Raw genomic sequence first — 72,089 nt, forward strand, 5'->3', positions numbered from 1 at the left:
CTGAAATGCAAGAGTAAATACACAATTTGAAAAACAGATATAATAAAAGGACTTATTGACCAAAAATGAGTAAAATTTCCCAGGATATCAGAAAAAAAACACAGTAGTGAGTGAAAAGAAGATAGTTAATTTCCTCTGATCCTGACGTTGTCAACTGAGAATACAAGGAAATGGACCAAAGATATAAGTCTGTGACTCATGACACCTACCCGGGCCAGGTGTGGATGGAGCAGGACCATGATGCTCCCCTGGGCGAGGTGTGGGTGGAGCAGGACCATGATGCTCCCCTGGGCGAGGTGTGGGTGGAGCAGGACCATAACGCTCCCCTGGACCAGGTGTGGATGGAGCAGGACCATGGTCATGACGCTCCCCTGGGCCAGGTGTGGAGGGAGCATGACCATGACACTCCCCTGGGCCGGGTGTGGATGGAGCAGGACCATGACGCTCCCCTGGACCAGCTGTGGATGGAGAAGGACATGATGTTCCCCTGGACCAGGTGTGGATGGAGCAGGACCATGGTCATGATGCTCCCCTGGGCCGGGTGTGGATGGAGCAGGACCATGACGCTCCCCTGGGCCGGGTGTGGCTGGAGCAGGACCATGATGCTCCCCTGGGCCGGGTGTGGATGGAGCACGACCATGACGCTCCCCTGGACCAGGTGTGAATGACCCAGGACCTGTGGTGCTCACCTGGCTAGGGCTTGCTGCTGCTTGAGCAGATGCTGACAGGGAGGTCTGTGCACAGAGCTCAGTTTCACTCTGACTGTTGACTCGAGGACACACACTCGAGAGGAGAGCACAGCCTAATGGGATCCCCGACAATCAGTGTTATACACACACTCCAGAGAATCAGCCTCAGATCAGAAACATGAACCAAGTGATATTAAACAAATCCCTGCAATTAACTGCTGGAACCAGCTAATTGCAGGGCTCAAATTAGTAGGCTGTAAAAAATAACAATAGCCCGTTTCGCCTTATAGGAACTAAATTACTTGTTTCTCCCCACAAACTATATACGTGGGTTATACCCATTAATTTTTTTTCTCTTTTTATATAATGCAAGGTCTAGAAACAAGGGTAAAAAAAACCCTCTAAGCCTCAGGCCTGGCTTAAAATTAAGTGAATTCTCTTCATTATAACCATTTTTCCCCTAATTTACAAGAGTGTAATTGCTCGTCAGCATTCGTGCTAACTTAAACCTTCCCTCGTGGGTTAATGCATATCTGTTGTGGTCCTGCTGGCTTGGGGGGGAAGGAGAAGGGATTACATGCTGTCTGTCCCAGCATGTAATCCCTTCTCCTTCCCAGGGACCAGGGTCCCTGTGGGACCCTGGTAGGTGCAGAAATTGCTCTGCATCTGTTTCTTTGTTAGTGAAGCAGAGAGGAAGGTAGGACCTACTTGCAAAGATGGCGGAATCCATCCACCATCCACCTAAAATATTCAAAATGAGCTGGCCCATGCCAGATACACAGTACAGGTGAGATCCTATTATGATGTGGTGCTCCGAGACTTGACTAGGTTAACTCCACCACTGAAATAAGAACCATTTCTCCTGCAGGAGATCCATTGTAGGAATTTGTGGAGAAGGCATCTGCAGAGTGATTTGCATGGATACCCAACCGTTTTCCTTCATCTGTCTTTCCTGTCTGCTCTGAGACGTGCCTTCATCCACAATTTAGGGTCCCTGAAACCCGCTGGTGCCCAGCACGAAAGGCACACCACCATGCAATTGACAGCACATTCTGCTTTGTTTTGGGGGCGGGAGGCATAAAATCACGGCGTGCCTTTCAACGTACTGGGTTTTAGAGTCGATGGAATGTGCTATCCATACGTTAAGATGGGAGAGGGGTCTTGGAGAATGGGGTATCTCGAATCCTTCAGGGGGAGTGTTCAACTCAGCAGGAAACGTGTGTCAATCATGGATGCTACAGCGGGAATGATGGTGGATTTAAAAGGTTGAGGACAGCTGTATTTTCCCTGCACACTGGAGGCTCACGTGCTCCAGGATGCTGAGAACCAACCTGAGCGTACAGGAAGCTTGCTCACTCCGGGGAAAACTGTAGGCAGCCCACAGCCCTCGGCTTAGAGTCATGTGTTTTGGGGGTTTTCTTTATTATTTTTTCCCACTTGGTTCTGCATTTATTTGGCCGTGAAAGTGCAGCCACGAGCTTCTGCTCCATTTTGCTGGGGGTGGATGGAGGGAGGGAGGGGCTAGGCAGGATGCTCAGGAGACGGGACCTGGGGTGGGTGTGACCCCTGCTGCTCATCAGTTGGGTCCAGGGGCCCCGACAGGACTCGGGTGGGGAGTCCTGGCCCCGGTGGATTCTGTGCAATCAGAGAGGGGCAGAGAGCAGATCCAGAGTCTCCTTGGACCTGATGTGGCTCAAGTCAACTCGTGTGTGTCTAACCTCAAATGTTTGAGAAAACACGTGGGACGTAAATTATACCTCAATAAAGGTGATTTTTAGTACTTCTGGTGGCAAATGGATTATTCTTCTGTCTATCTTCCCCCTCTCTCTCTCCGTGTCACTCCCTCCATCTCTCTCTCCATGTCTCTCTCCATGTCTCTCTCCATGTCTCTCTCCATCTCGCTCATGTCTCTCTCCATCTCTCTCTATCTCCTTCCCTCTCTCTCTCTCTCCAACTCTCTCTCTCTCCCCGTCTCTCTCTGTCTCTCTTTCCCTCCATCTGTCTGTCTCCATCTGTCTCTCTCTCTGTCTGTCTGTCTCTCTCCATCTCTCTTTCTCTCCATCTCTCTGTCCATCTCTCTCTCTCTGTTATAGATACTGTTATAGATATAATATAGATACATATGTAGTTATAGATACAGATATATAGCTATAGATATAGATATGATATAGATATATAGATGTAGTTATAGATATAGACATAGATATAGATATAGACATGATATCAATTTAGATATAGTTATAGATACAGATATAGATGATATGGATACAGTTACAGATATACATATAGATATAAATATAAACATAGCTACAGATACAATATAGATATGGATATGAAATAGATATAGATGTAGTTCTAGATATGATATTGGTATAGACATAGATTTATAGATATAGGTGATGCATCAATATAGATGTATAGATACAAATGAGATTCACAGTGTGCTTATAGACACAGGGCGTGTGCGTCAACTAGATAAGGGATTCCTACAGAGCCGTAAGAAAAATACAGACGACCCCACAGCAAATGAGCCCAGCAGAAACAGGCCGTGCACAAAAGGAGAGCGTCAGACAGCCAACGAGCTCATGAAAAGATATTCACCATGTCAGCGCTCGGGGCATTAGGGATGGAAACCTCGGGGAGCTGGCAGAGCGCCCGTCTGCCCGCCAGAAGGCTGGCACTGAGACCGTGGAGGGGTCTGAGGATGTGGCACTGTGATTTTTGCTTTTTGTCTGTTAACCAAGCTCGATGGGGCTGCGAGCCACCAGGCTCTCCCTCAGAAAGAGCCTGGAAACCGCTGGCCACCAGAAGAGACTGCGTGTGGCCCAGGTGTGACGGGGAGGCCCAGTGCCCTCCAGACTCACCATCAGAATCAGTGGGTTTCCACTCTTTTTAGCCTTGGAACCTGAATTAGTTGCTAGGATGGGCATAAATGAGCACACACTGGGCGGCTTGAATAACAGGGGAGGGTCTTTCCTGCCTCTTCCAGCTTCTGGGGCTCCAGGCGTCCCTGGGCTGGTGGCCGCCTCCCTCCATCTCTGCCTCTGTCTCCACGTGGCTTCTCCTCTGTGTCTGTGTCTCCTCTTCTGTCTCTGATGAGGACGCTGTCATTGGATTTAGGGCCACCCTCCTCCAGGATGCCCTCATCTCCGTCCTTCACTCAATCACATCTGCAAAGACCCTGTTTCCACATAAGATCCCATTCTGAGGTCCTGGAGGTTGGGATGTGAACATGTGGATTTGGAGGCGACAGTTCAGAGCATGGCAGATCCCCTGCCTGGAGCCCCCGCACGGATCGTAGATGGAGATGGAGATGCTATTTGAGGCAGGTGGTCTCAGGGTAGGGGGCCAGGAGTCTTCCTGCCTTCTTGCCCCATCCAGGGGCCACAGAAAAGGGATGTTGGGACTCCATCAAAGCTCAGACTCTCAGGATGCTGCCTGGCCTGTGAAGCTGTGATTCGATGAGCAGGACCACTGTTTCCAGTTGCACAGCCTTTGAGAAGCCGCTCCCATCTGCGTTTGCTCACAGCATGTTTCCAGGAAAACAAACTTGAGGCCACTGGTCATCTGCCTGTTGGGTGCCCAGAAAGGAGTGTCCATTAGAACCACAGCGCCCAGGTGTGTGGGTTTCAGTTGCCACCATTCAACATCATAACAAGCCTCTCGCCCGTACCACATGGGGAAACCCAGCGGCTCAAATTAAGGCATCAGTAACTTTGCCTTACATGATGTGTTGAATAAATAGCACCCAATCTGTTGAATAAATGAATCGACATCAGCTTTCAAAACAACGTCTGAAGCCAGCCTGTTGGTGTTGATTTGCATAAGTGGTTAAGCCGGGAAAAACGCAGCCAGCCTCTCCAAATGCTGGAAAGGAGGAAACACTAGAAGCTGCCCCCACGCCCGGATGTCTTCAAGCCATGCCCCCAGGAAGGCTCCGGAAAACGTGTGGTTTTGTTCAACCCACAGAGACGTAAACTTCCACGGGCCCTGGTCCTTGATTGCGGGCGTGTCACGGGCTGGCGTTCCAAGAAGATTTCGTGTGTGTGTAGATTTCGACCGCCGACCATCTGCAGCAATGATGTGAATTAAGGACCTCACCCAGGCTCTCTGTGTCACAGCCCAGAGAGGGTATCACTTGCACAAACATTTGCAACGAGCCCCAGGGACCAGGTCTTCTCCATCTGTATTCCTTGTTCTTCTTCTTCAATGACGGGCTGTGCCACTCGGATGCGTTTTGAGCTGGGGTGACCCAGCAGGACTTGAGGCGTGAGCTGGCTTATGGCAAAGAGTTCCCATTTGGTTTAGGGGCGCTAAGACACGCTGGAAACCGTGACTTCATCCTCCTCGTCCTGGAGCACGGCCATGTGCCATGCAAGGCAGAATGCTTGGCAAGAATTTCCTCTTTTGATCCTCATTCTCATCCCATGAGGTCAGAGGTGCCACATTTCTTTTTCACATGAGGATGCCCAGGGATGTGGGCGTTGGGTCAAAGCTGGTCGACACTGCATAACAGGTGGCTGGCAGGACCTGGCCTATTCCGGGTACCGTCGGCTTCCGGGGGATATCTGGGGAAGTTCCTGGGGACCTGAAGCTTCAACGCCTGGGTTATCCACACAGTGAGGGGACATCAAGGGCCACCGACCTATCCAGAGGGGCCACACAGGACACCACTGGGACCCTCTGGAGAGAGACATCTTTGTCCCGAGAAGCAGAGTTTCCTTTTTCAGACAGAGGCACAGAGCCCCGGAATGCAGGACCCTGTATGCGATCGTGCCCTCTGAGTGCTCATTTTAGAAGACAAAAATCTCAATTTCCTTTTGTGGGAAATCAATCCGGCTCTGGGTGCATGTGGAGGAAATGCTTATTTGCACGTTTCCGAAGGGCTGTCTTCGCCGGCCCCGCTGGAAGACTGCCAGGGTGTCCCGGAGAGCAATGATGTGGGCAGCCCCAAATGAGGACATCAGGGCTCTGCCAGGCTGACCTGCCCCAGGAGGGGGCATACAGGGGTGATGCTCACGAAGGAGGACCCTGGGGAAGTTAAGGCCCTTCTGGGGGTCCAGGCAAAGAGGGATGCTCGGGTGTGTGCGTGTGCACACTGCCGTGTGCACGCGCGTGTGCTCGCGCGTGTGTGCTCACGTGTGTGTGCATGTGGGTGTATGCTATTTTCCCCTCCACGGTGCAGAACCGGGGTGAGGTTAGATGAGAAACTTCAATTAAGCCTTTAAAAAGACCATCTGCAGAACGGCGACTGGGGTTTCGTGTAAACAAAATGCCCGCGCTGGTTGCAAACAAATGATCTTATCTATTGTATTGTGTTACAAATTAAAATTAGATTAAGCCACCTACATGGTACCTCGGCTGCATCTTCAATTTCTCGGGGAGGCTGAGCGGTGCGCGACGCCCACCCGCCGCACCTCGACGAGCCCTCATTACCTCTGCAGCCGCATCGCTTACTGTGCGCAGCATAATCAAAGCCTGGGGGTACGTATTAATTATCCTTTTGAATAGTGATGAAACTTTAAAAAGATCTCCTTTAGGCTGCCATCATCAGCAGATGAAACAAAGACAGGCACAGCTTGCGCGCGGAGGCTCACATGTGTTTTTACATCTGTTCGGGATATTTCAATTTCAAGCTCCATAAGCAGAGCCTGGGATTCAAGAAGAGGTTGGGGAGAGAGAGAGAGAGACAGAAGAGCATCCTGCAGTCACAAACAGGTCCCACCCCGGCTCGTGGAGCAGGGAGGAAAGTGAGTTTGCTTCCTGGAAGATGCCGCATGACTTGATTGTCCCCTGTTGTGATGCTGCTGCAAACGCGGGAATGGATGCATGCAACACGTAGGGGCGTCCAGACGAGGAGTCCACCTGTTACCTCCAGACTCCGGCTTTAGTTCTTGAGGGTGCAGTCCCCACCGGGGCCCCCGGTGGTTTCGGAGGATGAGCTTCCAGATTTGCACAGGATTTCAATCTAGTTTGAATTAGAACTCAGCTGTTGGGGACCAGAATGAGAAGGGTCCCTTGCAGGCAAGGGTGTGGGTGATGAGGAAGGGGTCCTTGGAACTCGAGGAGGTATTTTGTAGGGCTCTGTCCCCTGGGATGAAAGTCAGCTGTGATGCAACCAGACGCCGTGAAGAAGCAATTTTAATCCCGCTTGCGTGGACGGCCTTGCGTTAAACCCTGGATGCTTACAAATACCAATTTGCTTTGAATTCTCTGTTTAAAGCAGGACATAAGTGGTCCTGAAATGCCCACCCCAGAGAGGTTCCTTTCAATGATCTTTCAAAAACTGAAATGTAGTCAACACTGTGCTTAACTCAACACACCAGATATCCATAGGTAGTAGGATACCACAACCCCAAAATGTAGTAAAAATTCAGTGTCATTTTTTTAAATCTCTGCACCTATATTGCTGATCAATTGGAAATGAAAGATTCCTCAATCCATAGGGTAACCATGGACTAAAGTGGGATGAACAAGGTCAAACAGAGTGAAATAAATTAAATGAAAATAGTATTGTTGGAACGACGGATGTCAATCCTACAGATTTTGCAAAATTAGGTGTTCCTGAGAGCAGAATCGCCGAGTTTAGAACGTGAGGTGAGCTCCACTCCACGGCTCTACTCTGTGCTGGCGATCAACGGGCATTTTCTCCCCCTTGGGAGAGAAGGTAAAAGCCAACTGGGATGGCCTCACAGAGAGACCGGGGGGTCATTGTCCTGTGTCCATGAGACTTTCCAGCCCATCCTACACGTAGGATCCATGTGGCCAGCCCCCCGTGACTTGTCTTTCACTCTTTCCTCCAATGGGAAGAATCTGTCATGCCGGTTTCTACTTGGAGCTGGTTGCCCTCTCCAGGTGGATGGGCTTCCCAATGCAGGGCACAGCATCTTTTGTAATCAAACTAGAGGGCAGTTCACCCCAGAGCAAGTCTGAAGATATCACAGACTATGTCCCTGCTATGGGTTGAATTGTGTCTTCCAAAAAGATATGATGAAGTCCCAACCCCCAGGATCTCTGAATGGGACCTTATTTGGTCCCTTTGCAGGTGTCAACCAGTTAAGATGAGGTCATTAGGATGACTAGTGTCCTTATGAAAAGAGGAGAAGAGACACAGAGGGAAGACAGCCAAGTGACAATGGAGGCAGAGATGAGAGGGATGTGGCCACCAGCCCAGGGACGCCTGGAGCCCCAGAAGCTGGAAGAGGCAGGAAGGACTCTCCCCTGGAGCCTCCTGAGGGAGCGCGGCCCTGCGACCCCTTCATCTCAGACATCTGGTCTCCAGGACTGGAGGAGGATGAATTTCTGTTGTTCTAAGACACTCAGTTGTGGTCACTTGTTATGGACACCCCAGGACACTCATAGTATCCAAAAAGACTTTGGGAGGAGTGGAGAGAGGTATGTTGATTCTCAACGGTTGATCCCAGAAAACTTGCAACACAGTGAACGCTGTATCCACCCAAAAGGAGGTGTTGACTTGAACTTTCTGTGTTAGCTCATGGCTCCCACAGGAGGCGTGTGGACAGGTATATCACCTGACAAATGTCCAACTAAAGCAACAGGACCGTCTGAGGAACCAAGGCTACATCACGGGACTATGACATGCCATCCACCCGGAGTCAGAATAGCAGAGAGTGAGTGTGAACTTGAAGGTCTGGGGAATCCATTTTCTGACCCTCAGTGTGAACTTGCAGCTGGAGAACCATGGGTCGGAGTCCTTGTGCCTTCAGATCTGGATCCTAAGTTTGCTTTGCATACAGCAGTAACAGTCTTAACCCATCACTTTGTAGACGAGGAAAATGGGAAGAGAGGTGCATGGATTTCAGTAAGGAGGAATGGATTAATAACTAGCTTAGAGGTTTTAAAAATAACCCCATTATCATGTTTACATTGGGGGGCTCATGAGTTCTAACTGGTTGCTCTATGCAACCAGGTAGATTGCACAAAAAGTAGAGACTAACATGAGGTGGTGTCTGATTCCTGTCTTGAATCCATACACATTTATTTATCTTTGGAAGTGTTCCTGATTCGGCATATGTCTGTTTGCTGGTTCACAATAAGCGTGACTTTCTTGTATTTTTCAAGCATCGGTACATATAACATGGTGTTTTTTTTTTTTCCTCCCATTATTGAGACTCCTTCTGGATGGTACAAATATTCTAAACCACCTTGGGTTTTGTATTTTCATGATTCCTGCCTTCTGCACTCAGCCGTTGGCTCCAATGGAGCTGGGACCATGGTTGAGTTGGCTCACAGACGTATCCTTGTGTGTAGCAGTCAGCTCGTGAATAAATGGATGGACACGTCATGGGTGTTAATGGGAAGACTTTGGAAAGAGAGACACACATCTATCTTCTTCTGCAGCACCATTCACCTGAGATGCTCTAAGGAGTCCTGTGGGTAACGAGTCAAGGATGGCTTGTGGTGAGGCACCAGAGAAAGGTGGAACTGGGCAGAAACAAGCAAATCACAATGCAGGCACAAAGGATCAATCTGGTGGTGATCATCGATCTCTACCCCTTGGGTTCAATACAGTCCTGAGATATCTGAATCAGATGTGAGTTATTCTAGGCTAGGAATTTCAGATGTGGGGGGGTTCAGGGTATAATATATCTCATTTCCACCCCATCAAGTGGACAGAGGGCTCACCCTCTACCATGGTGGCCCCAGGACTGACCTCAACCAGGGGCACAGGGTGGACACAACCTTTAAGGGTAGACTCAACCTGACTCAACCAACTGGACACAGTCTCCCAGGTTGATTTCAGAACTGAGCCTCAAAATAGGGGACACAGCAGACAAGCCTCTCAGGGTGGTCCGACAGCTGACCCCAACCAAGTGAACCCAATGGAGACATCTCATGGCGGTCCCACGGCTGACCCCAACCAAGTGAACCCAATGGATATATCTCATGGTGGTCTCACAGCTGCCTGTAACCAAGTGAACCCATTGGACACATTTCACGGTGGTCCCACAGCTGACCTCAATCAAGTGGACCAATGGGTACAGAGCCTCATGGTTGTCCCAGGGCTAACCCTAACCAAGTGGACTCCGTAGACACACCTCCTCAGCCTGGTCTCACAGCTGACACCATTCCCCACTGTCATTGGTTGGGATGTTCCTTGGCTAGGGAAGCTTGTTGAAGGAATTACCCCAGACTTGGGATCTTAACCCAGGTTTGCAGATTCCCAGGGTCTTCATGGATATGTTGCAGTTATAGGGGAATTTTTATGTGTCTTTCTAAGGGGAGACCCATCACTTTCATAAGATTCTCACAAGATTTTCAACCTAATGATGGTTGGTATTTCCTGCTATTGGAAGTTAAGAGAATTTAGAAAAAGGATCCCCCACAATGGAGAATGGAGGTGACTTGCCTTCTAAACCCATCCCTTGGCTGATGCCGTGAGACAGTGGTCTCACCATATTAGTGCCTTGATGGCCATTTCCACAGCCTTCCAGTGACACAACATTCTTATCAAATGACCAAGGACACAGAATTCCAGACAACGGTGCCTTCTTACATTCTTCAAAGTGGCGGCCCCTGTGGGAAAGCGCTCCCAGGCCCCACGCTGTGATAACCAACTCCTGTTTGAAAAGCTGTTGAAATTCACTCTGATGATCCGTTGAAATGACCAATTTTATTTTTTCAGACTATCTTGATTTTTTTTTTTTTAATTCTGTGTTTTGCTTCCAGGCTGAAATTTTATGCCTGGTTTCAGCCTACAGCGAATTTGAACAGCTGATTTATAAGCCCCTAAAAATAGGGTTCTGCAGCTGAAGCGCTGACACCACTTTATCTCCTCAGGAACAAAGGTGGCACCGCTCTAATTAAAAGGACCTGGACTATTTTGTCTTTGACTAACCTAAATAGCTATCAGGTTAACTTAAAATAAAGTTCCTCCGTGTTACGGAGGGCTGCGGGACACAGAAAGCTTGCTCTTTCCTTGAAACAAAAATGGATTATCCAATTCAGATGATGGGTGAAGAAAAGTGAGGTTGTCTATGCCTTTCAAAACGACACTAATAAAATATTCTTTGAAAACGCGCTGTGACTGGTCAACAGATGGGGGAACGTGCTTGGCTGAACCCGTGCAAAAATGGCTGTGTCGATTTGCTCAACTCCATTCAGACCTACTTGAGTCTTGAAAGGGGTTTCGGCCGTGCTATTTGATGGCAGTTGTAGCTGTTAATACTTAAATTGGATATTAGGTAATAAAAATAAACATTTCTCTTCCTCTATCTCTTCTTTAAGCGCCTTGCCTATTTTTTTTTTTTTTTTCTTTTCTGGATTTAATCTTGCATTTTTGTCTTCAGCTTGGGAGGAAGAGAGCATCTGGTATGATTTTTCATTTTCATTTTTACTTAATAACATTTTCTTCTCAGATTTCATTGGATGCCTTGATAAAAGGCCTCCTGCTTTATAACTTAGCTTTTATTACTTCCCCTCTCCGTGGTTCCCGTGTTGGCTCCGAGTTTTTTCTTTTTTCTTTCTTTCCTCGGCTTTAGTCTGGCTTCTCTCTTTACTCCTTTTGTCCAGCACACTGTTAGAGAAGAAAGTTTTTCTAAGATGGGAAAATAAGGAGTGTTTTGGGTTTTTCTTCATGTGGGTGAGTTTATCCACGGAGGTTCTCTGTGGGTACTTTTGGTGTGGATATGAAGGATGGGTGAACCGTAAGATGGGGTGTTGAGAGACAAAGAGGAGGGAGATAGATGAAAATTATGGCTTTATCCCAGAGGATGCAGAAAGGGGAGAAATAGTATTAATCAATGAGACTGCTCTTGGAGATGCAAACGTTTCCATCCTTATCATCATCAACACAACAGCAGCATCAGGACCATCCACACGAAGTCTGAGCAGATTCTTAAGTTTCTGTGCCGCTTTTCAAGTTTCAAAGCTGAACATCCTGAGACCCCCTTCCAAGGAGCCCTGCTGTCTCTATAGCTGAATACTCACCCCCAGAAGCTCTGAGCCCCTCCTCATCCAAATTTCTGCCACTGGTCATTGTTCAGAACTGCCCGTGGGTACTGCCATCTGAGCCAGTGGTTCCTCGCTAAGTGTCTCCTGTCTACACAATGATGGAAATTTAATACGTTTTGGAGGGTTTCCACATTTTACTGTTTTTGCATCCACAATCTCAGAACTTCAAGAAATCGATGACCTGGCAGGCTGTGAAGCATGGAGATGGGAAGTGCCTTCATGATTCTGAATTCCTATAGACAACATGGTCTTGCCCTTGCTGTCAGAGCTAGGATAAGAGACCTTGGAGTTTGTTGCCTATTCCAAGCAGGGTCAGACTCTGCAAGCTGGTTGAAGCTGAATGTGTGTTCGTCTCATGCCCTCTGCTGGGGGAATCGGAAGCTTCTCTCTCTTGCCTTCAGATCCCTATCTCCTGGAGCCTTTGGACAGATGTTGGCTGCAAAAGATGCAGTCACATTCCTTAGGATAGCCTGCAGGGCTAGAAAAACCCAGGTGGGATTAACCCTGAAATTCTACCTACAGTCAGGACGTGCTGAGAAGGTAAAGATACAGCATGGGGGCTGTTGGTTGCAGTACTGTAAAATGACTTACCACAAGGGCACCAGAAGAGAGAAGGGGTCCATGCAGGAGAGACGGTGGTGCTCAGATCTAACTCCAGCACGGCCAGCAAACCCTGTATCTCCTAGGCACTGAGCCCCAAGCCCTGATCGTCCCAACCCTTGTTAGTAAGTGGATGGGCATTCCATTGGTTTTGTAGTACTGTTGCAAGAACTATAGACTTGGTAGTCTAAACAACACAAGTTTATTATCCTACAGCTCTGGAGATAAGAAGTCTCCCTGGGCTAAAATCAAGAGGTCCACAGAGCTCTACTCCTTCTGCAGGATCCAGGCGAGAATCTGTTCCCTTGACTTTTCCAGCTGCTGGAAGACGCTCATGCTCACGGCCACTTCCTCCATCTTCAAACCCATCACTCCAACCTCTGCTAATGTCATCCCATCTCCTTCTCTGACTGTGATCCCCCCGCCTCCCTCTTATAAGGACCCTTGTGGTGACAGTGGGCAGATCCACACAATCCATGATCGTTGCCCACCTCAGGATCTTTAATTTAATCACGTCTGCAAAGTCCCTTTTGCCATATAGGTAACACTCTCAAGTTCTAGGGATTAGGACGTGGACGTCTTTGGGGACATTATTCTGTCTACCACACGGGGGTTAGGACGTGGACATCTTTGGGGACATTATTCTGTCTACCGCATGGGGATTAGGATGTGGACATATTTTAGGGACGTTATGCTGCCCACCACATACACCTCTGAACCTAGAACCAACACCACCCACCATGCACCAGACCCATTGCTAAGTTGACCCAGGGGGACCTTTCCATCACCCAGGACTCATCTTCATCGGGCGTCAAGACACCAGACAGTCAAGGTAGACATACCCTAGAAGCGGCTGAATCACAGTGGTCAGTATGGGAAGATCCGAGAGCGTAGTCGATGTGGGAAGAGGATGAGGAGGGTCCTGATGGACTGAGCTGGCATCGAGCCCAATCTCCTCCCAGTTCTCGCCTCCCACCAGAGCCAGACTGAGTCTCCAGAAGGTTCCAAGCTTCCACTTCCTTCCCCTCTTCAGTTTCCCCACCCCTTCCCGACTCTTCCAAGACCACCCCATTCCCTTCCCAAGAGGCTGACCTCTCTGGGCTGCAGGCCGTTCTGTGTGCGTGCACACGTGTGCATGTGCGTGTTCAAAGCAACATGCTACGAGGCCTTGTGGAAAAGGCTGCGCCAGGAAGAGCGGCAGGTGTGACCCAGGTGGACCCACGCCCCCTCTTGAACCCAACATGATCCTCTCAGGGGACAAACAAGACACACGATGACACCAGGGTTTCAAAGAACACCCACCAGCAAGAGAGGGTCACTCTGGGGCTGCCAAGGTCACGAAGCTGTGGGGTAGAGGGATCTTCTCCCCTGGGCAGGTCCTTTGAATTCTGTTGGAACAGAGGGACAGCTACATGGCCGGAAATTGTACCAGAGCGCCACCCCGAAGGGCCAGCAGAGGTGATTCCACTCTGAGCAGAAATCTCCATCCTTGGCCAGTGGGCTTAGCCCTGAGAGACAACACACCCTGGAAAGAAAAGCCCTTGTTTCTGATTTGGATAATTTTTACGAGTTTCAGTGGTTCATGTTCTGGGCTGGGGGTGGGGGGGAGGGCTAGGGTTCAATTTCCTTTTCTTTCATGGATTTGTAATTAGAAATCCTGAGTTAGGAAAAGGACAGAGGAAGTAAAGCTAACGTAGCCCCTGCTTGAAATGACTGTGGAGGAAGGCAATTTTGTCTCTTCTGCGATGTATCAGGTTTAAGTGATACTCACACTTAATCAGTGGGGACTCCGTCTTCCCTGTAAACACAGGGGGCTTCCCAGAGCCCGACACACATGGCATGCATACGCCAGAGAGGATTGGAAACCCACCCACGCTCAGAGGCCCTGCTGCCCCTCTGTGGTCTGACATCCACCTATTTAGAGCGTGTGACCACTGGAAAGAAAGAAAAACACCACTATTCTGATCTCGTACTATATATCGCACACTGGTCTTCGTGTTTTAGAAGGTAATAAAGGTATCAGGACTATCAGGAGAGACCCCACCCCCAACACAGACAAGGCTTGTGTTCTCTCAAAGTGACGGTGTGGGGAAAACAACACTGGTGTGGAAATACCCCTTCTCCAGGAGGCAGCAGACACAGGGTCTCTTATGGGTGAGGGTGTCCCAGGGAGGTTTGGCCAGTCTGCTTGGAGATCTATGCACGGGTCGTGGTGGACACACACAGCTCACAATGGTCAGGGTGAGTTTGCATGGATCGTGGTTCTGTCATTTGAAGATTTATGTAAACTTTGGGGAATGGGTAGATAGATAGATAGATAGATAGATAGATAGATAGATAGATAGATAGATAGATATAGATGACACATAGATGATGGATGGATGGATGGATAGATAGATAGATAGATAGATAGATAGATAGATAGATAGATATAGATGATAGGTAGATAGATGATGGGTGGATGATAAATAAACAGATTAGATAGATAGATAGATAGATAGATAGATAGATAGATAGATTAGACAGATAGACAGATAGATATTGATTAGATAGGTATATAGATAGATAGGTAGATAGATAGATAGATAGATAGATAGATAGATAGATAGATACGTAGATACATAGATACATAGATAGATATAGAAATATATGTAAATGGATGATGGATGGATGGATGGATGGATGGATGGATAGCCAGACAAGATAGAGAGAGAGAGAAGAGAGAGAAAAACATACATAAATGGATGATGGATGGATGGATAGATAGATGATAAGTGACAGACATAGATACAGATATATGTGTTTATATATACATATGATACTTATGTGTATATCATATATATCATACACAGTATATATTATACACATTATAAAGTTTACTATGTATATTAAACCTACATACATATACACATACACATATGTATGTGTGTATATATACTAAACTTTATCATGTTTAAGCTTGATATATATGTGTATGTGTATACACAAGCATAAAGTTTACTATATATATTATATATTAGCCCCAGCTGACTTAAGCCACAGCACTCTTTTCAGGACGCCAATGAATAGCTCATGAACGAGTGGCCTGAACAGGAATTGTCATGGATGTGGACAAGGATGGGACCCAGGGCACCCTGCTGGAAGGACAGGTCTCCTCCCATGTCCCTGTCTGTCACCTACCTGGGGTTCAGATCTCAGGTAGGAGCATCCCTTTGGCTGGGGTTGAGGCTTGTTGGCATCAAGGTTGCTTCTGGGGAGCATGGATCGCCCTTAGTACAAACCCTTCCAGAGGTCCTACCCCCCAGGGAAACGGGGGTGCTGTCCCCTAGTGCAGTGGAACGGAGGCTGGGCAGGGAGCTCAAAATTTAAGAGTGTGTTCAGTGCTGTGATTGTGGGCTTGTCTGCCTGCCCCACCAGGCTGTGTCTTCCTGGATTAAGATCGGCTCAGAGCAGTGGGAGAGAAGATGGACCACCTGGGGTACCTAGCATCTGGCACACACAAAGCACTTAATAAATGTTGGCTGAATGCGCAGCCTCCCTGGGCCAGCACCACCAGCACCTCCTGCTCCTCAAGGAGAGACCCTCCCAGGACCAGGGGCAAGGTCCCTGCCTGGTGGAATTCCTCTGATAAACACCTCTATGCTCCCACCTCTGCCAGCTGACCTACAGCTTTGTTGACCCCAGACAAAGGATATAGGGGGCTCCCATTATGCTGCCAAATGCAAGGATTCGGGCTGATCACCTTTACATTCCCAGCTCCTGGCATAATACCTGGAGCAGACCAGGCCCTCCATGAATGTTTTTACCCACAGACTCGACTTTTTATGTAACTTGAAATGCTAAGGTATAAAACGTGCATCAGACATTTTAGAGAATACAGTTTCGTTATTATACGCAGAAGGCTAGGAAATTGTACAATTTTTAAAATTATGATGAAATCTGAACTTAGGTTACCCAGGGGAAACATGGGACAGAATAACAGAGAGATGGAGCACGTGGATGTGTATCAGACCTCCCAGTTTCGACTGTCTGGCCTCCACAGTCCACAAGCTGTTGTCTTCGGCAAGTTTCCAACCATTCCACCTCCCATTTAGTCGTCTATGAGTGTGGAAAACTAATAGCGTCCACCTGGCGGAGGTGTGGCGAGGATTAGCTGCAATGATGCATGGAAGGGTTCCTGGTGGTGGAGATGGACTTGGGACACCTAAGGTTTAGACATCAAGGGATGTGGTACCCAGATTTCTGTAATTGGGGTGCGCAAAAAGTGGTCCTAGGAGAGATGGATTTCATAGACATGATACTGAGATGTTGCACCTAGAATTCTGTATTTGGGGTGCTCAACAACTGGTCCCTGGGGGAGGTGAACTTCAAAGACCTGCTTTTCAGATGTTGGGGTGATGTTGTATCCAGACTTCTGTCCCTGGATCATCAAGGAGTGAGGTCTGGAGGAGGTGGACACATGGACCCCATCTGAGATGTGGAAGAGAGACTGTATCCAATCCTGTCCCTGGTCCTCAAGGAGTGATGTCTGGAGGAGGTGGACACATGGACGTCATTTGAGATGTGGAGGAGATCCTGAAACAGATCCCCTCCCTGGTCCTCCAGGACTGATGTCTGGAGGAGGTGGACACTATGGACCTCATCTGAGATGTGGAGGAGATCCTGTACCATATCCTGTCCCTGGTCCTCCAGGAGTGAGGTCTGGACGAGGTGGACACATGGACCTCATCTGAGATGTGGAGGAGAGACTGTACCAGATCCTGTCCCTGGTCCTCCAGGAGTGATGTCTGGAGGAGGTGGACACATGGACCTCATCTGAGATGTGGAGGAGAGACTGTACCAGATCCTGTCTCTGGTCCTCCAGGAGTGAGGTCTGGACGAGGTGGACACATGGACCTCATCTGAGATGTGGAGGAGATCCTGTACCATATCCTGTCCCTGGTCCTCCAGGAGTGATGTCTGGAGGAGGTGGACACATGGACCCCATCTGAGATGTGGAGGAGAGACTGTACCAGATCCTGTCCCTGGTCCCCCAGGAGTGATGTCTGGAGGAGGTGGACACATGGACCCCATCTGAGATGTGGAGGAGATCCTGTACCAGATCCTGTCCCTGGTCCTCCAGGAGTGATGTCTGGAGGAGGTGGACACATGGACCCCATCTGAGATGTGGGGGAGATCCTGTACCAGATCCTGTATTTAGGATCAGTAATTCGTGTCCAGTGATGTGCAATCAACACACAGTTCTGGATCTTGCTATTTGTGTGACTTTTATTTAAAAAATCATTTAACCCATTTCCCTTTCATATAATATAAAAAAATTTATTCCTCCTTCCTCTCCATTTTGTTGTAACAACTGAATGAGATCCAACGAAAGTGAGTGAATTGCCTAGGCATCCATTATTTTAATGTATTATGTTTTACTTTACACAATTCCATGTGTTTGGCCTATGGAAGCACACACATGCATCAATAAAACTTGTCCCGAGCTTTGAAAATCAACAGCATTTTTCGTTAAAGTACTGTTTTACCTGGGAGCACTCAACTGCTCCATCAAGTCTTGGAATCTGGGATTCCTTTTGAAGGTAATGGCAACAATTATCTGCGTTTCATAAATAAGGAATTACCCTCTAATACTCCTGGTTATTAAGTGGGATATGGCTTTTGAATGTAAGTGTTAGTCATTGCGATCCCTTGCTGAAAGAATTAAATCAGTTCTAGGAGGCAGGGACATCACTTTGATGTCTTGCTGTGGAGAACCACATGCCGTGCGTCTCCCCTTTTTTTTGCAGTTGGAAAAGGTTTGTAATGACACAATGCCACACGGTTCTTGCTCTCTGTCTGCTGTGTGGAGCTGCTCCGGGAGATAAGATCTGTACAGATGAGGTGGGAAAAGAACATAGGGAAGCTATCCAAATCTATCAGGGACATGGGTGGATCTATGTTCTTCCTCTTCACAGGATGGGAAGATGTGGGGACCATGAGACTCAGGTGGAGTGGGTGACACCGGGTCACAATGCTTCAGGAGAATGATGCAGGCTGCCCATGTTCTATTCTCAGACATGTGGAGAAATTGGCCTCTGTGGTAGAGAGAATAATGGCCCCAGAGATGTCCACATCCTAATCCCTGTGTGGTAGACAGAATAATGTCCCCAAAGACGTCCATGTCCTAATCCCCACATGATAGAGTAAGGGACCCCAAATATGTCCACATCCTACCACTCAGAACCTGTAAGTATGTTTCCTTACCTGGCCAAAGAAACCTGCACACATGGTCAAGTTAAGGATCTTGAGATGGGGAGATGATCCTGGATGGCCCAGTTGAACCTAACGTGATCACAAGGGTCCTTATAAGAGGCAAGCAGAGGAGTCAGAGCCAGAGAAGATGTGAGGGAGGCAGACGTTGAAGTATCCCCATTCCTGAAGGGGCCACATGCCAAGGAATGCCGGTGGCCTCTAGAAATTGGGACAAACAAGGAAATGAATTCTCCCCAGAGTGACCCGAGCAGCCAGCCTGGCTGACACGTTGATTCTAGACCAGTTAAGAGCCATTTGGGACAACTGGCCTCCAGAACTGTAGGATACTCAACCGGTGTGGTCGGAAACCCCTGAGTCCATGGTCATTTGTCTCAGCAGACACAGGAGACTCATACGGCCTCTTTGATCTTCTTCATGATCTCTCTCCTCTCCTCTGAGTAGGCAGGAACACCCCTAAATTTTGGCGTAGCCACTGAAGTATCCACCCCAAACCCGAGCTTGAGGGCTGCATCTCCAAGGTGGAATCTGTCTCTTGTGGGTTTCCTCATTCCCTTGCTCGGATGAGGCTGGGGACACAATGCCACCTCTGAGACACCTGAGGGACACACACGTGCTTGTAGATGGTGGCTCTGAGCCTTGAAATCCAACAGCATCTTTCATAAAAAAAGCATTTGCCTGGAAGCTCTCAAAGACTTCGTAGGCCCTTGAGATCTGGGATTCCTTTAGAAGGCAACATCAACCATGACCTGCATTTGATAAAGAAGGAATTGCCCTCGAAAACGGACAGTTATTATCGTAATACCCTCATGCATTCCGCCCAGCTGGCCGAGCCACAACGGTTTGAGCAACAATTTACCTCCCACCCACCTCCCTTGTTCACTGGCAACCAGACTTGCAACGAGTGGTAGATGCATCGCTTTTTATTAGTTTTATATTTTTCATAAGACCGGACTTCATTAGTCACGTGCTTGCTTTCTAAATCACAACGCTCGATGAACTCAAACGAGAGCCCTGAGGCGATGAGCACCTACAGGTATCTGTCGGTTCTGACACCTTCATTCTCATTGCCAGAATCAGGCTGAGTCACAAAACAGGCTTCGTGACTCTTTATAAAGGACATTTCAAATCTCGGCCCTCGGCTGTCGGCTCTGGGCGTCCCACATTATGTCTCCCACCTCCAGATGGTGGGAAATCCGGCCTCTGAGATGCTGTGAGGGTACCAGGGTCTGCATGGGGACCGCGTGTGTTCGGATTGCAAAGCTCTGGTTTGCAAATTTCCCGTCATGGTTTTTTTTTTTTTTTTTTCTCAATCCCCTTTTTTTTTTTTAATTTTTTGTTTATTGCAGTAACATTGGTTTTTAACATTGTAAAAATTTCAGGTGTACATCATTGTACTTCTATTTCTGCATAGATTACATCATGTTCACCACCAAAATACTAATTACAACCCATCACCACACACATGTACCGAATTATCCCTTTCACCCTCCTCCCTCCCCCCTTCCCCTCTGGTAACCACCAATCCAATCTCTGTCTCTATGTGTTTGTTTATTGTTGTTATTATCTACTACTTAATGAAGGAAATCATACGGTATTTGACCTTCTCCCTCTGACTTATTTCACTTTGCATTATACCCTCAATGTCCATCCATGTTGTCACAAATGGCTGGATTTCGTCGTTTCTTATGGCTGAGTAGTATTCCATTGTGTATATATACCACGTCATCGTTTTTGAACACGGAAGCAAAGAGGTAAGGATCTTGAGTTGGGGAGATGATCCTGGATGACCCAGGTGAACCCGATGTCATCACAAGGATTCTTATAAGAGGGATGTGAGAGGGTCAGAGTCAGAGAGGAGGTGAGGGATGCAGAGGTTGAATACCCCCATTCCTGAAGGGGCCACAAGCCAAGGAATGCCGGTGGCCTCTAGAAATGGGGACAAACAAGGAAATGAATTCTCCCCAGAGCGTCCCGAAGAGCCAGCCCTGCTGACATATTGAATCTACCCTCAGGCATTCTGGCCGAGCCACAATAGGCTCCTGAGATTATGGGAATAGTTATGAGCGCCCAGGTTTGATGGGCTCCAAATGCTGCTGGTGGCCACGTGGAGGCCACACCTTCCTCCCCTGGACGCTCAGCCTCCCTCTGGCCAGCTGACCCCCAGACTGAGCCTCTTTGCGTGGTCCATCCCTTCCAGGCTCCACCCCTGTCCTCACTTGCGATAAGCCCAGGAACTTAGGGGGAAGTAAAAGTCATCACTCTGAAGAATCAACGAAAAGCAATAAGATCTATAGAGTATGAGGAAGCCAGTGGTTTAAAACTAATTCAGCCTGACTTTGTTTTTCCAGAAAGGTCTGACGTGGCCTGTTGAGCATGCATTGTCCGTCTGTCTTGCGCATTTACAATGTCCCGAGGCCAAGAATGATGCCCTTAAAGATAGAGATGTAGCTCCCCCCATATCAGCATTTCTTTAAGGATGAGCATTTCTTCCCAGAAATTAATAAGGATTAATTACCGACCTGCTGTGCTCACCTTGTGACCACTGACTTGCTGACCACTGACCTGCTGTGCCGGCTAAGCATCTCGTGACAGCAGCAAAAGAGACATTCCTCTCATATGTGATGGATGCTCTTTGTTCCAAGACAGTATATAATCCCTCTGTACACCCCACTTCTTCTTGCCTTGGTGGAAAAGTTCTCCCAGGCTATGATCCTCCAAACTGGCTCATGTAATAAAGTCAACACAATTTTGATGTGTAGATTGATTATGGATTATTTGCGTCAACAAATCTCACGGCCATCCAACCACTGGCCCTTGATGTGAGGGCAGCCCAAGTGGCCGAATTCTGTCTACTCTTGGCACAGTGACCCCAAAACTCTGACCCTCCATTCAGGGAAGCCACCATCACATTCCGTCGCATCTGCTCTGTCCCACCCATGGACCAACCTCCTCCGATTCCCAGCCATCTTCAAGGGTCCCAAAAGTTCCCAATATCCTCCTCAGATAGATTCTTCCATCATCAACACTTACAAAGATGGCCCCGGGCGTGCATCTCTTTGCCCTTGCTATGGAATACCAAATTACAGAGACCTCGTTAGACAATGGAGGGTGATATTTTAGGAAGCCAGATTTCACATTGGGAATAAGGTATGGGTGGAGTCAGCTACAGCATTTGCATGAGCAACAATTTACCTCCCACCCCCTCCCTTGTTCATTGGCAACTGGATGTGGCAATGGGTGGTAGGTGGATTGCTTTTTATTAGTTATATTTTTCATAAGACTGGACTTCATTATTCACATGCTCGCTTTCTAAATAGCGACGCTTGATGAACTCGAACGAGAGCCCTGATGCGATGAGCACCTACAGGTATCTGGTTTTATCCTTCCTCTTGTTTGAAAATAAAGAGTCGACAAATTTTGTAAAACGGTGGAAGTTTGGAAAGGAGAGCAGCTCGGCGTGTGCACGTGGCAGGGTATTGCTTCTGCCGTGGGCGGGTGGGAGGGGAGGACCGTGACGCTCACTGGCTGGTGGTGTCCATGCAAGGGGCAACTCAACCCTGTGGAGAATTCAGCCCTGGACACGTTTCCGTCTGCTTCCTGCGGATGAGCAAGCCCTGCTGAGGGACCAGCACCGCGGGGAGATGTCAGGGCCGAGATGTCACCTCGGGGCCACCAACCTGCAAAGCCACCAGCCTGCAACAGAAATTGCAGGATCTTGAGAACTTTTGGGGAAGTGGGCGTAATTGTTGGGTTGAATTATGCATGAGAGAAATAGATGCCACCGTCACCATCTCCTTTGCTGTGCAGAACGGCGATGCCTGGTGCGTTTTCCTACACTCTCGGGGGATCATTTCTCCCTAAAGTAGAAAAAAGAAAGATAAGCCTGGAGTTGAATCTTTTGCTTTGAATGGATGTTAGCAAACATTGCTTTTTACTTTATTTCTCTTATCGGAGAAGGACTAGTGCATAAGTTTGCTCAGGCTGCCGTGACAAAGGACCCCAGACCGGGTGACTTAAACCACAGACACTGATGGTCTCCCAGTCCTGGAGGCTGGAATCCGAGATCCAGGTGTCACAGGGCTGGTTCCCCCTGAGGCCTCTCTCCTTGGCGTGTAGACGCCGTCTTCTCCCTGTGTCCTCACGTGGTCGTCCCTCTGTGTGTCTGTGTCCTCATCTCCTCTTCTCATAAGGACGCCAGTCCTGTTGGATCAGGACCCCAATGACCTCATGTTACCTTCATCACCTCTTTAAAGACTCATCTCCACAAACAGCCCCATTCTGAGGTCCTGGGGGTCAGGGCTCCAACATATGAATATGGGGGACACAGTTCAGCCCATAACAACCAGCATCTGTAATTTTCACCCCTGACGCCCTAGCCCCATCACCGCCTCCGATCTTGACAGTGCACCACTGTGGGTACCCCAATGCAACAATTCCTTCATCCCACTAGAACCCTCCCTCCACTGCTCCAGTCACATCCTTACGTCCCTCACCCAGGCCCCATCCAGCTGAAATCCCCCCTCACCCCTCATCATTCCACCAGTCTGTCTTTTGGCAAAACCTCGACCCACTTACACCCGACCCACTCCCACACCAGTGCAGCCCACGGCATCAGAAGACGCACACACAGCCCGGGGGACTGGTCTGCTGTGGGATTTGTGACTGTGATGCAGACCACGTCTTGGGCCCCCCATGACATCCCCCCTTCTTCACTCCTGCCTGATGCTCTCGGTTCCTCTTCTCTGAGAAATCTGAAGGCGTCAGAGGGAACCCCCCAGGTGCCCACCCATGAACTTCTGCCCCGACCCATCCCCACACTGTGGGTCAACCACCGGCACTCCTATCCATGCCCACTCTCCCTCTGACACCGGGCCCTCCCCTCTTCTCCCATAAGCAGGCCCCCGTATTAGTGTGGGCTCTCCAGACAAACAGAACCAATAGCAGACATAGGTGTAGATATAGATATAGATACATTATAGATATAGATATAGATATAGATATAGATATAGATATAGATATAGATATAGATACAGATATAATTATAGTATAGACATAGACATAGATAGAGATAGAGATATTATATAGACAGATATAGATATAGTTAGAGATATTATATAGATGTAGATATACATATAGATACAAATATAGTCAGATATAGATGTAGGTAGATATAGTTATAGATATAGATATAATTATAGATGTGATCTAGATACATAGTTATAGATATAGATTTAGTAAGATATAGATACAAATATAGTTATAGATATACATATACATATAGATGGATATGATATAGATATACATATAGACATAGTTATAGATATACATATACTTATAGATGCCTCCTATTTATTATAAGTAATTGGTGCACATGATTATGAAGGCTGAGAAGTCCAAGATCCACAGCTGGTAAGCCGGAGATCCAGGAGAACTGATGGAGTAAGCTCCATTCTGAAAGGCAGGAGAAAACCGATGTCCCAGCTCAAAGACGAATAGGCAAAGAGAGTGAATAATTCTCCTTTCTCCTGCGTTTTTGTTCTATTCAGGCCCTCAACTGATTAGATGAGGCCCACCCACACTGGGGAGAGCAATTTGCTTTACTTAGTCCACTGATTCAAGTGCCAATCTCACCCAGACACACCCAGAATCATGTTTGATCAAACATCTGGGCACCGGGAGGCCCAGTCAGAGTGACACATGCAATGAACCTTTGCACCTGCTCTCCATCGGTCTCTGATCTCAGCTGCATCATTCTCACCAGCGGAGAAACAGGCTGCTATTTTTCCCGTGAAGCAAACCTCCTTCTGATCTCCTTCCCCTCTAGGAAACCCCCTGCTGTGTCTTTATTCCTCCCTCCAGCAAAGGGGGCTCCCCTTTACGTAGCCCTCGTCCCACCAGCTGCAGCTCCCCCCTTCCCTTCTCTCTCACCCCATCTCTGCGCACGCACGGCTCTTATCAAGACCCCCGATAACACCTTGTCACAATCCCTTCCGGACCTATCAGCAAGGTGGGCGCAGCGGTCCCTCCCTGCTCCTCCTGGGTCACTTCTCTTCCTGAATTACACTCCCTCCCTTTCTGTTCTCACCCTGCCTCTCCAACCACACCTGCTCAGTGTTCTGGAACATTCTTCCCCAGGTATCCAGCCACATCCAGCGGGCTCCTTCTCCCTGTTCAACAAGCAAACGGCTCATGCACCTCCTCCCTGCACTTTCTGCCTTTTTAAGACACCTTATAATTTGCCAGTTTAGCAGAGGGGCTGTTTATCTCCCCTACGAGGGTCTAAGTTTCATGAACATGAGACTCTTTGTCTGGCTCACTCAGAACCGCCCGACCCGTGCTGGGGACGCGACACACGTTTGTTGCATGATCGAGGGACACTCTCAACGCTCCCGGGAACCGTCTTTGGAGCTCGGGGAAGGCGGTGACCCACCCGTCTCTCAGTTTGCAGCCTCGTTCTGTAAAACTCCTTCCCAGACCGGCTTTGTTTGGGGCAGAGCCGGTGTACGAGGCGGTCCCGTTCCTGCCTCTTTCAGCCGATTAAATCGCGCTTGCTCCTAATGGGACACAGAGCGTTGTGTGCACGGCGGGGCCTTCTGGGCTCTTGTTAGCATCTGCCTGCAGAGCCGGGCTCTGATGAGGTGCTAATAGGATACAGCGGAGGCAGAAGAGCCCCCCGACATTTTTGTGTCACGTTGGGGTAATATACGGCCCTAATCTGGAGACTTTCATGTGGCGCTCTGCAGGAATGCGTGTTGGCCCCCGGGCCCCTCCCCGGCTGGGGCCTTTGAAGGCCTGCGGCTGATTTCCTGAACACGGGGCGTATCGGGGTTGCCCACGCTCCCGGCCCGGGAGAGGCCGGCCGCCTGGCTGCTCCTGTTTGAAGTTCTTGTCTCGCTTGTTCTGGATTTTTCTTCTTTGCTTTCTCCCGGGTCTGGATGTAAAGAGAAGCTACGGAAACTTTCTGGCGAGGATGGGTGTTGTTTCTGGGCACACGGAGGCCAGGATGCCGCTCGGGGAGAGGGTGGGGAAGCTGTTCTCTGCAGGATGGGAACCCCCACCTGCCTCGTCCGAATTATCCCGGATATGGGAACAAAAGAGCGGTTTTGTTACAGATCTGAATACATGGCTCCATTCTTTCTCGTAGTGTGGACCCACGTCACATCTGTTCGTGAGCGCTGTAGGGTTTCCTCGTCGTGACAGAGAAGTAGGTAGATGCATAGGCAGAGTCCCCAAATGACCTGGAACGGCCCCAGAGGAAAAGGGCTTTAATCCCCCAATTCTGTCCAACCCTCCGTGCATGAAATATTAGGCTCTTCAACATTGAGATGAGTGTCTGAGCACCACAACCAAACCTCCCCTTGCGACAGGTACGTTCTGGCATATTTTTTTTAATAATATTAATTTTTTCGATTTTACTGCTTTTTGTAAAAATTGTGGTAAAATACACATAATATAAAAGTGACCATCTTAACCATTTTAAGTGCACAGTTCAGTGGCATTAAGCACATTCACATTGTTGTGCAACCATCCCCACGATCCATTTCCAGAACTTGTTCATCTTCCCAAGCTGAAACTCTGTCCGCAGTAAACACCAACTCCCCATCCCCTCTCCTAGCCCCTGACACCCACCATCCGCTTTCTGTCTCTATGAATTGACTTCTCTAGGGACCTCAGATAAGCGGGATTACACAGCATGCGTCTTTTTGTGTCTGGCTTATGTCACTGAGCATCATGTCCTCAAGGTTCATCCACGTTGAAGCGTGAGTCAGAATTTATTTATTTTTCATGGCTGAATAATATTCCATTGTGTGGATGGACCACATTTGCTTTGTCCGTTCATCCGTTGATGGACACTTGGGTTGTTTCCACATCTTGGCTATTCTGAATAATGCTGCTATGAACACGGATGTGCAATTATCTCTTCAAGACCCTGTTTTCAATTCTTTTGGGTCTACACCCAGAAGTGGAATTGCTGGATCATGTGGTAAGTCTGGGTTCACTATTTTGAGGAACCGCCATACTTTTTTCCACAGCACTTTCTGGCATTACTGTGCTTTATCAGATTCCTTCCTTGGCACCCTGAGAGCAAATCCGTGGGTAAACCAAAGAGAAGACAAGGGAGCTCATGAAAAGGAGAGGTACGTACTTTTACGAAACAGAGCATCCAATTTCGGGAAGCTTTCTGAGCTAAATTGCAACGTGCTTAAATTAGCGAAGGGGGTTATTGCATTTTTTCAATGCTCGAAAGGAAAAAAAACGTAGGATTTAGTCAAAGAGAATGTACATAGCCGTGAGTCTACGGTTTGTATTTGAGGAGGAAGGTGTGTACAGATGCAGTATTTCCCTTCATTTGGGAATAGATGTGGGCGCCGGAAAGGTGTGGGCTGTGGGGCTTCAATAAGTAGGCGACAGTCTCATCTTTGGGGCAACAAGGAATCTGGGAATTCTCCCAATATGGTGTCAAAGATGCTCTGAACACGAGTCTGGCCCCCACGCTGGGTGTCTACCCGTAAGACTGAGATTAATCCCAAGGGGAAATTAATATTCTCCAGTAACGTTTCTCTTCTCCGGGTGTTTAGAAGAAATGGCGTTTGTACAAAAGCTCTGATGTTTTTAGCCGGGCACATAGACACGAAGGGACGTTTGTCGGCTGGGTGGTGACTTACTGTGGTCAAAGGGTCCTTTGGCCAAATTCCATCTGTTTTTCTCTTTGTGTCTGAATTAGTAGAATTCGGTTCCCTGTGATGGCCGATTGTTGTAGGTTCCTGGGGCGGCCGTGACAAATGACCACACACTGGGGGACTTAAACCACAGGAATTCACCCTCCCTCAGTCCTGGAGACCAGATGTCTGAGATGAAGGGGTCGCAGGGCCGTGCTCCCTCCAGAGGCTCCAGGGGAGGGTCCTTCCTGCCTCTTCCAGCTTCTGGGGCTCCAGGCGTCCCTGGGCTGGTGGCCGCCTCCCTCCCGTCTCTGCCTCCGTCTCCACGTGGCTTCTCCTCTGTGTCTGTGTCTCCTCTTCTGTCTCTGATGAGGACACTGTCACTGGATTTAGGGCCACCCTCCTCCAGGACGCCCTCATCTCCATCCTTCACTTAATCACATCTGCACAGACCCTGTTTCCTAATAAGGTCCTGTTCCCAGGTTCCAGTTGTGCACAAATTTGGGGGGACACTATGGAACCCACTAAAATTCCCATGAAGCTCCGTCGTCAACAAGCTGTATCTTCCACGTCCTCAAATGGCCCCCACATGCCAGAATTCCCTGACCTCCTCATGTTTGGAGAAGGATCAGGATTCGAGAGACAGGAGACTATTGATCAGTCATTGATAAAAGACCCCGGAGGTTGTGGGAAATGTCTCTCACTGAGAAAGCCGTTGCATCTGCCGAATCCCGGTGACCTCAGGGCTGAAAAGAGGGACCACGTCTTTTCTGTGCATGCCCAGCATCCATCCTGAGGACCTCGTCAAAGCCTCGATGACATTCGTTTCGGAAGAATCGTTAGGATGATCTGCATTTCCTAAAAGCAAGTGCTGTAGGATTGGGGTGCGGGCGGCTTCCTGGAGCAAAGCCAGTTGAAAAGCACCTTGGCTGCTGCTGAGTAAGACGAATGGTTCTATCAACCCCCGAGTATGGAAAGAAACCCGTGAAGGTTCTCAGCAGCGATCCACCTCGGCCAGGCCGTCTCTCGTCCGCCCGGCTCAGCCTGCTTCCCCTGAGTTGAACATCGTCGTCTGCTTCCTTTCCAGCTGCTGTTTCTCGACGTCTCCTGATTCTGCAGGAGAAAATAAGATCTGATTCCACCAGAGGGGGGTCTTTTTCAACACCTGTCTTTTGCAAATGCAAAATGCAACCACGTTTTCTTGGAGGACGTGAGGCATTTTCAGCAAAGCAGACGTCTCTGCCCGTTTTTCGGAGATTCTGCAAAAGCGGCCGATTCCGTGCACGGTTGTTTAGGCTTCTGTTTCGGGTAATTCTCCTGGTTTCCGGAATCTCATCATCGGACATGGGAACGATGATCACAGAGTTTGAATTTTAAAGTGCAGGGTGATAATCTCCGGGAAAGGGATACGAGTATTTTTACGCCTGCCCTTTCAGTATTTAACATTCACGATTTTCTTTTTTTTGTTTGTTTTTCAGTTGAGTAATTTCACACTGGTTTCAAATGTCCTTGTTCATGCGCAAACTTCACGCCTTTGGGACGATCTGAGAAGAGATACTTACGTAACTGTAAATAAAATGTCCCAAAGCTTTGTATGCATACGGGAACACCCATGAACGGGCTTAAAATTGGGGACAGTCGTGTAGTTTTGAAGATTGTCTTGGCTAAGCTTTTTGGGGCTCAGTCGAGTAAGATGACAAATTAGCTGAGCTCAGAGATATGCAACCCCTATAAATGGAACAACTTTCCTCCAAGGGCTGAGTTAATGCACTTGTTCATAGTTACCTTGGACTTTCCGACGTGCGACTTAAAACCCATTTAAACAAGGCTTCCTGGGTGACCGGGAGAAAAGACGCCTCCCTCGGGTTGGCACAGAAAACTCAGAGATTCCTCAATCCAGCTATTTATTCCTGGTGCTGGAATCCAGGGTGCAGACACGTGGCGCTCGGGGGGTGCATTTCTTTCCGCCCCAGCAAACATCTGAAGTGTACACTGCGCTGGGTCCCCACGGCCAAAAGAGCTGCTGAACTGGACTAATAGGACTCGGGGACCCACCTGAAGGACGCCCCGTCTTGGAAGGGTTGCCTTGGTCCTGGGCCCCAAATGTTTTTGGGGACACCAGGTTGGACCATCAGCATCTGTGGGGGGGGTGATGCTGCAGCCGGGGAGCCCGTGGGAGCAGCCACATTGTAACGATGAGGATAATTTGCATCCCGGAGGGTCCGAGGAGGGTGTCCAATGATGCCAGGAAGGAAAATTAGAAAACAGACTCTTCCCACATCAGAAACTCTATGTGCAAAGTGGGGTCCTGTCCCCTTGGCTCCGGGGGAGCCTGTGAGGGGCTCGCTGTCTGTCTCCCTTAGACCCAGCGCCGGTCCCCAGGGTTTCCACCAAAACCCCAAACACGCTTGATAATTGTGCCCCAGCCGGGCGGATGAGCGTGGTTTGGGCAGCTGAGAAATCTCCAAGCCTAAGTCACACGCTTTGTTCTGTGAGGTTTTGTTACGTTTGGGAAGTCTCTTGTCTTCTAGTTCTTCTCTGGGCTCCAGACGAGGGGACGGTTGCGTGGAAACCAGCAGCATCCCCAAGCTCGTTTCTGCAGTTCCAGCCCCCCGCCATTGGAGGCACTGGTGGAGTGGAGGGGGGTCCTGGGAGTGTCCTCAGGGGACGAGACCCCTGACCGCAGAGTCTTGTGGGAGAAAGATGTTCTCCACCACCTTTCTGACAAGGATGGATGAGGGTGAGAGAGGCCTGGGAGCCCCCAGATGGCACGACCAGGGTCCTGGGACGGCTCCGGGAACATGTGGGGCTTCTGCTGGGAATCTGCATGCTCCGTGGACGTGGGGACGTGTGGGGGCAGAGCTGGGGGTCTGCACAGGGAAGACGTGCCAGCTCTGTCCATGGGTACATCCCTCCCTCCTGGTGAGGGTCCACGGTCCTGGCTGTAAAGTGGACATTCAACCCTTGGCTGGGCGTTGAGGGTGGGTGCAGAGTGAACTCAATTGGTGAGGACTCTGCCCACTGGGTGTATTTGTTTTCTGACAAATGGTCCCACAATGGGGGGCTTGAAACCACAGGAATTCACCCTCCCCAGTCCTGGAGACCAGACGTCTGAGATGAAGGGGTCGCAGGGCCGTGCTCCCTCCGGAGGCTCCAGGGGAGGGTCCTTCCTGCCTCTTCCAGCTTCTGGGGCTCCAGGCGTCCCTGGGCTGGTGGTCGCCTCCCTCCATCTCTGCCTCCATCTCCACGTGGCTTCTCCTCTGTGTCTGTGTCTCCTCTTCTGTCTCTGATGAGGACACTGTCATTGGATTTAGGGCCACCCTCCTCCAGGACGCCCTCCTCTCCATCCTTCACTCAATCACATCTGCAAAGACCCTGTTTCCAAACAAGGTCCGGTTCAGAGGTTCTGGGTGGACACATCTCTCCAGGGCAACCATTCAACCCAGTACAGATGATAAAGATGCAGAACAGAAAATAAATTAGCTGCTGATTCTCCGGCTCCTCTTGGGAAACCCTAGTATTGACTTCTGAGCAGGATGAATAAAGACGGAAGCCGGCCTTGGTTGGCGTGATGGGGACGATTGTTTGTCTACACGTCAAGACTCTATGTAAACGTGTCCTGACTCAAAACGTGATCCCCAAGGCAGCTCTATCTCCCCTTAGAAACTTTTAAGGGACACCATGAGATTAGTTAAAGGTTACAATACCAGGACAGGAAAGAAAAGGTCTCACAAATGCTGGAGGTAAAGCCGGAAACCCATGGACCTGGGTCGCACCCCCTGAGATGGAGAGTCAGCCCCCATTCTTTTCCGAAATGCTGGTTTTGGCCGTCACCGATTTGCTTTCCTTTCACTCTCTCCTGGAAACAATAGCTCGCATGTCTGGAAACCGATAGCCTGTTTCCCTCTTGCAAGATTTCCGATCATTCTGCCTCTTTCGTGGCACCGGCTCTAAAGACTCCTGCTTGCACTCGTAGGAATAATTAGCAGCCGTGCTGCAGAAGCGTAAGCGTGTCCATCTGAAATCTGAAGGGCTCTAGAAGTCTGGGTCGGATCGTCGGTGAGATATTAAGCATTTATTTCGCGCTGCAGGAGCCATTGATCAAATCCTTGAACAAACTCGAGTCTGATGGGGAATTGTGGGCACTGTCGGAGTGTTTAAGGATGACGGGCTTGGGTGGAGTTTGGAAGATTAACCTAAGATGCCTGTTCTCCTAGCTGGTCTCTTACGTCTCTTGAGCAGAGGCTGATGTTCCAGCTTCAAGTCATTTTTAGAAAACAGCCTGTCCCCACCTCCCACCTACTCCCATCTGAGTTAGTGTAAGGGTTTCCTGGGGCTTTTGTAACAAATGACCCCCAACTTAGTGGATTAAAGCCACAGAAATTTATTCTCTTACAGCTGTCCTAAAATCAAGGTCTGTGCATTCAAGAACCTGTTTCATTGTGTTTTCCGGCTCCTAGAAGCTGCCTGCACGCTTTGGCTCGTGGTCCCTTCTGCATCTGCAAGGGCGGTGACTGCATCACTGCGTCTCTGCCTCCAGCCTCGCAGCTCCCTCTCTGACTGGCGTCTCCAGCCTGCCTCTCACAAGGACCCCGTGATGACACTGGACCACGTGGAGAAGCCAGGATTACCTCCCATCTCCGGATCCTTAACTTGGTCACATCGGCAAAGTCCCCTTTGCCACGAGTGGTCAAACATTGAAGGGTTCCAGAGATTAAGGCTTGGACACTTTGGGGACCTCACTCTGTCTACCACATAATGGGGACATTATTCTACCACATGGGGATTAGGATGTGGATGTCTTTGGGGACATTATTCTACCACATAGGGATTAGGACATGGACATCTTTGGGGACATTATTCTACCACACGGGGATTAGGACATGGACATCTTTGGGGACATCATTCTGTCTACCACACGGGGATTAGGACATGGACATCTTTGGGGACATTATTCTGTCTACCACACGGGGATTAGGACATGGACATCTTTGGGGACATTATTCTACCACACGGGGATTAGGACATGGACATCTTTGGGGACATTATTCTACCACACGGGGATTAGGACATGGACATCTTTGGGGACATTATTCTACCACACGGGGATTAGGACATGGACATCTTTGGGGACATTATTCTGTCTACCACACGAGGATTAGGACATGGACATCTTTGGGGACATTATTCTGTCTACCACACGGGGATTAGGACATGGACATCTTTGGGGACATTATTCTACCACACGGGGATTAGGACATGGACATCTTTGGGGACATCATTCTGTCTACCACACGGGGATTAGGACATGGACATCTTTGGGGACATTATTCTGTCTACCACACGAGGATTAGGACATGGACATCTTTGGGGACATTATTCTGTCTACCACACGGGGATTAGGACATGGACATCTTTGGGGACATTATTCTACCACACGGGGATTAGGACATGGACATCTTTGGGGACATTATTCTACCACACGGGGATTAGGACATGGACATCTTTGGGGACATTATTCTGTCTACCACACGAGGATTAGGACATGGACATCTTTGGGGACATTATTCTGTCTACCACACGGGGATTAGGACATGGACATCTTTGGGGACATTATTCTACCACACGGGGATTAGGACATGGACATCTTTGGGGACATCATTCTGTCTACCACACGGGGATTAGGACATGGACATCTTTGGGGACATCATTCTGTCTACCACACGAGGATTAGGACATGGACATCTTTGGGGACATTATTCTGTCTACCACACGGGGATTAGGACATGGACATCTTTGGGGTGACCATATTCAGCCCCCACATCTAGTTTTCTCTGCGACAGGCTCCCCAACATCCTTCACAGTCTCCCCTCTTTCTTTGCTGTAGGTGCAGAGTCGCTCTGCCCCAGGCTGCAGGCTCCACTGGCACCATCTTTCTTCCTTTGATCTCTTATTTCTTGCCCTGCGCCTGGTTCCCCCTCCAACACGGGTGCCGATTGCTCAGACAGGCTCACGTCAGACCTGGATGGACGTGGACGTCTCCACATCAGCACTGTTGAACCACTGGGCTGTCCTGTGCGCTGTTAGGTGTGGAGCAGCATCCTGGTCTCCCCCTCCAGATGCCAGGAGCACCTGCTCCAATTGTGACACCCAGAAATGTCCCCAGATGTTGTCCAATGTCCCCTGGGGAGACAAAATCATACTCAGTTGTAGACCAGTTCCATAGGCAGGTGATAGATGATAGATAGATACACAGTAGATAGATAGATACATGATAGATAGATAGATAGATAGATAGATACATAGATAGATACATAGATAGATAGATAGATGACAGATAAAGGATAGATAAATAGATAGGTAAATGGTAGATAGATAGATACACAGATAGATAGATAGATAGATAGATAGATAGATACATGATAGGTAGATAGATGATAAATAGACAGATAGATAGACAGATAGATATAGATGATAGATACATAGATAATAGATATATCGATAGATAGATACATAGATAGATAGATGATAGATAGATGATAGATAGATACATGTTAATCTCTCATGCTAGGTCAGGGCTTCTGAACCCCACATACTGACATGTGGGGCTGTACCATTCTCTGTGGGGCATCCTGTGCACCGTGGGTTGTGCAGCAGCATCCCCAGTCTCCACCCTCCAGAGGCCATGACCACCCTCCACCCACCAGCCATGACAACCGAAAATGTCTCCAGATTTTGCCAATCATCCCCTGGGGACAGAAAGGCCCCCATTTGAGCACGCCTGTTCTGGAGAATTCTCTGGTGTGGGTGTGGAAGGCCAGACCCCACCCTGGTCTCGCCCTGTTGCTGCAAAAGCAATCCAACAGTGAGCGATACTTTGCAGCCAAGAATATCCTGTGATCTTTACAGCCCTGAGAGGGGGAAAGACATAGCTCCTCCCAGGTTCTGAGGCCAAAATGAGGTTTTTGCACCAAGAAAACATGACACAGAGGTTGTCCTCTTGGCCACAGCAATACTGAGTCCATCTCTGCTCCCCCACGTCCATCTGGGAAATGATTCTCTCCCCCACGCAGTCCAGATGCCCAGGACGAATTTCCCACTCAACAGATCACCCATCCACCAGGATTCGTCTACAAGTCAGGTCTGACCAGAACCTGTGAAAGAAAGCTTCTCTTTCATGAATATTCTCCAAACTTTGCTTTTTTTAAAGTTAAAAAAAAAGCTAGCCATTTATTTATTTTCTCCCCCAAACAATAAACTATTTAGCCAACGCCGTCCTGGCTTCTCACCTCGGTGGTCAAGTCATTAATTATGAAGCCTGGACGGCTGCTAAAGGCCGGTCCTGGCTGGTCCAGCTCCGGGCGCCGAGAGCAGCAACAGTGGGGGCTTGTCCAGTGGCCGTGCCCCTAAAAGGGCTACTGTGTGGCTGCAAGGATGAGGGAGGGAGGTGGGAGGGGGACAGGGGCCGGCAGGCATGACTGTGCTCTCTTTCTGCGCCTCTGGACGGCAGAGCTGGTTGTGGCTACTGGAGAGTGTGGATTTTATGCTAACGGATGCTGAGCTGGACCAGCGTCCTGCCCTGACTTTTCCTGGGTGCAGGACTTGCAGCTTCAAGGGCTGTGGCAGGAGGGTCCTGCCTCCTCGAGGTGCCCCTGGCCCTCAGATCTTCCCCAACACTGCAGCCCGATCGATGCATGTCGAAAATCAATTAATCACATTTCCAATCTCTGTTTCCTTCCCTCTGCTTGCACCCAGGGCTTTTCCATCCTGCAAAACGGGAGTGAGGCTTGGCACCCCTGGGAAACAACCGTAGGGAGCCCACCACATGTCCGTCCTGGTGCACAGCATGGGACGCTGTGCTCCCTGGAGAACAAGGGGTGCACTGCACTGCTTGGGGGGCTCGGTTCATATTCAATTGCACAGAGCTGCCTTTGGTGCAAAAGAATCACAGGTTCAAGGTCGTGCATGAACTTGCGTCACCATTTCATGGGTGAGCCCCCCTGGGCGCGTGAAGAAACACGGAGGGAGGTTGTTCTGCACAATGGAATTCACATTTGAGTGCCTAGGGTGGGCCAGCTGGTAGGCTGTTTTCTTCTTTCTTATCTGTCTCCCACGGAGTCCTGTGTCCATCTGGACTTCCCGAGAGTGAGGAGGTCCATGTCACCTTCAACCACTCCCATGCACTGTCCACGCATTTGGTGTTTTCATGTCGACATCGTGCAGGACTGATTTCCTGCCCACAGGATCCTAAACCCCCCTTCAGCCGATTTCCAAACATACTGTGTTATTTCAGAGGGAATAAAATGGGATCCTGTCTTGTGTATTCAGAAAGCTAATTCTATTGACATAAGCTTACTTTTATGAAATCATGAGTAATAATGAAATAAGCTTATTCTTATGAAATAATGAATGATAATGAAATAATAAATACTGAGGTGTTTAATTCATTAAAAACTAGAAATCTCAACCCAAAAGCTTCTTACTAAAGATGGCTACGTCCCTCCCAGAATTTTTCGTGACTGTAATTGGACATATTTAAAACTCTACCAGCCGCTAAGATCCCACGGAAATTTTCCTTCCTGGATATATTTCTTCACGATTAAAAAACACCCAGATTTTTAAAAAATTGTTTCATAGGTAAAGAGTTTCGGTTTGGGAAGATGAAAACATTCTGGAGATGAACGGGGGTGACCGTTGCCCCATGATGTGAATGCACTAAATGCCACAGAACTGCACACTTAAAAGTGATTAAGACGGTAAATTTTATGCTATATGTATTTTACCACAATGAAAAAAATATATATTGCATGCAGAAATTTGCTTGGTTCTTCCCTTTTCCCGTTGACTTTCATTGTAATATCCCTCAGTATAAAACGAACCTCCCCCGAATAAGCGTTGCCCTCGGGATGTAATAAAATCTTACTTAAGAATAATATAAACCATCCTTTTTCCTGTGAGAATTTCGCCTTTTGAGGAATTTGGGCTGGAGTCTTCAAGACAGGCACTGTTTAAATGGAAAACCTGGGCGTACGGGGCCAGGCTTCAGGAATTTAGCTGGTTCTGTTTTGTGTTTTCACAAAGCCCCATTATCTAGAGAAAAATGCTCCCCATTTTGTCATCGGGATCCCCTTGACCCGAGCATCCCATGGATCCTGCCACAGTCCCACACCTGCTCCCCCGACCCCCGCGTCCTCACCAGCACACTTAGGGCACTTGCCGGCTCGGATGTTTTCTTAAAAAGAGCAGAAAAAAGCAAGTTTCAGAAACAAACGGGCAGAAAGAGAAACACGGAGACGCTAAAAACACAACCCCGTCGTTTTTTACCAGAGCCCTCGACAAAGGAACTCGAAAATACTAGGAGAAAATCTGTAACATTTTAACTGGAAATAGTTTGGGCATTAAGAAATTATATAATCATAAATCCCACCTATAGAGTTTGAACGTTAATGAGTTTCAGCTGTCTCGGGTAAATTACTCCAGACCCCCAATTTCAGAACTCGGGCCATAAAATCTCCAACTCGACCCCTGGCTATTTGGTTCAACAACACTTAATTGTGCCGTGTGGGTTTCTAAAACAAAACAAAACAAAACAAAAAAAAACAAGGGGGCTTTGAATGATGGAGGGAGGCAGAAAAGGTGACATTTCATTTTACATGAATTTTCGTAATGTTTTTTACGAGGCTTGAGTCAGTTGCAAATGCGCTCCTTCTTGGAAAATCCTTAACGGGTCCTATTTGAGTGGATTATCGAAAGCCCCGAAGTGCAGAGTCAGCAGAGGGGAGACCCCCACCGGCTGTGTCACGTGCGGCCCCCCGAGGTTCTCCATCGGGTCTCGAATGACCATTGTGCCAATTCTGGTTTTGCTTCAGTGCAGAAGGCAGGCCTGGTGGACGGCCCCCCAGGGTTGGGGTCCTGGACAAAGGGTCTGAGGGAGGATTTTGACCCTTGGCTGCTCTTCTGGCCTCTGAGCCAAGTGTGGTCCCCATAAAGGGTGCCCGTGTGAATTCTGCTGATGATGCGATGCACGTCCCATGCCTGCCTTGGGCCGGTGGGTCGGACCACCCTGTAGAATCAAACTTCTAATTGTGGCAGCTCATGGTGGTGGTCTCACCTCCCGCACCCAGTAGGCACAGGTTGAGCAAAGCCCGCTGCCCACCTGTCACTCAGAGCTGGTGGCCCCGTGGCCTGGAAGCCCTCCTGGCCGAGAGGGCTTGGAGGGGAGCGAGGAGAGGTCACGGGGCAGAGGGCACTGTAAGGATGTGCTGCTCTGCACACATGCACGGGCCCGCCCTCCGTGCTCTGGGCTGTCCGCAGGATCTGCCTCTTCTAACGCCATCCTTCTCAGAGCAAGCTGGGTGCAAGGCTCTCCCAGGCACGGGCTGGTTTACCCGCCACCTACGGCAAACCCCGGCGAGCGGACTCGAAAACGCTGTGGGGCATGTTCCGGCTGTGAGCGGGCCTGCTCCTCACGGCCATCGCCCCGTCTTGTGGGGACGCAGCCGACCCCTTTTCCGCAAGACACTTTCTGAATGAGTTAATGAGGCCAAAAAAAGGAGGATGCTACTCCGGCTATACGCTCATTTTCAATCCGACTTGTAGAAGGACTCTCCCGTGTTCAGAGGGCTCGGGCACATCATGGAGGGAAGTGCCAAATTCCAACTGCTTTGGGTCCACTGAGAATCCCGTCTTCCCTGCGATGATGCTGAGCTGACCGAGCTTTGGGGCATCTTTCTTCCTGGCATCTGTCCCCAGGCTATTAGCTGCTAGAAAAGTCACATCCTAACGGCTCTATCGTCATAATGAATTGATTACTCCTTGGCTGTCCCTCCGTGGTCCTGTCTCTCACCCACCGTTGAGTTTGGGGGTCCGAGGCGTGCAGAACGGGTGCTCAGCGGGACGCGTGCTTTTCTTACTCTGTTGCTGGAACTCAGCAGTTTTGAGAAGCCACGGAGAGCTGCTGCCACCCAGTGGCCTCCGGGCGCTCGGCCCCAGTCACCGGTCTCCAATTTCAACGCGGAAACTGATTTCAATCTGGCTAGTGAAAGTGAAAGCATCTCTAAAGGGTCCCGGACCATATTCCGGAGAAATACAGACAAATTCCCAGAGTCCCTGCATCTCTGCACATTCCCTTGTGTCTTCAGCTCCTGCAAAAGGCTGTTGACTGACTGAGTGTACTTTGTAGAAGTTTAACTTGCAGATTTCTGTGTCAGGGATAAAGAGGAGACGACTCGGGCCTCTCGGCCAGCGGTCAGTCGTCAGGGATAAAGAGGCTAGGCCATAGACATTTGAATTTTCCTAGGGTCACATGTTGAAGGAGAGTTTCTTGTCTGCAAGGACAAAAGCTGTGTAGCCGGCCGGCCGTGCCCATCTCTTTAAGAAGGTAATGTGGATTTTCCACCCCATCAGAGGGGGGTTATAAATATGGATCCTCATTAACTCATCGCCTTGGGGCCAGTCATCACCTTTGCAGATCCCGGCAACTCTGCCCCCATCCTCCATAATTTGCCCTTAGCCAGTCCACCTGCATAGTCTGCAATGTGGTCAATGACGCACCAGGATGCATTTGCTTGTGTGCAATCACAGGGCTGATGTGATCCTGTCAAGGGGCAACAATTGAGGCCAGCCGCTGGAAAAATCAAATTATCTCTGAGCATCCTGTCGCTTTGCAGAAAGGAGTCTGCCCGTCCAGCTGTGCAAGAGCTGGGTCTGTGCCCACCGCAGACAGGCACTCCCTGCAGGATTTCAGGTGAAAATGAAAAATGTTGGGGAGTGAGCAGGGTAGAGACATCTCAGACGTGGTTCCTGTTTTTCTCTGCATTTTAGGTTTGAGAACATAACCCGAGCATCCTGCCTTTTATCCACAGTTAGATGAACATATTCCCTTTTTAAACTCTCTTTGCAATTGTCTCTAACGTTTTGATCAGAGTTCCACGGACGTGACTCATTTTTAAACTGCCATCGAAACATCTGTCCTGGTTTCCTCTTCTTCGAGTGGGTGTCTTGCAAGACCTGCGCTTCCCTGGCAGAGCCCGAGGATGCATGCAATTCTTCGTAAATCCCACATAATCCTGCATTGTTCTCTGCGTGTGCTGCCCTGTTGTGAATGCTAACAGGAAACCCGAGAACACCAACCTCTAGAAGAAGCATTGTGTTTGATCTGCAACCAGACAAAGGGTGATTTAGGGCCCAACGCGGCGGCTGGCCCCTCGGGGTTCCCGAAGAGCAGGCAGGTGGCTGCACAGAGGTGCCCCACGTTTCCAGACTCTGGAAGTCCTCTTTGGGGTTCACATTGCAACGTAGGCCTCATTCCTCCAAGCCTGGGGGGTGCACAGTCCAAATGCATTTAAGTCGTTTACTATCTAAATGAATTTAATCACAAGAAACAGCATTGGGCATGCATGTTTAAAAACACCACGCGGGAAAACGAAGTCTGGAGCGATAGTTAAGTTTCATGCAGGCCTCTCTCCAGGAAAGGCTGTTTTTCTTTAAAAGCGAGAACACTATTTTATCTGTCAGGGGGAAGTTCGCACACTGTATTTCTTCTTTCGTAGGCTGTGAAACGGGGGTGTTTTTCCTCTCTCCTTTCTTCAGACGCGGGATCCTGGCATCTGGTTATGCTCTGGGCGCTGGACGTTGCTTGAGGCTGGAGAGAGTTGAATGACAGCTACGTGGACGGCAGTGAGAGCTTGGCTTAGGAAGGCTGGTTTCAGAATTACGATAGATCCGTGATAAGTGGAACTTGCAATGCTTGCCATTTCCCAGGGGCAGAAAACTGTTTGCTCTTTTATAAGAAAGTCTTGTATTCAACAGAGAAAAGGGAAAGTCAGCGTCATACCTGTAGACACTAGGGGAAAACAAATCAGTATGTGTCTGTTCTGGAAAGGGCCGTGATATTTGTGAATGGGTTTATTTTGATTTTGCATGGGACGGGGGAGCCAAAACAGTGTTAATCTTGGTAACATGGACTCTGTTGTTAGAAGATATTTTTTTTATATTATTTTGTCTTATATTTTTTTCTGTATTATATAGTTTTACCAGCTGGAGGCTGCTTTAGGAGAGGCAAATGCATTTCTTTGCAATGCATGCCTAATTACAGGTAAAATTAAGTGCTTTGATGAACTCACCAACTGACGTAGAATTACGGACACAGGATGCAGAGAAAGTGGACACACCCCCAACCATGGACGTGCAGACGGAGGGGAGCAGACAGACAGAACTGCTTTCTTGGCTGTGTAATCAGAGCTCGGCCACCAAAACTGAGCACCTGAGCGTGTTCCTCCTGCCCCTCTGTGCCCGTCCTGAGGCCCAGAGACACCTCCCGGACACCAGCGAGCCAGTTCTGCACTGAGGACGCCGACTTTCAGGTGCCACGCTAGCCCTGCGGAAATTACCTAACTCTGAGTTTGCAAAGGACATGCACCGTAAACTGTTTTAGGACTATAGACACAACTATGTAACTGTTGAAATTGCTAGTAAATAAAGTGTACCCAATCCTGGGTGCTGAAGTGGAAATGAACAGTGGAATAGAATGTATCTAATTTTGTGGTAGAAGTGAATGGCAGGATACAATGTATCCAATCCTACATGCTTGGGTAGAAATAAGCAGAATACAATGTATGTAGTTCTACGCAATTAGATAGAAATAAGTGATAGAATTCAATATACCTAACCCTATGCACTTAAATAAATAGTGGAATAAAAAGTATCTAATTTTATGGTAGAAATTAATAGCAGAATGCAATGCATGCAATCTTACATACTTCTGTAGAAATGACTAGTAGCATAAAATGTATCTAATTCTGTGTAATTAGATAGAAATAAATGGTAGAATTAAATGTATCTGACCCTATGCGCTTAAGTAGAAATGAACAGTGGAACACAATCTATCTAATCTTATGCATTGAGGTAGAAAGAGATAGTAGAATTAAAAATATCTCATCCGACGCGCTTAGGTAGAAACACATAGTAGAACAAATCTGTCTAATCTTATACACATATTTGCCTAAATAAATACCATGTGAGTGGTCCAGCTCAGACTTCCCTTTCTTGGATGATGGAGTCTTTTGTATAAATGACCAAGTTTTCACATCAACTCTGACACCATTCTCATCCCAGGAATCGGGCTGACTCACTAAATAGGCTTCTTGACTCTTTATAAAGGACATTTCAAATCTCGGCCCTGGGCTGCCGGCTCTGGGCGTCCCGCACACGTCTCCCACCTCCGGATGGTGGGAAATTCGGCCTCTGAGATGCTGTGAGGGTACCAGGGTCTGCGTGGGGACAGCGTGTGTTCGGGTTGCAAAGCTCTGGCTTGCAAATTTCCCGTCATCATTTTTGAACACGGAAGCAAAGATTAAAGAGGGGGATGAGGCATGCTGCCATCCACGGTGTTATTTTCCACTGCTAAAGCACACGATTCTCGTCACGCAAGCTCAGAGGAGACGAGAAGTCTGGGTGACAGTGTCAGGAGATGCTGCCCATCTGGGGAGATGAGGAGGGAGTAAACGCAGGTGTGTGCCAGGGCGGGACAGCCAGGTGCACTCAACAGGTATGGCTCCTTTCAGGAATGCACTTTGTTTACAATATTTATTGTGCCCAGCAAGCACACAGCACTGCACGGAAGTCAGGAAATTTCAGCCACTGCCCCAAAAGGAAGCTGCATCTGAAGGCAACAGACGGGGCCTGGTGCAGCAAGGAAGGAGGGACGATGCACGGAGCCCTTGACTCACGGGAACACGCAAAGGAACAGCTTCCAGCGGAGAGCACGGAGGCGGAATCCACACATTCGGGAATCGAGCGTGCCCCCGGGGGGACTGCAGACCCCCCTGATCTGCTAAGAATGTGGCAAAAAGAAATGAGCAATGCAAACTGTTGGGGGCAGGACAGAAATGCTTTGCACGTGTGGCCACCGCCGTGGGGCCAGAGAGCTGAGAAAATGAGGGCTGCGCTCCACCGGCACCCGCAGGATCAGGGGTCAAGGGGTGGGCTGATGCAGAAGGCCACATCTGGGGCCAGGACGGAGAAACGGCCCCTCCCCTCCGAGGGGTGGGGAGTGGGGTTGCCTCGGGGTCAGGACGCAGGGAAATATGCCCCCGGGGGGTATAAATTAGCAGGGGCGAGGGTGCAGGGCACAGCTCAGGAACGGTCCTGCACGGGATCGGGGCGGTGCGTGTGGGTCTGACGCAGGTGTGGTGTCACCTGGGCCGTGTTCAGACTCTACTCGGCATCAACGGACATTTGTTGTAACACCACACTCCCTCTTTTTTCTTCATCCCACTCTGTGGACGGGGAGAGGGGACATCCCTCGAACGTGGAGCAGTCTGTTGGTGGCGGGATGAGCTTGTTCAGTTTTGTGGGGACACATCTCGTCCTGGGGAGGGCAGGCATGTAGACGGGGATGAGAGGGTCCGAGATGAACCGTTAGAGCCGTCTTTCGGCAGCCGTAGTTTGCAGGTAGAATTGAACCACTGAAGTGAATGAGCATGTCATGATAATGCATTAATCAATACATAATATGCATTACTGTATTGATAGTGAAGGGGCCCAGAATTAGCCACTGTGACATAAAAATTATTTTGAGGTGAAGGCATTTAGATTTCTGATATTCCTTATCTGCCTGAAAGCAAGGCCTCCTAAAAAACTCAGTGATCATAAACCTTCTCTTCTGGGAGATGAGGTGTTGGCACCTCACCCAGACAGACATTGTTGCAAAAATATCCTCTCTCCCATCTCTTCTCCTAAGGGCCCACTTATCTTGCCGAAGAGTCAGTGGCTTTTCCATAACTGTCCTTTCTCTCCCCCTTCTAAGAAGTCGTTTTTTCTCCCAGAAGTGCCCTCTTCCCCTATGACGTCCCCTATGACGATGGTATATAAGCCCAAAATTCTATCTGCCTCCTTGAGTCACATTTCTCTGTGAACTCCCGTGCATATGTGCTTAATTAAATCCGTTTTATTCTCTTACCAATCTGTCTTTTGTCAGTTTAATGTGCATGCCCCAAGCACAGAACTTAAGAGGGTAGAGGAAAAGTTACTCATCCCTGACAATATGAATAGATGGAAATCTAATACAGAGTGGCTGCACCCAAACTTCCCTCAATGTATCTCCCCCACCCTATGTTCCTCTTTGTTCGTATTATTCCCTCTTTCTTCCTCAAATTTGTGCCTCCCCAGATACAAATGAAAGCCAAGACTTAAAGTTTCTTGAAGTCACTCTCCTTGTGCCCCTGAGATTGGAGGCACATGACTGGCTCCCCCTTTGCCTGTATTTAAGAAAGCACCCCCAGGATGCTGCTGGTGGGCAGCAGTGTGAGAGGGGCCCTAACAGGTGAATTGGGAACCCACTTAACCATTGACCCAGGACGCCCCCCTATCCTTCCATCTTAATACCAAGGTTGTCAGATAACTTTGGTTACTGCTTGGGTTTCTCTGTTGCCCAGTGTCTGGAGAGAGAAAATTCCTCCATGCCAAGGTGAGCCATCTCTGTAAAACCAATGGGTCACCATAATGATGTCTACTTCAGGTCTGTGTGAGTTGGGCTAATGTGGGTCGGGACTTACAGGGTAGTTTGGTTTTGGGAATTCTGGCCAAATCAGATGTCTGAGTCTGTAAGGTCAGAGGGATCAGTTCCATTACTGGGGTGAATCTGGGTCCCGACACCCACCCTCGAGGCCCCGGGCAGCCCTCCAGAGGATGTTAGTCATGAGACCTGACTGGTCAGCATTCATTCCAACAGCAGAGAGAGCACATGCTCAGGAAAAAGGAGAATAATGTGATGCAACCGAGATGGAGACAGTGGACGGGGGAGAAATCCAGATGGCTGGTCAACCCCAGATGGAGGGAAGCCAACTGGGGGAGCAGGGAAATTGGGGGCGGGGACTCAGGAGGGACATTGGGTGTGGTCTGTGGTCTCTGACAGTGGAAGTGAATCAAGAATCCTACGTCAGGCAAAGCTGTTGGTGACAAGGATGACTGTAAATAAATTCTTCCAAATTGGTTTAATGACTAACCGTGGTGGGAAGGGGACCCTCTGACGTGAGGCTTATCTCCAACAATCCCATCTTCTCTCTGTGATGAAACCTTCTTGACTCACTTGGGTAACCACACAGAACTCTTAACATAAAAATCTTGAGCAAATACGTCAAAATGTAAGGGTGGGGGGTTGGAAGACGGGTACGGCCCTTTTCCTTTGTAGATCTCTATACTTTTCCTTTTTCCCAATGCGTTGCAACAGATCTACTTTGTTAGGATGAGAAAGGGAATCAGCCAATGAGAAGAAATATATGTGTTTCATTTGCATTGCAGGAAAAGAAAAAAAAAAAACACTGCTTTTCTGTTTTAGGTGCTCAGTAAGCAATGCTTGACTTGGAACGGGAAAAGTGAGATGAAAACCGTCACAGTGAAAATTGAGGCATAATATACAAAACTAACTGGCCTGGGTTCTCCAAAAATGTCAGTCTCATTTTTTGTCCTTCTGTGACCGACTGATGTCACTTGGCACAATGTCCTCCAGGTCCATCCATGTTGCACTAGATACCAGGATTTCCTTTTCTGCAAAGGCTGAATAATAATCTCTTCATCCATCAATGCACATTTTGGCTGTTTCCGTGTCTTGGTTTATGCAAATAATTCTGTTATGAACATGGCTGTGCCAATCTCTTCGAGACCTTGTTTTCAGTTCTTTTAGATAAATAACCAGAAGCGGGATTGCTGGGTCATAGGGCAATTCCATTTTTAACTTTTTGAGGAAGCCCCAAACTCTTTTCCACAGCGGCTGCACCATTTTGCATTCCCACCAACAGCGCACAAGGGTTCCAATTTCTCTACGTCCTCGCCAACAATCACCTTTTTAAAATATATATATTAGCCATGCTAATGGGTGTGAGGTGGTATCTCACCGTGGTTTTGATTTGCATTTCCCTGATGATTAGCCATGTTGATCATCTCATCACGTACCTGTTGACCATCTGTATGTCTTCTTTGCAAATACTGCAGGATTCCGCTTATCTGCGGTATCTGAAACAGTCAAATTCACAGAATCGAAGAGTGGAATGGTGGTTGCCAGGGGCTGGGAGGAGGAGAAGTTGCAATCAATGGATCTCAAGTTTCAGTTATGCAAGATGAAAAAGTTCCAGAGATCTGTGCAAAGTGTGCCTGTGGTTAGCGATACAGGGCTGTACACTTAACATTTTATGAAGAGGGTAGATCTCATATTAAGTGCTCTTATTACAATATAGTATAATTAACAAAATATTTTAAAATGCTAATGTGAAGGAAAGCAAAGACAAGTGGGGAATTTTGCCAGAATAAAAGAGACTAAAGAGATGGGCAGACTGAACATGCGAGCCTGGGGTGGATTCTGGCCAGGGGAAAAAAAAAAAGCGCTATGAAAAACGTTATTAGGACAATTGGTAAAATCTGAAGAAGATCTGCAGCGTTATGTCAATGCTGAGTTTCTTAATTTGCAGATTGGGACTGATTACATAAATGGAAGGCCTTGGTCTTGAGAAACAGCCACTGGAGGAAATAAGTAGGATGTATGCAACGTATCCTTAAAGATTCAGAAAAAAGTAATATCTGTAGCCACGCTTCTCAACTTTCTATAAAAATTTTTCTCAGCCTGGTTGAGAAATAATTGACATGCAACCTTGTGTAAGTTTAAGGTGTGCAATGTGATGATTTGATACATGTGTATATTGTGAAATGTATTTCGCATCCACGAGCACAATGAGCTTAGTGAACCCATCCGTCACCTCACCTGGTTACTTTGTGTGTGTGTGTGTGTGTGTGTGTGTGTGTGTGTGCGCGCACATGTGTGATGAGAACATTTCAGATCCACTCTCTTAGCAACTTTCAAGTATGCAATACAGTTTTGTTAACTAGTCAGCATGCTGCACATTCTGTCCCCAGAGCTGATTCATCTTCTAACTGGAAGTTGGTACCCTTGTCCCGCATCTCCCCATCTCCCACCCCCCGACCGTGGCAACCACCGTTCTGCTCTCTGCTTCTGGTGGTTGGTTTTTGTCGATTCCACGTATAAGTGAGATCATACGCTATTTGTCTTTCTTTGTCTGAATTATTTTGCTTAGCATAGCACCCTCAAAGTCCATCCGTGTTGTTGCAAATGGGATGATTTTGTCTTTTTTATGGCTGAGTAGTATTCCATTGTATATATAGACCACATCTTCTTTATCCAATCATCAGTCAAGGGACCCTTATGTTGCTTCCATGTCTTGGCCATAGTGAATAATGCTGCAATGAACACAGGGGTGCATAAGCCTCTTTGATTGTTGATTTCAGGTTCTTTGGATAGATTCCCAGTAGTGGAATAGCTGGATCATATGGTAGTTCTACTCTCAATTTTTTGAGGAATCTCCATACTGTTTTCCATAGTGGCTGCACCAGTTTGCACTCCCACCAGCTGTGTATGAGGGTTCCCTTCTCTCCACATCCTCTCCAACACTTGTTATTTCTTGTCTTGTTAATTATAGCCATTCTGACAGGTGTAAGGTGGTATCTCATTCTAGTTTTGATTTGCATTTCCAGGATAATTAGGGATGTTGAACATCTTTCCATGTGCCTGTTGCCCATTTGTGTATTTTCTTTGGAAAAATGACTGTTCAGATCCTCTGCCCACTTTTCCATCAAATTATTTGGCTTTTTTGCTGCTGAGTTGTAGGAGTTCCTTATACACTTTGGATATTAACCCCTTATCAGATATAAGGTTTGAAAATATTTTCTCCCATTCCATAGATGATCTTTTTTTTAAATTATCACCCTCCACAAGGAAACCTTTACAAAATTTTTTCTTAATAGCCCCCCATGTATATACTATATGATTATCTAATATATGGAGGTGTGTTTCTTGTATGTAAAAAGGGTAAAAAAGATTAACTTCCCCGTAACTAATTTCCCCTGTCGAGGAGGAAATATTTTCCTCTATGCCTATGGGTTGTAAGCATAAGAATTAAATTGACACGAGATGGATTCAGAGGAGAAAATCAAATTTAATTTTGCACGTACAGGGGTCCCATAAGATGAATGGGACCCCGAGACGGTCATGCAATTGAGGCTTCTGTGCCATCCTGAGCTGAGGAGGGGGTAGGGGTCTGGGCTTCAAAGTGGAGGAAGACGACGCACGGGAAGAGGAGAAGAGCGATGTTCTCATGTGCTTCATAGATCTCTCTGGCGATAGCTCTCTTCCTGGAACCGGCCCTTTATCTGCATTCTTTCAGGCAGTTAAGGGGGGAGGGAAAACTGTTCCTGAGTCTTTTGTTTCTTAAAAATCATCAGCCTGAAATAATCCTCATGCCAAAGAGATACGTTTTGGGGTGGCAAATTCTGCTCCCCTGCACCCCTTTGGGGCTGTTATCACCCAAGTTGAAATGCATGATATATATGTGTGTGCATGTGCATATATACATATATAGGTATATCTATATCTATACGTATGTACCTATGCACATGTATATACACTTAGACACTTCTATAAGTATATGTAGAATGGATGATATCCAGCCGGGAGTCACATCATGATGTTTTGGTCCATGATGGACCACGTAGACGATGGCGGCCCCATAAGATTGGAACCATGCAGCCTAGGTGCGTCCTAGGCTATGCCATCTAGGTGTGTGTAAGTCCACTCTGTGATGTTTGCACAATGACAAAATCATCAAATGATGCATTTCTCAGAAGATGTTTTTAACCAACACACTACTGTATTTGTATATATGTGTGTGCATGTAGGGGAGGAAACAGTTTTCCTGGACCCTCTGAGGGTCTCTGGCTGGGTCTGAAAATTTAAGTTGACAGAGAGTGATGAGCAGGAGGAAAGCATGCATGTTTATTTGGTGTAAGTTTACGGGACACGGGAGTCTTCGTGAGCAAACGAAGACCCGAGGACACAGTTAGACCTGAGTCTGTCCTGGCGGGTTTGATGGAGAGTGGGCCGTCGTGGAGGAACACGGCAGGGTTGAGAAGATGGGGTTCGTGCAGGAAACTCCGGGGAATTCAGCAAAGTCTGTTTGGGAGGACTCTTCTTGTGTCCCCCTGTCTCAGAGATAAGGACGCTCCTCTCCTCCGGGTACGGGGAGGGCACCTCTCACGTGAGGGTCTGATGACCTGGTTCAGGGGAGAAGGGGGGTGAAGGTTGGAGAGACCTTCCTGCTTCTGCCGTTTTCTCCAATTCCTTCAGCTTAAAATATCCAAAATGCCTCATTTTTGGGTAAAGTGTCCTGAATCCCATCATATATATCCAGGTCTCTATCTCTGTCTCTAATCTATCATCTATCATCTATCTACCTACCTATCAATCTATCTCCATCCATTGTTCCTCATATTTATTTACCTATCATCTATCTATCCATCTACCCATCCATCTGCTAATCATCTGTCTAGGCATCTGTCTGTCACCTATCCATCTACCTATCCATCTGTCTACCCATCCATTCGCCTATCTCCTATCTATCTATCTATCTATCTATGTATCTATCTATCTATCGTCTATAGATCTATGTATCTCCATCCATCCATTCATCACATTTATCCGTCATCTATACATTTATCCGTCCATCCATCTATTAATCGTTTATCTATCATCTATCTATCTATCTATGTATCTATCTATCTATCTATCTATATCCATCCATCCACTCATCATATTTATTTGTCTATCATCTATCTATCCATTTACCCATCCATCCATGGATTAATCCTCTATCTATCCATATATCTATCTGTCCCTCTCTCTCTATATCTATCCATCCATCTATCTATTTATCTATCGAGAGAAGGAGATAGAACACTAACATGAAAAATGCAAACAAATTGGTAAATCCAAGTGACTAATATATGAGAGTTCTTGTACTATTCTTGTAACTTTTCTGCACGTTAGACATTATTCCAAAATAAAAAGTGCTCCTTTTAGCGCAGCATCTGCATTATCTTTTTTTATCTTCTCTCTAATTCTCTGTGGACTTAGGGTCTCCAAACTGCTTTTTCAACAATTAGAGTTATCTCCAATGATGTTGCGGCAAAGAGGAGTTACACAATTATATCTTAGACAGACAACCCCTGATGTGTGCAATAGCGTGGATCCCTGGTCTGAGCCCGAGGGTCCCTGCCCAGCGACCGTCCACCCTGTGAGCCCCCCGGGCAGCCCCATCCAGCACTTGAGGCTCCGAGCCTGGGATCCATTAGAAACACCCTTACCATCTCGAGATCGATTGGAAACCCCAGTGTCGTGTCCTGACCTGTCATTAAACTGGGTCTTCCCAGGTCTGCAGCCGTGCAATGATTTTCACACCAGAAACTAAGGAGGCCGCATTTATCCCTATTTAGTTCTCTCCTGCTGTCCTCGGCCCCCGGGTCAGGCTGACCAGAGGCTGTCCCCACGGCTGTGAGCTGACCCTCCCTGGGCTGGGGCACCCACATCCTCGGCCCAATGCTTCCTCCAGGTCAAGACCCCCAGGGCAGAACAAGTGACGTTTTATCCTGGTAATTGTCTTAAGAACTCCCAAGGGTTTTAGAATGTGCCTTCTCTTCAAGGACAGAAAACAATTTACGGTGACGACCGTGAAGAAATTCAGGAGATGTCCCCCCAAAATGTGCAGTTTTGGTGCATTCATTATTTTGAGCTGCAGGCACGTGAAAACCTGCAGATACAGAGAAGTCTTTTCTGAATTATCTGCCTAACGTTCCCCCAAAAGGATCCCAGTTGTCACCTCTGAAGTGTGCCGTCAACCTGGAAGATTGACTCTTGTCAGAGGAGAGGGGACTTGATGTCGACCCCACACCACACAGACCTTGTCACAAACTGTCACCCCTCACCGCTTTTTTGGGTATTCACATTTTTTTCTGTGATGCCCCCATGCACGTAATATTAATAAATTTATGTACATTTTCTCCTGTTAATTTGCCTGTTGTTGTCTTATTTCATAGACCCAGGAGGGCAGAGGGGAAGTCTTTACTTCCCCACAACCGTGTCCTGAGTCATACGGTGGATCTCAAAGAGCCTTGAAGGCTGACATCGAATATAGCGTATTCTCTGAAAACAGTAAAGTTAGGTTAGAAACTGACGACAAAAAGATAACAGGGAAAAAACTCATGTTTGGACATTTAAAAATATCCATCTGAATTCAGAGGATAAAGTTGAAATCACAGTGGAAACGTTTTTTTAAACTGTTTTTAGATTAAATGACCAGAGTGGTCACTTTCAAAAGCTATGGGTTTCGAGTAAAGCAGGACTTAGAGGGAATTTTATCGCATGAATTGCATGGATTATAATAACAAGAAGCATTAATGAGCTGAGTATCAACCTCAAGGAGTTAGAAGAAAAAAAACAGTAAAATTAATTCTAACAATGTATTAGGAAGGAAATATTGAAGAGAAAAAATGCAACCAAAAGTAAAATTGGGTTCTTCAAGAAAACTGACAAAATTGATAAACCCTTGGGGAGAGCCACTGTGAGAAAGAGAGAAAAAAGAAATGAGGTGATAGATTGAAATTAGCATTTTGGCAGTGAACATGACGTAACCTATGCATAAATAGAATATAATGATGTACACCTGAAATTTACACAGTTATAAACCAGTGTTACCAAAATAAAAATAATAAATAAATTAAATAAAATCCTAAAAAAAAAAGAAATGATCATATCAGAAATGTAAATAGGAGAAGAAACAGAAAGGAAGATGTAAACATTAGAACTGAAAAAAAAAATGATCGTGATCAGCAGGTAAATAATTGCGTGTCTAGGAAATCCAAAACAATCTACAGATCAATGAATTCCTACGAGAGTTTATTCGACAGGAGCTGAAGACAAAATCAATATATAAAAATCGCTTGTTTCCACTCACTAGCAAGAAAAAACATGTTTAAAACGTTAAAGAACAGAGGCTATTTATGACAGCATAAAATCAAGGACCGAAGGAAAAATTGCAGCCAAAGATGGCAAAGACCTTGGACAGGGAAAAATGTCAAAAACGTAGCTGAGACTGAGATAAAGGAAAAGACGATATACGTGCCTATGGGTTGAGATGCTCCGTATTTTAAAGAGTTGATTTTCTGCAGTTTTGTCTGCAGATCTCACCAATTCCAATCAGAATTTCGGCAGGTTTTTCTGCTGCGTTCCACAAGCCGTTTATAGGTGTGTATGGCCGTGCAGAAGGGTCCAGAAGAGCCATGGGGAGGAGGAAGAGAAAAAACAAAGACGTGTAGTGTACCAGACAGTCGATGCCCAGTTGATTACAGAGCTCGAATAACTAAGCCCAGGGCCCACGGGGCAGGATCTGGAATGAAACCAGCAGACAGTGAGGGTCCAGGACGGACGCGTGGGTTAGGGACGTGATGTGGCAGGAGGGGGCGCTGGGGACACACGGGGACGGCGGCCTTTGCCTGAATGACGTGCGTCCCCACCTCCCACGGCACGCAGAAGCTGAGGGCCTGGCGGGTTATAAACCTCAGTGCAAGTGGCAAACCATCAACAGTAAAGCTCCAGAGAGGGAGATTTCTGTATATAAGTGTGTAAAAGTACTAAAAATTAGGGAAAAAACGGTTGCTGAGGTTCTGCCCGGCCGGAGGGCTCCAGGCACCGTGAAAGGGGAGGAAAAAACTGGGTTCCTGCCACAATCGTCCCCAAGACCATCCCGACGTTTCGGTCGCCTTCCTGATGTGTTTCTTGCTTCCCCACAGAAGAGCGGCCCCGTGGAATCCTCCGTGTGCTGTTGCAGCAGCATTTTACGTTTCGTATCGTGTTAATGTTATTTGATCATTTTGTTATTGGAATTATTTTACTCTCTTTGGGGGACTTTTTGGCTCAGTTTTAGGAGAATGTCCCACTTGACTTTTGCAGGAATGTGCTGATTCGCAGGACCCTGCCTCCCCGCTGTCACCTGCAGGCTCCCTGCTGGCCCTCACTTAAGCCCCAGGACGCAGGAAGGTGGCCACCCTTCACCCCTCCTCCGGGGCCAAGGGTCAACGGACCCTGCTTCCTGCAGAGGAGAAAACAGGTCCACAGGAAGGTCTTTTCTCTTTCTTTCTTTTTTAAGAAACCTCAAATACCTTGGGCCGGACCCACGAAGAATGGAGACACTTAAACACACATTTTAAGTGTCGGCCTCCCGTTCTGGGCTCCTTTCTCTGTCTTTGCACCTCGTGAGGACCCCCTCTCAACCCCAGACGTGGCGTGAAGATTACTTTAAGCCGAAGACGTTTGAAATTTAACAGATGCTGAAAAAAAGCTTTGGAGCTTCCCTCATGGGGCCAAAAGCAGGAACTTGTGGGAAAGAAGGCTCCATAAATTCCCTCTTCAGGCGAGTCTGCTCCCAGAGCTCGGAAGGCCGTAAAACCTACCCCAGATCCTTCTCCAGGGAGTTGACGGCCCCGAAGGAGATGGATCACTCACATCCGTGTAGACAGACACCATCACAGAATTTCTTATCTCTTCTTTGTTCTCGGAAAACCCACTTATCTTTCCAACAAGTCACTCATGTTCCTGTAAGTGCCCTCACCTAGTAAGATGGTACGGAAGCCCCAAGTTATAACCACCCCTTTCAGTTACTCACAAGGGGACCAGAACACACCACCCCAAAATGCACTTCTTCGGTCCATGAATTATTTTGAGCTAAAGGCTACTGATACCAACAGGGCACAAGTTTTCCTTTTGTCAAGAAAATGTACGTTTATGGAGGAAATGTCTATTTGAAGTGAAGGAGAGGCCTCTTAACAACCCTCGTCAGGGGAGATAAGCGCTGACTTGAGTTTGCAAAACAAACCCTACAAAATACCCTGATTCACCATATTTTCCTGGTTGCCTTCCCATAATGTCCTCTCTCGCCTGGAAACTCAGAATCTCTTTTCCTCTGTTTAACCTAAAATGCTGCATAAGCCCATTCTAACCACCCCTTGGAGTCACTCATCTCTGGGTGCTCGCATGTGTAACCATGATGCCCTGCTAATACACTTCTGTTTGATTTTTCTTGTTAACCTGTCTGGCCAATTTTATTTACAGGGTCCCACCCAGATAACAAAAGACGAGCAGGGGAAACTTTTTTTCTCTCTACCCACATCACTGAATTCTCTTGTATGTAGGCACATTGCATGCATAAATCAACTCTGGTTTTTTTTCCTCTTGTTAATTTGCCTTTTGGTGGTTTAATTGACAGGCCTCAGACACTGAACTTAAAAGGGTAGACAAAGAATTTTTCCTTTCCTACAGTTCCAACCTCACTCTAGAACTATCATTACATAAAGATTTCTCTTAAGGACCACTTGGAAGCAGAGAATGCTGCAGCTATCCAATCCTCCTTGAGACCAGATTCCTGTGCCTTGTCCCAAACACCTCATCTGCCTATAAACATTGGGAGTCAGGATCCTGGATTCCTGGGGGACTCTTAGGTGGCCACATCTTTGTCGTTTCATCCCTCACCTGGGACCAGTGGCTGCCACGCCTGAGTAGTGTTCTGTGTACTCACTTGAAAGGTCTTTCTCCATGTGCCCTGGGGTGACGCCAGCTTCATGCCACCATGAGCTGTGGGTGTTCCTTCTTGAGTCTCTCTCCACGGACCCCCATCTCCCTATGAAAGCCGTAGTGTCACTTCAGAGGAACGTGCTGGGTTAGGGCCCAGGCATGAGTTCGTGTCTCCCTGCGCCTGAGGGATGAGACATCACGGGGCCCCTGGGCATCTTGTTGCTGCTTACAGCATCTTGCAAGATTTTCCAGAACAGCCACTGTTTTGATTTCCTGGGTGGCCATAACTAAGGACCCCAAACAGGGGGCTTAAACCCCAGGAATTCACCCTCCCCCAGTCCTGGAGACCAGACGTCTGAGATGAAGGGGTCGCAGGGCCGCGCTCCCTCCAGAGGCTCCAGGGGAGGGTCCTTCCTGCCTCTTCCAGCTTCTGGGGCTCCAGGCGTCCCTGGGCTGGTGGCCGCCTCCCTCCATCTCTGCCTCTGTCTCCACATGGCTTCTCCTCTGTGTCTGTGTCTCCTCTTCTGTCTCTGATGAGGACACTGTCACTGGATTTAGGGCCACCCTCCTCCAGGACGCCCTCATCTCCATCCTTCACTCAATCACATCTGCAAAGACCCTGTTTCCTAATAAGGTCCTGTTCTGAGCTTCTGGGTGGATGTGAATTTGGGGGGGACACTGTGAATGCACTGCAGGTTCGATGAAATACTTCAATTTCCACCATTCCCATTTTCTTGAGGCAAAGCTAAGCTCACAAGGTCACTCTGTTTAGTTGAAGTCACCAGTTGGGTGAAGCGGAGGAGATTTGGTTCTTATTTAATAAATATAACACTTAATAAGTATAATATTTAATTTAATTTAGTAAATTTATATATTAAATTTGATAACATAAGTAGCAAAATAAATAGCCAAAACCGTTACTGGGAATGCCTTAGCAAGAACTATTCAGTAGATAAGGAAGTACTTTTAATACTAATTTAATAAATTTAATAAGTACAAATAGCAGAATAAATAACCATTACTGGGGATGTCTTAGCAAGAAATATTCAGTGCAAAATGAAGTAATATTTAATACTTATTTAATAAATTTAATAAATATAAATAACAAAATAACCAAAAGTATTTAATAAATTTAATAAATATACATAGCAAAAGAAATAACCAAAAGCCAGTATTGCGGATGCCTTAGCAAGAACTATTCAGCACACAATGAACTGACTGAAATACAGAAAAAGAAAAAAATGAGAAGTGGAATTGGTGGCGAACCACGCCACAAGCAGTCAGTGAAGGGAAATATTCTCACATCTTCCTCTCCATCTGCGGCGGTGGGGAAGATGAATTGTTCACAAAACTGCATTCAAAATAGGATTTTGGAAAAATGCAACCACAGATTCTTACGACAAAGTGACAAAACAGGCGATGGGGATGTTCCAAGGACGTTTTGAACCCGGAGAGGCGGGCGGGTGGGAGGCGGCGTCGGCCTCGGTGATGAAATTGTGGAAATTCGAAGCCACGGTTTCGAGTGTGTGATGGAGGCCCCACTGGGCCAGAACAGAAATAGGTTCAGAGACACAAAACGGGACGCCTGATTCAGGAGGAACCTGACGTCCGCGGAGAAGATGCTGCTCCACAGGCAGTTTCGTCTGATTCATTGGGCATTTAGGAAAACTCTGTGTTTACTTTACCCCACACCCAAAAAGTAAATCGTAGACACGTGAAAGACAGAAAACTTTCACTGCAGTGTAAATAAACAAGAAACCAACAGGAAACGCTGAATATTTCAGAAATCTCTGAATTTGCTCATTCTTTCCAGGTTTAGAATCAGTGGAAGATAAAAGCAACGGGAAAAAAACGATCCAGACGTGTCTGCGTTCACATCAAATATGGCTGCACGTCCAAAAGCAGCATCGATAGAATTAAATGACCAAAATCTGTGCCAAAAATAAGAGACACACAGTTAATACTTATACAAGGCTCATCACTTTAAATGTCTGAACAGCAGTGTGTTAAGAAAAATAAAAGAATATAAACAACGAATAAATATTTGAAAAATAAATCTGGACTGCCTAGCGAAAGAAACACAGACTAAATTCTCAAAAAATGCCGTTTTCCACTTTTGGGGTCGTCTTTTTTAGCAGAGAGGCCCCAGCACCAGTGGGCTGTTCCACGCGGAGCTGGGAGACGGGAGGGTAAATCAGACCCGAATTTTGGAAAGGAATTTAACATATAAATTGGAGAAAGTCTGAAATAAAGACAGCTATTTAACAAACGTGTTTATTAAGTCAACTGTGGATGGCAGATACATTAGAAATCATTTTAGTGCCAAGCGATTTTCAGAAATAAGATTTCTCAAAATACGTCCCTAGGAATGGGGGTTTCAGCACATTTTAATATAAATGTTACACAAACAGGATCTCCCTCGTAAAATGAGTTTGAACTATCTCTAAAATGCGAGACTTCTCAGAGCCTTTCAATGCTGATTCGTACTTTGAATCTCCAAAAGGTCATTAAGGTAGATAATGCCTATGAAAGTTGTTTGATCTGGCCTCGTCACCCCCATTTTTTGGATAAGTTCCTTGGAACCCCCTTGGGATCTCCAAGCTACTCGTTAAGACACGTGACGGGGAGATTTGTAATGCTGGCATCCCCTCTGCTCCATCAGAGGTCAAGGAGCCTCCTGCATCCGCACAGCATCCTCTGGGAGGCGGGGCTGGTCATGTGACCTGTGCTGGCCAATCACAGCCCCCCGGGCCCTGCCGCAGAGATTGGTCCAGGAGCAGACTTCCTCTGTGAGGCTGGAGACCCGGCCGCCGGGCAGCCTCTCTGCCCCGGTAACACCGGCAGTGATGGCCGCGGGGACCTTGAGTGATGGTGGCTGCCTTTCCTGTGCCGTGGAGGAGGCTGCCCTGAGCGTGAGGCCAGCAAGGACACCACCAGAGGCCACAGATGAGGACAAAAGCTGTGGAGACCGTGGACCAGGCTGCTGCGACTACGTGAGCACAGGTAGATAGATAGATAGATGATTGACTGATAGAAAGATAATACACACATATATACATAATAGATACACACAAAGTGTGATAGATCCATAGACAGATGTTAGATAGATAGATACATGATGGACGGATGCATAGATAGACAAAAGGTAGATAGATAGATAGATAGATAGATAGATAGATAGATAGATAGATCATAGATAGATAGACGATAGAAAGATGGATGGATAGATAGATAGATAGATAGATAGATAGATAGATAGATAGATAGATAATTGATAGATAGATAGACAGACAGACAGAGGTGATTAGGTAGATGGATAGAAAGATGATAGACCAATAGAGAAGTAGATATAGATGATAGATAAAATGTATCAGATAGGTTAAAGTTACATAAATATAGATATAGATATAGATAGATGTATACATACAGATAAATGATAGATTGATAGGTTGACGTAGATGATAGATAAGATAGATGAGATATACAAATTGTAGATAGATACATAAATACATAAATACACAGATATAGATCAACGATCGATAAATTGATATAGATGATACACAAGGTAAATGAGCTATACATATAATAGACACATAAAGACAAAGGTATAGATTGGTGATAGATAAACAGATGATAGATAGGTAGATAATGGATCGATCAATAGATAGACGATAGATGATTGATAGATATGGATACAGAGATAGAGATATATAAGTTCGGATTTGGTCTTGCTCCTCAGGACCATGAAATCTGACAAATACATGCGGTTATCAACATTACTTTTATAAACAACACTTTTTAAAACATGCAGGAATAGGTTTTTCACAATATTAAAAGGAAAAACGGCAATCTTGAAAACCACAGGTACAATATCACCGAAACCGTGTTAAAATAACCATAAATTTTTAAACTATAGGTAAGGTTCTGCTGCTTTAAGTTTCTCACAGTTTAAACGAGCACACACGGCTTCTACAGTCCTCAAAGAAGAAGGCGCACGGGTGTCAAGAAACCCACGCCCCGGGCGCGGGTGTAACATGCTTTAGTGCTGAGCCGAGAAGGGCGTAAAGGGCCCAAGACCTTCCGTGGTTTCGAGACGCGACGTCTACAGCCGGGAAGCAGCAGACTGGAGTGACGGAGTTTCCCGATTTCTGGGAGACCGCGAACCCCGCTGTCTGAGTTTATAAGCACACGCTGCGTTTGGATAAATATGCAGAGGGGGCCGTGGAGGGGAAAGGGGACGGGACACCCGAGCTGGAGGGGATGCCCTGCGTCTCCACCCGGCACACGTTCACTGGGTTCTTGGTCATCCTCGCAGAAGGGGCCCTGTCACTCCCGCTCTTCATCCCGTGCTTGGATGGACCGCAGGCTGGGTCCCGCCCGGCGGGCGGCGTCCCCCAAATCAGGAGGAGATGGGATGGTGACAACCCGGCGGGCGGTACCCAGGCCAGAACGGGAAACGGGGATCAGCAGAGCGGACGGGGAATTCACGCCCGCTTCCAGGATCCAACTCGTGCCCAGGAGCCAGGGGAGCGTGGGAAAGCCGAGCTGAGCTCAGAGACGCCCACGCCCCACGGTCTGGAATGCACCTTTGGGAGATGAAATTGAACCCAGGAGGTGAAGACGGGGTTAACGGGTTTTCCACGTTGAGAACATCCAGAGATCCTTAGCTTCTGTTTATTGTCTTGCCATTTGCTGCTTCTGATGATTGCCACCTGTGCCATTCCACTGTCCCGGGGAGGGCGGCTGGGGACAGCGACGAATTTATCCACAGTGACGTGGCTTGTGGTGCTGGGTGAACGCCAAGGTCTCCGGCTGGTTCCTGATGGCAGGGACTCCCGGGTGCTCCCAGAGCCGTTCTTCCATCGTCTTCCATCCCGATAGCATCTGCAGCTGGGTCTACAACTTCCTTTGTGGGTAAAGTTTGCAGGGCACAGAGATGTGACCGATGAGACGGCAGCTGCAGGAGGTGGCTCCCTCCTGGCCCCGATGCTCCGGGCTTGAGCTGTCTCCTTCCCTGTGAAGACGGACGCAGCAACAAGACGGTAGGGCAGACAAGACAGAAGGAGCCAGCCTTTTGCTCCAGGATGCCTACATCCAGCCTGTCACAGGAGAGAGAAGGCAATGTCACCCTTGGGTCACCGCCTTCTGTTCCTGTGGCTTCCGGGGTCACAGTAGGGTGGAGAGATGGTGTAGGGACCGCGCGTCGGCTTTTACGCACCTCATTTGGAATGGACACACGTACGTGTTTCTTCTGCTCACAGCCCATGTACCACAAGCGTCAGGAGCCCGTGGGGCGTGTGGGGTGGACCGTTCTGCCTCAGCGGGCGAGCTGCCCATCACCATCTGGAGTCATCGCTCTGGGGCTCCCCCTCCCTCTCTCTGTCCTCAAGACGTTCCTTACTCCTGGAGGAGCTGGACCCAGGAGATAGACGCAGAGATGGTCAGGCCAATGTCACAATAACTCAACCCAGTCGTGATGGTTAGTCTTCTGGGTCATCTCGGCTGGGCCTCAGGGTGCCGAGACATTTGGGAAAAAGTTATTCTGGGTGCGTCTGCGAGGCTGTTTCTGGATGAGATGAACGTTTAAATCTATAAACTTTCAGTAAAGCAGATGGCCCTCCCCCATGCGGGTGGGCCTCGTCCAATCAGTTGAAGGCGTGAATAGAAGAAAAAGACAGGCCTCCCCCAAGCAAGAGAGAATTCTCGAACAGACGGTCTGTGGACTTTCTCGGCAATATTGGCTCTTTCTGGCTCTCCGGCCTGCTCTCTACTGTGCAGATTTGGGACTTGTGAGCCTCCATAATCGTGTGAGCAACGCCTTATAATAAATCTCTTTCTATATATATATATAGATCCTACTGTTTCCGTTTCTCTGGAGCATCCTGACTGACACGCTAGTGTGCATTTACTTCTGCTCACGTCGTGAAGCTCGTGCCTGCGTTATGAAACCTCCGATGTTGTCACCCACACAGGAAAATGCAACAGGGGCATACAGATTGAAACAAACCAGCAAAACCGAAAGTGTGATTATTTCCAGATAATGCGATTGTCTACGTCGAAAATGTCCCAGGTCTGCAGACCAGCTATTAGCCAATCTGCTGTAGAAAAGCCACAGCTAATTAGACATTTGTGAAAGGAGACTCGTGTTTAAAGATCCACAAAAGTAATAAAGGGCCCAGGAAGAAATTTAAGGAAAGATGTGCAAATCCTTTATTGAGGAAATTATCTGTTTTTACAGGAAGGCAGAAGAGATGTACGCAAATGGAAAGATATACCCTATCTGTAGGAGGAGAGGATCATAGATTCATTTAATGAATTTCTAGTGAAATCTAAGTGGAGTTTCCCTGGGACATAGATTCACTTAACGAATTTTGGGTTAAATGCAAAAAGGGTTTCCCGGGACATTGAAATGGAGTTTTCCTGGGACCCTGAGACTCATGTAAAAGAAAACAAGACCAACACATTTTTGAAGAAGAAAAAAGAGGAGATGATAGAGATTTATGCTGCCAAATATTAATATATAAGCTCAAGTGATTTTAAATACGAAGGATTGGTGGTCACAAATAGACAAACACTCCAACAAAACAGAAATACATCCCCATGTAAATGGGGAACCCGTGCATGGCAGAGACGGCATCACCGCACGGCGGGAAAAGGATGGATATCTCAGTGGATGGTGATGCACAATCGGCTATCCATAAAAAAAAAAATTAAATAAAATTAAATATCTGTGACGGGGATAATGTTGGTCCCAAGGACCTTCTCACCCTGAAGCCACACCCATGGATATGGTGCATCGCTTGGCAAAGACTTTGCAGAGTAATTAAGGTTCCCGTTCAATTGCATTGAAGGTAGGGGGACTGTGGTACCCAACACGACCGCACGAGCCCTTAAAAGCACGAGAGGAAGGTGGGGAGATTTAAAGCAGGAGAAAAAACTGAATTCTGTCAACACCCTCAATGATTTTGGAAGCGGATTCTTCCCCGTAGCTGCAGAGAGAAAGGCGGCCCTGGATTTTGGGCGTGTGAGCAGACCCGCAGCTCTGCAATCCTGCATCCGTGCACGCCAGGAATTCTCAGATGCAAAATGTATCTCGTTGTGTGTTGCTGCCTATGGGATAATTTGTAGCTAGCTGATACAGTGCCTCACTTACAGTTTGCATATGAAAATATCTAGATAGAATCAACACATACTGATCAATAGGAAATTATTATGACTTATAGGGGGAAAATAAAGAGACTGTTTATGGCATGGGGAAAGGGGAAGATCGCTTAAATGAAACAGCAGGACTTCGTTCTATAAAGGAAAGGGCATCTAGGAGGCAGGTAGCATCGTTATCTCCCCCGATTTGGGGAATTCAGATCTTGAACAACCATCTAGGGAATGTAAAAAATATCCTATTATACGCCAACAAGTGGAGAGACCTCAGTGCAGGCTGTCAGTCAACACCATTCAGATTTTATGTTTGACGGAATCCAGGGAAGTCTGTGACCGGCCATGATTCCTAAGACGTGAGTGAGCACGAGACACCCGAAGTCTGTACGGAAAACACGATCTTCCTAGGATACGTTTACGACTCTTTTCTCCTCCAAGGGGTTTCGGAGGCCAACACTCGCACGCAAAAGATGCAGAAATTAAAAAGTCCTTAACCTCTGCTGAAACGGGGTTACCAAATCCCGTATTTCCAGCTTGATGGGAGGCGACCACCCAGACGTGGATCCCGGGCAAGGAGCCGAGGAAAATTGGAAATTCCCTCTAGAGAGAGATCTCGGTCTCGCCTGCCCAGGAACGTCAACAGAGGAAGGGGCAGCCAGGATCTCGGCAAATAATGAAATAGGAAATCGCTTGCCGGCTCGCGATAAAATTTAAGTGTTTGCAGGGGTGCACGCACACAATGATCTGGGGTTTTTAGAAAGTGCATATCCAAGTGCATGCCTGCAACTTGGTTTTGACTCGAAGAACTTTGTAAAAAGCGATTTTGACTTAAGACTTGGAGTCCGTCCACCCGTGAACCTCAGCACCTCTTAAATTAGTGGGGTTTTTGGCAGGCGTACAAAGGTATAATGTGTAACCTTTAAATATTCATCTTAGGGGATTTTTTTTAATTGAAGAAAATGTGAAAATGTAGCAGGCAGCAATGCTAACAAAACACAGACGTTTTTACGACGTATTTTTCCAAAATAACCAGAGGCACCTCGTGAGGCCTGTCTAAAGTCTGGACATTTTTTTTCCTACTAAAAATCTAATTGCTTCTCATGCATAATTTAAGCCCCCACAGAAAGCATCGTCCACTCCCGGCCTCCCGGGCGATGGGGTCTGACGACGTGGGCTTCCAAATGTGGACAGAGCTTTTCATTAAAATGAGGACCGATGTGTCCCCAGGGTTTCTGAGCATGTGTTTTTATGGCTAAATTCTGGACGCACATAAATGCCGGGCAACCGTAATTTGAGCACAGCGTACACGTCGTGAAACTGCTTTCTGTGGATTCCGGCCTTAAGCTGAGGAAGGAATTTCATGAGGAGGATGGAGTTCAGGGTTGGAGAAAAGAATCAGACACGTGGGAAGATGCGGGGTGGGATGAATGTGGAGGTTTTGGACTGGAATTTAGGTTTTATCAGTGTGCAAGTGTCTTGGGGCGGCTGTAAAAAATGCCGCAAACTGGGTGGTTGAAACCCCAGGAATTCACCCTCCCCCGTCCTGGAGGCCAGACGTCTGAGAGGAAGGGGTCGCAGGGCCACGCTCCCTCCTGAGGCTCCAGGGGAGGGTCCTTCCTGCCTCTTCCAGCTTCTGGGGCTCCAGGCGTCCCTGGGCTGGTGGCCGCCTCCCTCCATCTCTGCCTCTGTCTCCACGTGGCTTCTCCTCTGTGTCTGTGTCTCTCTGTGTCTCTGATGAGGACACTGTCATTGGATTTAGGGCCACCCTCCTCCAGGATGACCTCATCCTCGTCCTTCACTGAATCACATCTGCAAAGACTCGATTTCCAAATAAGGCCCATTCACAGGTTCTGGGGGCCAAGACTTGGGCATGTCTTTATTTTAGGAGGGGGGTGCACCATTCAATCTCCTACAGGAGCTTGGTGAATCTCAAAATGACTTAGGTATAGGGGGAAAGAAACGGGGAAAAACTTTCTTCTACCTTCTTAAGTTCAGTGCCTGGGACCTGTGAATTAAACAGACAACTCACAAATGAAAAAGGCAGATTCACAGGAGAAAAGGCTTATTTCATATTCCCAAGAGAGGAGGTGGTCACAGAATAGTAGTGAAAACCCCAAAGAGATGATTAGACTCTGGGGCTTATATGTCGCTTTAACAAAGTGTCGTAAAGTGTGGAGAAGAGACCAGATGAAGGAGAAGATGTGGGAAGTTGGCTAGGAAAGGCACGATAAATCAGCGTTGCTCAGTAGTTTGTTATGCAGACTCAAGTCCTGTCAGGTGACAGGGGCTGTCTCTGGAGTTAGAAGAAAGTGGGGGAAACTTAATCCTTAATAATCAATGTGAAATTGTAATTTTTAATACATAGACATAAGACTAAATTGTAAATAAATAATATAAAAGTATATTTAAATTAAATTCTATATAGTTAAATGTAAAATTTAAATGTTATCTGAAATATACATCCATATGTAAATTATATGTGTGTATATATTATACACACGTCATATGTACATGTACAATTATAATTATATGTTTGTGTGTGTATATACATATACACACATACATACACACACATGAACATATACATATATATTTTTTTCCGTAGCTCTGCTTTTCTAGAAGACCTAGAGGCACTAACCTTCCAGCATCCAGATCTCAGTTTGTAAGTATCATTTCCACCACAGGAATCAAGAATAAGTGAATAAATACATAGGAGAGAAAGAAAAGCTGTTTCTGATAGCGGAATTTCGACTATTAATGCAGAAGGGACGGAGTTCGAAAAGCATCCATCAGCGGGTGACATTCGATGAGGAGCAGGATGTTTCTCTGATCCCAAAGCATCTTACCCACCAAATTGCTCATCAGTTGCAAAGGGGGGACGGTGACTTTGCGGTGGAGAAACCCGGCACGGGGCACCTCACGGAGGGACCACCGTCAACGCCTCCAGTAACAAGACGGACGGATGTCACGTGGGTCTCGGTGGGGTCGCCCGAGAAGGACCCATCGCCCCGTCATGTTCCCGCCCAAAATCTAAAGTTGAATTATTAATCTGCTGAATCTAACAAACAAGTGGATCTAATCACGAGAAAATATCAGACACACCCAAACGGGGGCGCGTTCTCCAACATAACGGCCCGAGCTCTGCAAAATCTCCCAGACGCAGAGAGACGCAGAAATGGCTGCGGTTTACGGGAGAGAAAGGCGACATTCATCATCGCAGATTAGATCTCAGGCTGCGGAGAAAACAGTCATAGAGGATGCTCTCGGGACCGGGGAAGAATTTTGCGTATGGATTAGGTGATAGATTGTATCGATGTTAGATTTCCTGATTTTAATAATCGCACCGTGAACACATAGAGAAAGTCCTTTTCTCGAGAAATCTGCAGTGAGGCGTCGAGGGGAAGAAAGGCACCCAGTCTGCAGCGTCTTCTGAAATGACTGGTTTGGAGAAAGCGACATGAATGTGGGTAAATCAGAGACGCAGGAGAGAAAGGATAAAGCAACAGCTCAGGAGGCCCTTGCCCTGCTCTTGCAACATTGCATAAGTTTTAAAATAAACTAAAATAATATGTTACAAGAAAATAAAGGCGTAAGGTTACAAATGTTGAAAAAGAGTGGAACATTTAGTTTCACCAAGTATTTCCTGTAGCAAAATTTGGACGCAGTTTGCACCATCCTGGCCTGGCATTTGTGGGAGACAGGACCTGGGGCACGTCCTCGACCACAAGTATAAGACGCTCTGCCCTGATGAAATCAGGGCCACCCCACCACGGCCCGTGAATCCCAGGAGTGGGGCTGGGACACCAAGGGCCCCATGGGACCTTATAATTGTGGAGGGAATCAGAATTTGGTGTCCCACACTGTGCCACTTGGGCATGAGGATTATTTTGAGCTGAAAGCAATTGAGAATCAATGGATGCAGAAGGACGCCTTCTCGGAAGTCCCTTATCTGATAAAAAAGAAAATAAAACTGCCATACATTCCCCCTTCAGGGTAGATCTACTCCCGAAGGGAGAACTCAAATGAAATTGACCCCAAATCCCTTCTGTGGGGAGGTTTATAGCCCCAAAGGAGAAGGAAAGACTGCTCATAGCTGTATAGACGAACATGATCACAAATTTTCCTATTTCTCCTTTGTTGTCCTAAAAACCCATTTGTCTGTCCTAAAGAAACCTATTTGTTCTTCCCATAAAAGCCTTTTCTCGCCTCCTTTTCCCACACAAAGTTAGGTATATAAGCCTGTATCTACCTTCAAGTCATGAATGAGCAGCTCCTGTACGCATACAAATAAACCTTTTTCTCCTGTTAATCTGTCTCTTGTCAGTTTAATTTGCTCACCCCCAGAACTCAACGTAAGAGGGTGGAGAAAGGTTTTTACTGAGCTTAAGAGGGTGGAGGAAGTTTTTTCTCCACTACAACTGCAGTGAACATGGAGTTTATGAAACAAAACAAATTCCATTCTTCCTAGGAGTGGAATTGCTGGATCCTATAATAATACTGTGTTTCACTTTTTGAGAACCCGCAACTGTTTTCCACAGTGGCTGCACCATCATTTTCTCACCAGCCGTGTATGAGGGTCCCGCTATCTTCACATCTTCACCAATGCTTGTTATTTTCCAGTTTTTCAAAAAAAATGGTGATTATAGGCATCGTCGTGAGCGTGAAGTGGTATCTCACGGTAGTTTTGATTTGCATGTATTTGCCCAGAACAGGCAAATCCGCAGAGAGGGAGGGCAGATTCGAGGTTCTCAGGGCCCGGGGAGGGGGATGGGGGACTGTCTGCTGACGGGGACGGGATCTCCTTTTGGGGTGATGAGAATGTTCTGGAAATAGATAGTGTTGATGATTGCACAATACTGTGGATGCAGGAAAGGCCTTGAACTTTACACTTTAAAAAAGTGAATTTTACGTTGAACGAATTTCATCTCCATCTTTTGAAAAAGCAAAACAAGTCAACACGGCTGGCGTGTCTGAGGGTGCCTCTCCTCTGGCTGAGTCAGCAGGCGCGACCTCGTGCCTTTTCTTGGAAGTTCTTTCTGTTTTCTTTGAAAAGAGGCAAATAAACAAGAAAGCTTACGGATTCTGTTCTATCCCCCTTGTTCGGAGAACAGGCGTGTGTGAACGGCTCAGGAGCCCCGGAGAGACCACGGCCCCGGGATGTGGGGCCGCGGGGACCCGGGTGGGAGGGCGGCTCGGACCCCGAGCCAAAGGGCTTTCTAGGAAGTGGCACGGATCTGGGGGACACCATTCAAGCCACGGCACCCTCACGTGGAGTGACAGCCCTATAAGTATCTGCTCAGCAAATAACTGGCCAATTTCTTCTGACATTTGTCACGACAGTTAATACACGTGTCTTCCCAAAACTCTCTCGAGTGTGTGATAATCTCCCGTCAGTAGGGTTTTATGAAAATATTTCTGGGTCGCTAACTGTTGGACATACTGATGAAAAGTACGGGCCTTCTCCGTGGAAAAAGGGGTGTGGGAACTGGTCCCCGGTTCGCGTCCTGGAGGCTGACGGTGACCACTGCTCGGCCGGCGTCCTGGTCTGTGGAGCTGAGAGAGGGACGGTCGCCTGACTTCCCGGCTGTGACCCCGGGGAGGTCGTGTCCCAATTTTCTCCACGTCCCTGTGGGACGGAGGACGGCACCGGACAGAGGGAGCCTGAAGCTGTCTCCTCGGGGTGCACAGAGCACGAGGAAGAGTGGACGCTGTTCCCTCGTCCCCTAGGAGGACGCAGAGGCCAGCCGAGGGACGGGGGCCAGGAGGCCACTGATGCCCGTGCATGACACGGGGAGGGACTCTGCCGCAGCATCAGGACCGCCGGAGGGCGGGGGCATCGGCAGGGGTCCCCACGGAAGGGCGGCGACCTCGAGACCCCGGTGCACAGTGGACACGCCACGGACGCTGGTGTGGACAGGGGCACCAGAGCCCGGCTCTGGACGCTGGGACCACGAGGCCCCATGTGCCCGGCCGGGGACTTGGCCAGCTCCCTCGGGGCGAAGATGTGAGACAACCCGCAGGAGCCATGGCGGTGAACCCGAGAAGGCGCCCCTGCTCAGAACAGGATGTGATGTCGTGTTTCTGGGTCGTGTTTCACGCCCTCAAGTGAAAGGATGTGGAGGAAGATGAATTCACGCTGCGTTTCAGAGTTTGGTCCAGAGGAGCGTGGACTCAGCCTGTTGTGTCGGATGCAAGACGGTGGGGTGGGGGTGCCCTCCTGGGAGCCTGAGATGCCCCTTTTTGGGAAAAAATCTTGTGTCTCTACTCACAGCGCTGCTGGCACCAAAAGGGGGGTGTCCACACCCAGTGGTCCTCGATTCTCTGTGGACGCCATCTGGGCAGCGTGCAGTTCCGCGCAGACCCTGGGGACAAGGGCCGCGCCCCACGGGGCTGCCCCCTTCAGCCAGAGGAAGGGATGCACAGGGCACGCGGTAGGGGGTGTGGGGCTCCTCTGCGCCTCCGGGTACCACCCTCCCAGCATCTCAGTGGTCGCCACCCCAGACGCTGGCCAAACCCCTTTATTTAGGATTTTTTTTGTGTGGAGGTTCCACTATGTGGGCGTGATTGGTGAAATCATTGGACGTTGGTGATTAATTCAAGCTGCAGCCCCTCTCCCCTCCCCGAGGTCAGGGGTGGGGCTGAAAGTTCCAACCCTCTCGTCATACGGGGTTCAGAACCAGCCCCCATCCTGCAGCCATCTCGGGGCCCATGGAGGACTCAGGTGGGGTTGACAGGGAATTATTAGGAATAACAAAACCCCCACCTCTCAGGACGTTGCTAGCGTTTAAGGAGCTCTGTGTAGGAACCCAAGATGAAGGATGAAGACCAAATATACATTTCTTTTTTTTTTTTTTTTAACCCTTTTCACCCACGTCCCATCCCCTGCCTCTGGCAACCACAAATCTGTTCTCTGTAGCTATGGGTTTCTTTTGTTTTTTCTTTTATAGATTCAACATATAAGTGAGATCACACAGTATTTGTCTTTCTCTATCTGACTTGTTTCACTTAGTGTAATGCCCTCAAGGTCCGTCCATGTTGCCGCAAATGGCAGGATTTCTTTCTTTTTCATGGCTATATAATATTCTATTACACACACACACACAGCATATTCTTTATCCATAACAGGATTTCCTTCTTTTTCATGGCTGAATAATATTCCATTATATATACCACATCTTCTTTATCCATTCATCCATTGATGGACGCTTAGTTTGTTTCCATATCATGGTTAATGTAAATAATGCTGTAGTGAACATGGGGGTGCAGATATTTCTTTGAGATCATAATTTCACCTCCTTCAGATGAGTACCCAGAGCGGGATTGCCGGATCGTATGGTATATTTCTGATATCACAGCATCACATCCCCTTCCGGCTTCTCTCTGTCATCACCAACACAGCCCTGAGTGTACGGCCTGGACTGCTGAAGCCACAGCATCATCCAGTGTGAACTGATGCTGTGTCACCCCAACCCGAGGCTGTTATCCACATGCACAAAATGAAGCAAAATAAAAATGTCATTAAGACTACGAACACAGCAAAAGTGGGTCATTCAGAGCCAAGAACAAAAATTAAAAATATGGAGCCCCACCACCCTGACTGTACGTATAATACGTGGAGTTTATCAGCAGCTACTTCCAGACCCGCAAGATTGTGCCTTGGAACCCCACGGGCCTCTCTGCAAAACGAATTCTCGACATTTTTGTGCCTAAGTTTATTTTTCCCCAGGCAAATGGGTCGGTAAGACTTCTTGAATCCAGACAGGAGAGATGTGCGTTGGCCGACTTACGACCTGCTGATCAGAACTCGGGGTGGGATGTGCGCAAGCCTTCCGGAGGGTTCCGTGCTCCCCGGAGTGTGAGAACCCCCACTTTCCACCAGAGCCGGGGAGGAGAAGAGAAAGTTCAGATGAGAGGCAGCTGGTGCTGGCAGCCCGGAGGCTCTTTTTCTTAGTTTTTTGGGGGTTTTGAGGCTTTGCAATTTCACATCCTGGGAGGAGGAGGCAGGTTAATAATCCTGAAGTCAATAAAAAAATCTGGAGGTTTCTGTTTCTAGTAAATTGAGGCAAAACTAGCTACCACGGGGGATGATTTTATTTGCATGTCTGACCTACTATAAAGTCTAAGTTACAGCACAACGTTTCCAAATTGCATTGTGCGCACATTCCAGGGAACACGTGATACATGGTAACGTTCATAATGCACATAATACACAATGTGTGTCACCATCAATACAACCCGTGTCGTATTGGATACAATGTAACGGATTCCGCATCTTTCATCGTGCTGACCCGTGGGGTTTAAGTCCACAGTGACCTCAGGACATAGAGGAATATTATTAATTCTGTAGCATCCTCGTGACGTAGAGAAATATTTTCTTTTATAAGCTTGAGTCTGTTCGTCTGATCCCAGATGTTGATACCGAGGGAGTTATTCCCACCGATGTGAATCGGAGAAGGTTTGTATCAGCCTGAATGTGAGTCTATCTCGTATTCGATTTGCAAACCCACGCTTCCGTTGACCCCGTACACCCTGAAGGGGCTGCAGGTTTGCAGAAGGACCAGAGACGGAGGCTCAGAGAGGTCCGGAGGTGGCCTGAGGCCACACAGCACAGCACAGCCGGGCACCAAACGACAGCGGTGTCCAGCCATCTTCAGGGAGCACCTCTCCATCCTTCCTCAGCTTGAACTTGTGATCCCGTTCCACCAGCCTTTCCGTGTTCCCCAGGGCCACCGGGCGCACGGGTTTTCAGCCGGGGTCTCCGCGGGTCGCAGCTGAGTTTTCAAGAGTCGTTTCCGCCAGGGATCAGGAGCGATAACCCTGCGGGGGGACGGGCACCCAAAGGGCGAGATAGCATCTCTGAGTCACCGCCGTTCTGGGGAAGGCCCGCCCCGTCCTTTCTGCTGGTTTCCAGGCTGAACACAAAACCCCAGGCCAGGAACCCCGAGAACCCAGGCTCCACGTGCAAAGAGTTTCGGGGGGTGAATAAAAATGCGTGACGTGTGCAAAGCGGGGGTTTCAGCGGGTGGAGGGGGGGGGGTCCCTTCTCCTAATTTCTGTCCTCGGGGTTGACGTTCAGGGAGCTCCCGAGAGCGTGTGGGCGAGAGGAGGTTTGTCAATTCTGAGAATTGAAGGTCACTATTGAGTGGAGGGGACCCCGGGGAGGGAGACTTGCAGGAGTGGCCCCCGGGCCTGGCTCTGGGCACTCGGCAAGTGTGCGGAGAGGGAACCGCCGACCAGCTGCCCGTCCCCAGGACCCCTGGCTGCAGAGCTCGCTCTGGAGAGGAGGACGGGGTGATTAAGGAGCCGGGACCCTCAGAGCGAAGGTCCCAACGCCCCAAACCTGGTTCTCTAGAGGAAGCCAGGTGTGGTGACCCCATGTCCCCCCAAACCTTATGGCCACTGAGGGTCCAGGGAAGGATCCTCCCTGGCTCTTCCAGCTTCTAGGCCACCTTTGTTTCAAGCCTCCTGTTTTGGGTATTTTTGTACTGCAGCCACAGGAAAGTCATACAGGGCATTGACAGAGACGGGGGCTAGCACCCGACAGTTTGTCTCCTGGATCAAACTCTTTTAGGCTCCCCTGAGCTCCTTCTCAGCGAGACCTGATTTGGGGGGCTTCTGTGTTCATCTCTGCATTGTCCAGTTTTAGCAAGAACCCTGCTCTGGTTTCACCAGAACCTGCCACCCTCCATGTCTGCTCACCTCGATATCCGAGATCTGATCGGATCCCTCATCCCCCAGCCCCAGGTGATGTGTGTCACCCCGGCCGCCTCCAGCCAGAATCCCCATTGACTCCTGATGTTCGTCTTACTAATTTCCTCTCACTAGTAAATGCCGCTGGGTCTGGTTCAACACCGAGGTCTCGTTTCTGCTATTACAATGTTCCCGAATGTCCTCCATTTTTGCCACTTTTACAACAGTCTGGCTCTTGTCTTTCCTAACACAGTGTCTGAGACCCCAGAACTCGCCGTCCGGCCGTCCCGCCTGTGCACGGGGCAGAATGGGGTCCAGGCCTTGGACCCGGCTCTCACTGCAACTTGGAGGGGCTACTGGGGACGGGGCTGGGCCGTGGTCTTCCGAGGGAGCCACGCAGCCGTGAACGCTCGGCCGTGCACTTTTGCAAAGGCGTTGAGCGTGTGTGCATGCACGCGCGTGTGTGTGCAGACCTGTCAGTCATGCATGGGAACCCCACACTCCCTGTGGGGTTTAGCTTCCTCCTGGGGGGTCTCTCCGACCCAGAAGCCAGGCTTGCCCTGGGCTCCGCACACAGCATCCTGCACCATCTCGCCAGCACTGCAGGCTCCCTAATTATTTGCTCACAGCCCTTTTCTCGTAATAAAATAAGGATCATATGTGCCGGAAGCAAACGAATCTCTGAGCCTCTGAATCCCAGATCAATACGCTCTAGGGCTTCGCTACCCCGTTAAACCGGGGGACTTAAAGGCGGGCGTTCCGCTCTGTTTTTGCACGTACCTCCCTTCCCACACAAGCAGGTGCTAACGGGGGCGTCTGAGGAGGTTGTTCCTGAGAACAGGACGCGGCTTCTAACCGTCCTTTGTCACGGTGGCCCGAGCAGCTACCACAGGAGCTAATTAAGAAATGAAAGGGATCAATGGACAGATGAGCAGATTTGTCACATCTCAGGCCAGGTGTCAGTGCCGAATCGGGGGACGTGGCCGAGATCAGCAGACGGCAGGTGCCCAGGAGAAGAGACACGTGTCATTGGCTTCCCCGAGGACGCGGGTTGCTCTCTGTGTGTTTTGGCTCGTGGTCCTCGGGGTATAACTTTGTCTTGTGAACGTACATCAGACTCTATTTCATGCCTTAGATGAGAAGCTTTTTGACGCAGCGGACCCCACGGGCGTGTGTAAGTCAGGCCTGGACACACGGGGTCATAAGGACGTGCCCTCGAGGGTGAGCTGGGGACCGCCCCCCACCAGGCGGTGAGCAGGGCACAGTTACTAGAGGTCTGTGTCCCCGAATCTTATAAAATGAGTTCTCGATGCATCAGCTAAAATATTGTGTTCAGAAATAATGAGAAATTGCCAACCACAGGGCATTTGAAAATACTTCACCTTGCTGACAAGCGTTCTGATCACAGTTATTGTTTTTCTAAATTATTCATAATCACGGATAGAATGCATTCTGGACGAAGCTACTGGGCTGAAATACCATGTTCTGAAAGCCCAGGACGAGGTCCCGGGTCCAGCAGTGCAGCCGCCCCGAGAATCGGCCTCAGAGAGCTGAGCCCGGGGGGTCCCTGCCTCCACCCTCCTTCCCCGCGCCGCGGACGGC

This window comes from Diceros bicornis, chromosome X (genome assembly GCF_020826845.1).
Source record: "Diceros bicornis minor isolate mBicDic1 chromosome X, mDicBic1.mat.cur, whole genome shotgun sequence".
NCBI lineage: Eukaryota > Metazoa > Chordata > Mammalia > Perissodactyla > Rhinocerotidae > Diceros > Diceros bicornis.